This window comes from Ixodes scapularis, unplaced genomic scaffold (genome assembly GCF_016920785.2).
Source record: "Ixodes scapularis isolate PalLabHiFi unplaced genomic scaffold, ASM1692078v2 PGA_scaffold2__306_contigs__length_199485367, whole genome shotgun sequence".
NCBI classification, from domain to species: Eukaryota; Metazoa; Arthropoda; class Arachnida; order Ixodida; family Ixodidae; genus Ixodes; species Ixodes scapularis.
Genome location: NW_024609857.1, coordinates 96,326,080 through 96,398,168, shown reverse-complemented (window position 1 = coordinate 96,398,168; position 72,089 = coordinate 96,326,080). Strand labels below are relative to the sequence as shown.

General features: G+C 46.4%; 1 protein-coding gene across 1 annotated transcript; it reads right to left on the bottom strand.

The window, feature by feature from the left end:
- Positions 1-28,495: 28,495 nt before the first annotated feature.
- On the bottom strand, positions 28,496-41,092 carry LOC120837288. Its single transcript, XM_040206524.1, has 4 exons — positions 41,020-41,092; positions 40,159-40,376; positions 39,679-39,747; positions 28,496-28,651 (listed from the first exon to the last, which is right to left on the bottom strand). Exons 1-4 carry the CDS (start codon positions 41,090-41,092, stop codon positions 28,496-28,498), a joined length of 516 nt encoding a protein of 171 aa, XP_040062458.1.
- Between the last annotated feature and the right edge of the window lie 30,997 nt (positions 41,093-72,089).

Sequence of the window (72,089 nt, the reverse complement as noted above, 5' to 3'; positions counted from 1 at the left end):
TTTTTTACGCTGTAGGGACGTAGGGACGGTATTTGACTTTCGAGGAGTTTGGAGGGACTTTCAGAATGGAAAACTCGAAAGCCTGCTACGCTCGCAACATTCGCGCTAACAACGTCGCTCATTGCTGTTTCTTTTTTTTTTTGGGGGGGGGGGGGGGGGGGAGGGGGGGGGGTGTTGAGTGCAGGTTCACTTGTGCCCAAACGGGGGCCCTGGCCCCGGAGCATCGAGTTGCGCTTGCTACGCTCGCTCGAGTTACGGTAATCCAAATGTTTGCCTCAATGGAAACGGTCATTGGAAGCGCGGCGCTCGGCTCGCGAGGTCACCTATTGTCTTGATTATCGTCTTTCTTCGAGCCCATCGTCTTGATTATATCTGCCTCGTGTGATGTGCTATAGGCTCCTTGCATTGACGTCACATCGCACACATTTGCACACCAAGTAAAAGGAGGAGAGGGAAGCTGCTTTTGTAAGAATTTTGAGTGACGGGTTAATCTTCTATAATGTTCTGGGAGGAGAATAGCGACGCCTGTGCAAATCCGGAAGGCACAAAGGAGGGTCCTGATAAGAGGGGAGCTCCTTCTCCCCCTCTTCTCTGGAGGGTATCGGAAATGACGTCATGTGCAAGGAGATGGAGGGTATCGGAAATGACGTCATGTGCAAGGCAAGAAAGGCGCAATCTGATGGCAGGGAATACCCTGCCATCAGATTGCGCCAACCATCTAACTGTGGAGCGGACCGTCCCTGAAAAAAGTGGGTCCATAGACCTTTCCATCGCTTATCACCCGGGTGAAACATGCAGAGTCACTGAGCTGTGGACGCATGCGCAGCGTCTTATAGGCTCCTTGCACATGACGTCACTTCCGATGCCCACCAAAGAAAAGGGGAAGAAGGAGCTTCCCTCTTATCAGGACCCTCTTTTGTGGCTCCCGGATTTGCACAGGCGTGGCTATTCTCCTCCCAGAAGATTATAGAAGACTAACCTGTCACTCAAAATTCTTACAAAAGCAGCTTCCCTCTCCTCCTCTTTTATGGTGTTCAAAAGTACGCGATGTGACGTCAGTGCAAGGAGCCTTATAGGCTCCTTGCACATGACGTCATTTCCGATACCCTCCAGAGAAGAGGGGGAGAAGGAGCTCCCCTCTTATCAGGACCCTCCTTTGTGCCTTCCGGATTTGCACAGGCGTCGCTATTCTCCTCCCAGAAGATTATAGAAGATTAACCCGTCACTCAAAATTCTTACAAAAGCAGCTTCCCTCTCCTCCTTTTACTTGGTGTGCAAATGTGTGCGATGTGACGTCAATGCAAGGAGCCTATAGGCTCCTTGCACATGACATCATTTCCGATGCCCTCCAGAAAAAAGGGGAAGGAGCTCTCCTCTTATCAGGATCCTCCTTTGTGCTTTCCGGATAGGCACAGACCGTCGCTGTTCTCCTCCCAGAAGATTATAGAAGATTAACATGTAGGCTCCTTGCACTGACGTCACATCGCATACTTTTGAACACCAAGTAAAAGGAGGAGCTTCCCCTCCTTTTACTTGGTGTTCAAAAGTATGCGATGTGACGTCAGTGCAAGGAGCCTATATGCACAGCTGAGCAACCTCGCATGCTCAGAAGGCGTTCCACAGCACAGCAGACAAAGATGGCAGCGCGCAGGCGATTGGTGCAAATGTTTGTTAACGTAAAGTCTTAATAACCAGGGTGTTCTTCAAAATGCTGTTGAAGTTTTAGTGACTGTTGTATGTTATGCAATAAACACAAAGGTTCTTAGTTTGTTATACTGAATACCTGGATTAACTTGTATCTTTCCTTTTACATATTCAATCTCGTGTTTGTAAAACAAGAAATAGCTAATTCATCAGTTGTAACGCGCTCACGGAAAGTTACAAAAGGGAGGCTCACTCAAATAAGCAAAATAAATAAAATACAATTTTTTTTCCCCCTGTGGGCACAACCGTAGAGACATTTACACACCCGGGTAGGGTCGGTAGGGTCAAACAGGGACTTTTTGTCGCGGACGTGGGGACTTTCCGGTTTGGCCATCCGACAACACTGCCGTAGTGGGCACTGGCGGTCATTCGTCTACCGAAAACACTGGGCGCGTTAAGTCCGTGCTCCGGAGCGCAAGAGTTTGGCGCTGCTTTCACTAAGCGGACAGGAGTGCCACCGGAGACTGACTGACACTCGAGCGCGCTCTTCGTGCACCGAAAATTTCTCAGAGCGCGAGTGACTTCTTCGCGCTCCGTGACGTCACGTAAACAAACAAGATGGCTGCGCTGCTGTTGAGACCGTCGAGACGAAAGGCGTAGCCGGACCGCTGCCCCTTTGCAATTGATAAGTGCTTAATCCAGCGGGTAAAAACGATTTGATTTGAAAGCCAAGACAGCAATTAGCGTTCCGAAAAAGGTTTGTTCGTGCATCTCGCCCGAAAAAGAAATTCATATGTCAAACGGTAGCGTGCCGATAGCACAGCGACAGAAAAGTTGTCGAGATGAGGAGGCATTCGGACCGCTCTGTCCCTTTTATAATGCTTAGCCCAGCGAACAAAGATTCTTCGATTTGAAACTCGAAACATCAGTGATCGTTGAGGAAAAGGTTTGTTCGTGCGTCTTTCCTGAAAACGAATTGATCAATACAACGAGGTGCCGATAGCTCGGCGACAGAACAGTTGTGATGAAGACAGTCAGACCGCTGCCCTGCTTAGAATGCTTAGCCCAGCCGCAGCGAATAAAGATACTTAGATAGGAAAGCCAAGAATGTTGCCCCGAATTGGATTTCACGTATGAATTACCCGTTGAAAACTCCATCAGGTTCCTTGACCTGGTGCTTCAGTTTAAAGAAGGCCATGCGTGCTGGAGATATGAGCCGCGCTCGTGCCAAGGGTTTCTTCCACACAACTCGGGGCATTCGAAAATAATCAAAAGGAGTGTTGCCACAACTGCTCTTATTTACACCTTAAAGAAATCATGTCACCATCAACTTGAACCGAGTTTTGAAACACAGATGAAGCGTCTACGTGAGTCCGGTTATCCGGAATCTCTCCTGGTGACCGTCTCAGAAACCATTTGCCAGAAGTTGAAACGCGAGTATGCAGGGAATGAGGCTTCATCGCAAGCTACAAATCGAAGAAACGTAGCTGTCATACCCTACATCCATGGTCTCACACACAACCTAAAAAAGATTGCCGAGAGGCATAATATTCGGGTTGTGTGCTCGGCACCAAACAAGGCCTACTCCATGTGCCGGAGGACTAATCTAAAAACAAATCAAGAGAAGAAGCAATGCACAATTGCTCACAGGACACAATACACCCCGTGCCAAAGCGGCGTTGTGTACAACATACCGCTTTCCTATGGCAGGTGTTACAGAGGGCAAACGGGGCGGTGTGTGGACGATCGAGCTAGGGAGCACGCAGCTTCTGTTAAAGGAACATCGGCAGGACATCTTTCTGCACTTTGCCGGTCCTGCAAGTGCTCTCCTAATTTTAGCAACATCACCAATATAGGGCGGCACCGGAACGCATATGCACGTGAACTAATTGAAGCTTTGGCCATCGAAGACAGTGCTCAACTGTGCGTGAGCACTGTCTTCGATCACAATCCACCCGAAAGAAAAACAATACTTGGGACGTGGCACGAGCCGCATAACACCCTGATGGGGGCATCGCGCTGACATGGCGGATGGCTGCCATCACTAGCTGTAGTAAAGGAAAAAAAGGAAGACGAAGTATTAAAGGCAGCAAGTTGATAGTCAGCGGTGTGTATGTATTTCCTCTCACGGTTTTTTCTAATTTGTAATTGTTCAGCTGACCATATTCAACTCACTACCTCCTTTAGTTTTGTCTTAGATTTATGACCCAAATTCTTCACCAGCTTGATTGGGATACCATCTGTCCCTGTCGACGTGCCACTAGGAACTCTTCGTTCCGCCTTTTCCCATTGTCTTTGTCCAAAATCCACGATGTAACATGCTGGACTGGTACTTCCTTCGGTTCTCCTATCTTCCACATGTACCCGTTCCAGACATTTCTCCCCCATCACTGCTCCTATATGTCGTATCGCATCATCTCCCTCTAATTCATCTTCCTGATGCGAGAGTATGAACCTCTGTGTAGCTTGCGTCATTTTACCGAGTAAGTTCAAGTGCCCCCAAACTTCTTGGCTGCGTTTCTTTCTTTCTTGCTTACATTACTTTCCCATTCTTCACCCTTTCTCTGAATTTTCGCATTGATCAAACTGGATACCTCTCGGCGACATGTTATAAAACTATCCCATTTTCTTTTTACTTCCGTTCCTGATTCCCCACTACGCTTGGAATGCCTGTGTTCTCTAGAGGCTTCCTGACGTTTTTGTATCGCTTGCTTCACTTCTTTGTCCCACCAGCTTTTTGGTCTATGTCCTCGCTTCCCCTTTGGTTTACTCTGAACTTTGTCTAGTTCCAGAGCAAAAAGCCTAGTTAGGCTCTCATAGGTCCAATTTGTATACCGTTGCCCTGAAACTGCTTCCTCTATTCTTTCAGCAACTATTTCCAACTCTTTGTTGCTGCAGAAAGTTTGCTTTGAATTATGTTGTCTAGTTTCAGCATTTACTTCCCTGCCAAAATTCTGCTTAATACGTTTTTGATCACTACCAAGACATTTGGAACGTTCTTCATCTATTTTCATTACTTGTAACTTACCATATATTTTGTGAGACATGAGTACGTAATCCATAGTTGAATGTAGATTGCCAGTTTCCCACGTTATATAAAAATTCAAAAGCGCAAACACCAAGGAAAAGAAGAGGGGACAGGACGGAGCGATTACTCCAACTGGAAGTTTAATGCATTCCCCGAGGAAGACATAAAAGAAGAATTAGCCATGTGAAGGTAAAAAAGAAGAGAAATTATTATAGTTTATAGATGCATTAAAAAATTTTAAACTAAATCTGACCCCTTGATACTAGCGAAAAAAGAATGTAATAAAAATTCAGAAGTATAAACAAAATCAGCAGGTCAAAGATAAGGTTTGAAAACATTAAAGTGACCCGCGTTAAGAAAAAAGGTCGAGGTATCTCATCCCTTTCTCGGACAGCGCTATTGATGGTGCGCTTATGCAAGCTCCCCCGAGAGAAAATAGGTCTGTTCGATTCGCCTGAAGTGACTGAACTAGTTCAGCAGTGCAGGAACTGGTGCATTCGATTCAACCGGAAGTTGCCCGGCCGCTTCACTGGCGCGTTTGATTCATCCCAGTCCTGAACGAGTTCAGACCCAGTTCCTCAAAATCTTGCACCGGCTCTAGAGTCAGTTCAGCGTCCGTGCAGATGCAGACGACAAGAGCAGACGGCGATAGCAGACGACACTCCTTGTCCGTCTCTGCTCGCGGTGCCATTTTTCGCAGCTCTTGCTCGAATGTCAGCGACGTTTAACAATAACGCCGATACGGACGTTGCATTTTCTCCCAGTTATGATAATAACGTACCCGTGGTGGACACGGAATTGAGATCACAAGGAATTCGATTGATTATGATATTCTGAAAGCGTTTTAGGCGCCTGGGCTCCTGTAGGTTTGGCTCCCTGTGATAAGTGTTGAAATACTGGATCACGTAAATTGTTTGTTTTTGATGCTATGTGGGGATGCACAGTGTTGATATTCTTCCTTACCGACACGGTAATGGTATTGTACTCTTGATAGTCCCCGCCTTCAGTTGCTCTTGGATGCGTACAGACGACTCCGATACACTGCAGAGGTCTGGGATTTAGTACATTGGCCCTCGCATGCCCTGAATGCCCACTAACCTGCCTGGGAAAAACGACGCCGAGAATCGGCATTGGCTTGGTAGTTACCCTAGGTATTGGTAAGTAGTTATTAAAGTATAATTAACTTGGTAGTTAATTATACTTTAAAACTAAGGAAACACGAATTGTCTCATCAACCCACGAACACATAAATATAGCATACAACTTGGCGTTTAGAAACAAGAGCCAACAGATGCAGACGACACTCTGCGCTTCCGCTCGGAAATCCGATCACAGCGCCAGTCCTAGCGCGGCGGCTGCACTGGTTCTGCGCCGCCGCTGCACGACTCCTGCACTCCTCTGAACTCGGACAGAACTAGTTCAGAACTTTCTGGCCAAATCGAACAGACCTAATATTGCTTTCGCTTCATAGAGTTCTCGGGATCTTTTTTTTATGGTAATGCTTGAGGATCTTAGTCTGTTGGAATATGGGTGTGCAGTGGCAGTCGCGGACATGTATGGCGAGATGTCCCGATGGTGATGATTTCAGAGAAAGGTGATGCTCTCGAAGTCTCACGTTCACACAGCGCCCGGATTGTCCGACGTAGACTTTTCCACATGTGAATGGAATTTCGTACACTACGTTGATGTTGCAGTTGACGTACTTGTGCGTATGCTTGACGGTGCAGTTGTTGTTATTTACATTTTGCGAATTAATCTTAGGACACAATTTTTTTAGTTTGTTTGGAGTCCAAACTTTACTGTTGAAGCACTTGATTTAAGGTAGTCTATCAGAAATTCTAAGTTTGGAATTAGAAAAGTTTAAAAATTTTTAATGCATCTATAAACTTTTTTTTTTTTAACAAGAAAAAGGAATTCAGAGAAATTAGCCGGGAGTCATCTCCTGAATGGCTACTCTGAGTAGGGACGGGGAATGAGGGATACGAAAGTTAAAGAAAGAAATAAAGTATCACACACACACACACACACACAAAAAGGAGGAAGGTTAGAACTTGTGCAGTTTTAAAGTCTCTTGTCCGGGCCTGTCTCTGACAGGAACCTGATGAGGGCGTTCGTGGCTCTTCCGGCAAAAGCCTCATTTTCCCAGGGACCTAGTACCATTTTCATAGTGAGGGAAGTTCCAGGAGATAGGTTGAGATGTACGTGCAATTGAAGTCGTTCATCTTCGTAGTTAGGGCACTCTGTCATTATATGTTTTAAATCCTCAGTAATCCCACACGTGGTGCAATTTGGAGAGTCGGTTTGCCTAATGCAAAATAGGTAACGTTTCGTATATGCAACTTTCAGGCGTATCCTATGAAGCACAGCCTCACGTCGCCGTTTAAGACCTGGAGGTGCTCGAAATGTTAAGTGTGGGTCAATGATTCGTAGCGGTGTACTCTTGTCAGCGGCATCTTCCCAGAGAGGTGAGGCGGTTCTTTTTCCGAGTGTGTTCACCACGCTTCTGATGTCCGTCCTGGTAAATGGGGCTTGCATCAGCTCAGTGGATGTTTGGGCTCGGTTTGCGACAGCATCAGCCATTTCGTTGCCCGGAATTCCACAATGGCTGGGTATCCACTGAAAGCACATCGAGTGGCCTTGGCACACCCCGTCGTAATGGAGTTGAAGTATTTGTAATAGCAGTTGCTTATAAGGGCTGTTCTTGCTTGGGCAGTCTAGGGACTGCAGCGATGACTTAGAGTCTGTTATTATCGTCCATGAACGAGGAGGCATTGCAATAATAAATCTTAACGCTTCACGAATTGCTACAAGTTCAGCAGCTGTTGAAGACATTCGATGTGAAATCTTATAACCATTTGTACGGGTGAGGGCGGGAATTACAATGCCAATAGAGGAGCTAGTATGAGTCGTGGATGCATCCGTGTAGATGTGACAAGAGGAGGAATGTCGTGTGTACAACACAGACAGAGAAAACTGCCGCAAGGCGACTGCAGGAAGAGTTGCCTTTTTAGGTATTCCCGGGATGGTTGTATACACCTGTAGTAAGAAGAGGAACCATGGGGGCGTGGTAGGTAGCATATATTCTTGAAACGTAGTCGGTATACTGTCAGTATGGTCTAGAATCTGCTGTCCAATACGGCTGTAAAAACACCTTTCTGGTTAGTCAGCCAGGTGATGAGCGCGATGTTTTGTTAAGTGTCTAATATGATTCCGAACAGTTTCCTGGGTTCCAATGGCTATTATTGGAAGGCAGTGAGATTCAGCAATGGTGTCAATGGTGGATGTAGATTTAGGGACTCCGAGACATACTCTGAGTGCTTGTGCTTGAAGAGATTGGAGTTTTTTCAGGTTGGTAGGACTAAGTCCATGCATGGCAGGAAGGCTGTAGCGAAGAACTCCAACAAATAAGGCGTTGCATATACGAAGGAAGGCCGCTGTTGAAGCACCCCAAGTTGTGCCGCTTATAAAGCGTCCTAAGGTAATAAACGCAGAGAGTCTGTTTTTGAGATGTGACAAATGGGAGCTCCACGTTAACCCTTTGTCGATATAAACTCCAAGAAATTTATGAGATGGAACGTATGGAATAGTAGTACCGTCAATCGATAAGGTGTAACGATCTACTTTCATTCTAGTGAATGCAATAGCAGCAGATTTTGCAGGGCATAACTCAAGGCCTCGCATGGCCAAAAACCTCGATATGTTGTGGAGAGCAGCTTGCAGGCGTAAATGTATTCTCTTAGGAGACGCTGCTGACGTCCAAAGACACACGTCGTCGGCGTACAGCGAGATATGTATAGAATCCGGGATGAGTGCATGTAGACCAATGAGGGCGATATTAAATAGGACTGGACTCAAAACCCCTCCTTGCGGAACACCTTTGGTGAGATTATGGAGGCTGGTATCTCCATCACTCGTGCGGACGAAGATTGTCCTATTGTGGAGGTAGTCGGCAATCCAGTCATAAAGACGACCTCCGATACCTATTGATCTTAGGCCTTGCAGAACTGCTGAGTGCTGAACATTATCAAAGGCTCCCCGACTGTCAAGAAATACAGCCGTTGTGAGCTTGCCACGGAGCTTCTGATCATCGACATGAGCAACTAGGTCAATGACATTGTCGATAGAGCTGCGGCCTTGTCTAAACCCTGTCATTGATTCCGGATAGAGTGAGTTGGATTCGAGAAACCATTCCAGACGCGAAAGAATCATTCGTTCCAGGCATTTTCCGATACAGCTTGTAAGCGCAATAGGTCGGTAGGATTTGATATCTAAAGGAGACTTACCGACTTTCAGGATGGGTACTACGCAAGCGGTTTTTCATTCCTGAACGACACAGCTGGACAGCCAGGAAGCATTAAATACGTCTAAAAGATGTTGGCGGGCTTGAGGTCCAAGGTGTGCAAGTGTACCATACGTAATACCGTCTGGTCCAGGCGATGAAGAGTGATTCAAAGATGCCAGAACTTGATCGAGTTCAAATGCGCTAAACATATTATCCATCACTCTTGAAGTATGATCAGCAACCTCTTCAAAGCTCACACTTGTTGGGTTGATAGTATTCACTGTTGATGGGCCTACAAGTGAAGCACAGAAATCCTCAGCAATTGCAAGAGCCGGCCTTCGTAAGAAGATTAAGAGAGCATTAAATGGTGTTCTCTGCTGTGGTGCAGATCGTAACCCTCGCGCTATATGCCACATAAGTGACAAGGAGGCACGTGGATCAAAAGAAGCGCAAGTGCGTCTCCACTTTTTCTTGGAAAGTTTGTTCAGATGACGGCGCATGTGCTTTTGAGTTCTTCTATCATTGCGGATATCAGCAGGTAATTTTGTGCGCCTTGCACGCCTCTCTGCGCGTCGGCGAATTGCCCGCAGTCGCTCATATTCTGCGTCCACCGTGGTGCGGGAGGGCGAAAGGTGAACAGCTTTCGTTGCTTCCTTTGCTGACAGTTGGATGGCAGATATAAACTCATGATAGGTACCAGTGGTTTGGAGGCGCACTTCTACATCATCTTTAAACTTTTTCCAGTCGGCGTATAGTACAGAATGAGGCTTGGTGTTGACTTGGAAACCAGAAATTGTGGTGTAGGTTGGTATGTGGTCACTGCCATGGCATTCGACATCTACGAACCAGGAGCTCCGTGAGACAATTTCGCGTGACACAAAGGCGACGTCCAAGCAACTGCTGCTACGGGTGCCTCGAACAAAAGTCGGTGGCCCATCATTTAAAACACAAAGGTCGTGATCGTATGCCAGATCAAGCAGCTCTCTTCCACGACGCGTAGTTTTAGCACTCCCCCAGGCCACGTTATGAGCGTTAAAGTCCCCTGTCAATAAGGTTGGCCCTGGGCACTGTCTAATAATAGCATCCAATCTAGAAACGTCAAACACGCAGGACGGGGCTACATATGAAGCAATTATGGTGAATGAAACTTTCCCCCCACGAACAGTTACAGAGACGTATTCATTATTCGGGTGTGACGGGACATCATGGTGAACATAAGTGAGGTCTTTCCGAAGAGCTAGAAATAACCGACTAATGCCAGAATCCCGAGCCGACTGAAACACTTCGTATCCGGACAACCGGAAATCTGCGGCTACACGTGATTCACAGATGGCTAGGATCGGGATCCGGTACTTGAATACAAACTGCCTGAAGTCTGAAAGACGTGAGGGTAACCCTCTCGCATTCCACTGAAATACTGCGGCTTGTTTTACATCATCTTCAAAAGAAGAGGCATTAGCCATTAGACTGATGCATGCTGGTGATCATTGTTACAATTGCGGGTTTAAAGACCATAATTCCCTCGAGGATGCTCTTAAAGGTGCAGGATGGAAGCTTGGAAGTAAAACTTTCAAGGACAGAGAAGATAAGACTTATCATGTCGCCGACTGTCATCAATCCAAGCGCTGGGAACAGTGGCCCCCTTGTGGACCCAGCATGGGTATCTGTGTTCTTGTTAGACTGCTTGTTGCGTTTAGATGGAGGTGGCGGAACAGGTCTTGATGTTTCTGTAGCTCCTGGTGGTTCATTGGTGGACCCATTCTGAGTCCCCTGCTTGTTTTTTGAAGGAGTACGTTTCGGCTTAGCTTCTCTAGGGGTTCTCTGCTGTACTTGCTGCTGAGGGGCCGTCGAGGTTGATGATTCTTGAAGAACATCCAGTGGCGGGAAAGACGACAAAGGTGGAGAGTCGTCCTTAATGGGAGGGGTCAGTCGCGGACCGTGCACGAAGCTTTTTGTCTTGTTGAGCGCAGCCAAACGTACTTTGCAATTTGCATAGTCTGCTGGATGCTCTCCGCCGCAGTTAGCGCACTTCGGTGGTGTCCCGCCTACACAGTCTTTGGTAGAATGTGGTTCACTACATTTCTTGCATTTTAAGGTGTTCTTACAATATTTCGCCACATGGCCAAGGGCTTGACAATTGAAGCACCTCGGAGGAGCCTCAATGTACTCGACGACTTCGTGCCGAGTAAATCCTAGATTCACTTTCGTCGGACGCTCTGTGTTCGGACGAAACGTGAGAACGATGCGATCTGATGGACTTGCGGCGTCGCCAGGCTTCCCTCGGCGACGATAAAGGCGGCGAGCCGCGATGACACCTTCTGGTTTTAAGTAATCTCTTAATTCTGCATCCGTGTACCACGTGGGCACTGCCTTGATCAGTCCATAGTTCTGAAGATAGGCGCTGGGTATGGTTACTTGTATGGGAATGCTACCAAGACAGCGAACTTGCAAGAGCTTGTTCACTGAAGTGGCGTCCGCTACTTCCACCAGGAAACCCCCCCTGGCAGTGAAGCGATGACGTATGATGGGGCCGCCTGCTGCCGTATTGACTTGGGTGCTTAATATCAGCGGATTTTGTTGCTGGAGGCGATGCGCCTTGTCTGCTGGTGTCAGTAGTACCGGGACTCCTGATGTTCTTTGTCGGCGGTGCTCCACAAGGATGAATCCTTCTAAGTCACCCTCTGTGAATCCTTGATCCATTGCGTCGTTTGCTCCAGCCGGCACTTTGGCTGGTGTCAGCGACGACTCGGGGGAATCGCCATCAATGTCATTGGGTCGTTTTCTCAAAGCTGAGGTCCCCGTCAGATTTCCCTGGATGACATGATAGTTGTGGTCGCCTTCAGCAGGAATTTGCTGGGAGAGATCCGTCGCTGATGCCGGTGTAGGCTTACCGGGTTGGGAGTTCATTCCGTGTCGGTTACCCGACGCAATCCGTGCCGCAATAAGCTGTGGCCGGTTCCCGGTCACAACTGATCCCTTAGATGCCAGTCAGGGACGCGTAGGCGGGCTCAGATCTATCAAAATAATGAAGACGGTAGAGAGCAAGCAATGGAACGTCCAATGAGGTCGGTAGCTTCCTCTTCCTCCATCTATAAACTATAATAATTTTTCTTCTTTTTTACCTTCACATGGCTAATTCTTCTTTTATGTCTTCCTCGGGGAATGCATTAAACTTCCAGTTGGAGTAAGCGCTCTGTCCTGTCCCCTCTTCTTTTCCTTGGTGTTTGCGCTTTTGAATTTTTATACAATGTGTAGCCAACTAGCCCAACAGTTAATTTTGATTCAATATCTTTCTTCTTCATTGGGCCCTTTTCCGTGTGTCTTTTCTGCAGATTGTGTTTCTTTTTACGTCAATTCCATCGCCTTCTCTACCTGCCAAGCAAGATTGTACTCTTTTGCCATCAGACACAGTGTGATTCCACAAGACATTCGAGCGTTGTTTGGCAATGCAAGACCATCAATGCAACACGCCAAGAGGATGTGCAGGATCTTGCGGTCTGAGATGTGGCGACAGGTCCGGTTTTATCAGTCCGGTCTCAGCGCCCTTGCCGGCATCGGCATCCCCAATGATGGACACGTCACCAGATACAGGTTCTTCCTGACTACAGCCAGCCAAAAGACTGAATTCCTTTGGGGCTCTTACATCCCTCATCTAAAATACCTACGTTCATGTAGGACGCAGCGGAAAGCCGAGTCTGTTACGCTCTTAGGCTGCGAGCCCCTTCCGGATGATATACGCTGTGTTCTTGAAAAAGGACCGAAATTTTGTACTGAGCCCCAACAGCAAGGAATACATATGGTGTCAAACGTCCATGACATCGCTACTAAAGCTTAGGAAGAAAACCGACAGAGTTGCGTTTCTGACTGTATGGAAATACTACTAAAAGCTGGCCCTCAAAGCGACAGGAAGATACATTTCACTCGTATAGTCATTCACTTTCGCGAAAGAAATTTAAATCTTCTAATATCGGAAAAGGAAGGAGGTTTTGTTGTGACGACCAGAGAGATTTACCTTGATAAAGCCCAGTTCTCCATAGACAAGAATTTTAATTGCTTGGAGAGGTTCAATCCAAAAAAAAAAAGTGAAGGCAAAAGCACTCCAGCTGTGCGACAGGCTAGATCTAAGCCAATTGAGAAAACAGATAAACACTGCTAAAAGTGATCAATTGGAAATGCTTTTCACCGCCAAAACTCACAAAGAGGGTTGCCCTTTTCGTGTAATAGTAACTGAACGAGGATCTTGGCAGGGAGCTATGTCCCAATTTCTTTTACGCCACCTGAACAGCCTCAATTTCTATGACCCTTTTCTAATTCCAAACTCAGAATCTCTGATAGACTACCTTAAATCAAGTGCTTCAACAGTAAAGTTTGGACTCTCCCTTGATGTGGAGGACTTGTTCTACTCGGTTCCTCACGCAAGAATGTTTGAAGCAGTCAGCGATTGCATAGCGGCTAATGGAACTGTGTCATTTCAAAATCAATGTGGCATACCATCCGAATCTTTCATGGAACTCCTTAGGTTCTACCTCACATCTACCTTCGTAACTTTTAGCGGCAATACTTACATCCAAAAGAAAGGGATTTGCATTGGCTCCTCTGTAGCACCTGTCTTATGCGACATTTTTCTTTCCACCTGTGACAGGGCAATAGCCCAGAGCCTTGCCACAAACCTTGTAACACGTATCTTTAGATACATCGATGACTATCTCGTTTTGCTTTCCATCGGACCTGACCAATATGATTGTGCTACATTGAACATCATAAGCAACACTTTCATGACACAAGCTCAAGGACTCAAATTCACACATGAGTTACCTACTAATAGCAAGCTTGTTGTTGTTGTTGTTGAAAACTTTATTCGTACATTCAGAAGGGAATAATGATGGGATCAGGCGACCGGTAGCCCTTGAGCCCCGGCGGCCTCCGCAGCCCATTCACAGGCCGCCGCTTGAACGACCGGATCTGAGCTACACATCAGTGCGTCCCACTGCTCCATAGTTTCGACGTTTCCATATCTCTTCGGGAGGTTGGGGCACCCCCACATCATGTGGGTGAGGTTGGCTGGCTGAGGACAGAATTTGCATATGCCCATGTACCTATCGGGATAAATGTGCGAATATATTGTGGGATGAGGATATGTGTTTGTCTGCAATCGGCGCCAGGTATGTTCCTGGCCTTGCTTAAGGATTTGTGGCCGGCGGGGTATCGTTTGCGAGCGAGACGGTATGCTTGCGTAATTTCCTGATACGTGGTCAGTACATCCTTGTGGAGGGTCAAACCGCTTTCCCTATCTCCCGGTGCCCGGTAGGCAAGTTCTCGGGCGGTGTTGTGGGCAAAGTCGTTGCCTGGGAGAGAGGAGTGGGCGGGTGCCCAGAAAATGCTGACCGTGTCAGTAGGGACGATGTCTCGGAGGATCCTGGCCGCGAACCTCGATATGCGGCCCCGGGCGTAATTTCGAACTGCGCGCTTGGAGTCCGAAATGATGGTGGTAGCGTTAGGTAGCGTGAGGGCTAGGGCTATGGCTGTCTCTTCCGCATCTTCAGTACTGGTGGTGGCGATGGATCCACCGCTTAAGTACCCCTGGGAGTTCGTGACGACCATCGTCATTGCTGGATTCGTGGCATGGTCGGCCGCGTCCGTATAAACTGCACCGAGATCCTGATGGTATCGTTCGTGAAGATGCTTGCAGCGGTCTCGGCGACGTGCATCGTGGTATTCCGGGTGCATGTTTTTCGGCAGTGGGGGGACCAGAAGGTGCTTCCGGACTTCCCTTGGGAGGTTCATTTTGGGCTGCGTCGTTCCCTCGTGTTGAATGCCTAGCGCGGCAAGAATATGTCGGCCCGTCGCCATGGTGGTGAGGCGAGTATATTGAGAGTGAAGGTGTCCTTCAATGAGTTCTTCCACGGTGTTATGAACTCCGAGCGCTCGTAGTTTGTCAGTGGATGTGCCAATAGGGAGCCCAAAGGCCGTCTTGTATGCGCCTCGGATGATCGTGTTTAATTTGTCGCGTTCCACTGCGTAGGGTTTCATGTATGGGGCGACGTAGTTGATGCGACTAAGCACAAAAGCTTGTACAAGCCGAATTAAATCATTTTCCTTCATTCCGTGATGCTTGTTTGATATTCGCTTGATGAGGCGGGATGTTTGATGTGTGACACTATCCAGTTTGCGGATCATTTCGCTGTTATGACCGTTGTCCTGGAACAACATACCCAAAATGCGAATGGTGTCGACCTCATTTATTTCTGTGCCTTGTAGAGTCAGCTTCAGTCTGCAAGGCTGTTCACGCGTCGCTTTGCCTCTCCGTACTGGTCTGAGCACCATGTACTCCGACTTCTCTGTGGAGCAGGTCATGTCTCGGATGCCTGCGTACTTTTGTACAGCGTCAATGCCTTCTTGCAATATACCTTCGAGACTTCCAGCCGTGCCTGCCTCCGCCCAAAGTGTGACGTCATCGGCGTAGAGACTGTGTTTGAGCCCGGGTATTTGATTTAACTGTTCTGGCAATCGACAGAGAGCAACGTTAAACAGGAAGGGGGAGAGGACTGCCCCCTGTGGGGTGCCTCGGCCACCCATGAATATCGTCTGAGAGGTGGTGTCTCCGACCCTTAGTGTGGCTGTACGACCTGTCAGAAACGCCTTCACGTAATTATAGGTCCTCGGTCCGACTAGGAGATACTCAAGATTTTCCATGATAGCCATATGGGACACGTTGTCGAAGGCTTTTTTAATGTCTAGGCCCACTACTACTCGGTAGTTCTGTTGGTTGAGCGTGCAAATTGCTTGATGATGTATTTGGAGGAGGACGTCTTGAGTGGATAACCCCGGCCTGAATCCTATCATGGTGTGTGGGAGGAGGTCTTGATCATCGACATAGGCGTGCAGGCGAGCGAGTATGATATGTTCAAATAACTTTCCGATGCACGATGTGAGGGATATGGGCCTTAGATTTTCAAGTTGCAGAGGTTTCCCCGGCTTGGGTATGAACACCACTGTGCCATGCTTCCATTGCTCAGGAAGAGTGCCTTCCTCCCAGCACTGGTTAAAGTATTGGGTTAACGCCTCTATCGAGTTGTCGTCGAGGTTCCGTAGAGTCTTGTTTCGCACTCCATCGGCTCCCGGTGCCGAGGTGGTTTTGAGCTTTTGAAGGGCGGCTCTTACCTCGTATTCTAGTATCGGGGAGTCGAGTTCTTCATTAGGTGATCCACAGTAATCGGGGACGGTGGCGGGTATCTGGTTCCCTATGTACCGGGTTTGCAGTTCTTGTAGGAATGCGTCCATGTCACCGCGATGGTGATGTATGAGACGGCTCATGTTGCGGCGATGTTCTGCCTTCGTATTTTCTTAGTCAAGCAGGTGTTTGAGAAGGTGCCAGGTCTTGGCCATTCCCAAGCTACCCTGCATGTTGTCGCATATTTGATGCCATTGTTGATGGGTGAGGTTTGTCGCGTACTCCGCGATATCTTGATCTAGTCTCGCTATTCTAAGTTTGAGCGTTCGGTTATGCTTTTGTCGTAGCCATCGGTTGTGGAGGCTCTTTCTTGCCTGCCACATAGGTAGTAGTCGATTGTCAATTTCCACAATACCCGCTTCCTCTGGGATATCCTGTGTATACGTTTCAACGTCGTCCTGCAGTTGCTGCGTCCATTCCTCGATATTATCGATGGTGGTGGGCGCTATTTCCTGTCGGATTTTACGCAAGCGATCCCATTCCGTGATCCGCACGCCTCTTTTCTTATGTTTGTATCCCGAGGTTGGGATTGTCGTGCTTAATATATAATGGTCGCTGCCGAGACACGCCTGAGTGTTAAACCACTCGCAATTTGCCATGTTTTTAACAAGAGTGAGGTCTGGACATGTGTCAGCACTAATACTGTTACCTATTCTCGTGGGGTGTGGGGGATCCGTTAGGAGGGTAAGCCCTTCTTGTTGTATCGCCATCCATAGATGCCTTCCTTTGGGTGTTTCGGTGCGATACCCCCAGGCAGCATGGGAGGCGTTAAAATCTCCCACAATTAGCAAGGGGTTCTGCTTAGCCCGGAGTAGCGTATCATGGAAGAGTGAGTGAAACCGATGCTGTTTGAACTTGGGGCTACTGTATATATTAAGCACAAATAGGCTCGGCTCCGCTGGTCTGCGTGGGACAATTTCTAGTAAGACGTGATCGATTTCTGATTGTGCGATGTCATGTCGAAGAGCAATCGAGTTCCGGTGTACGAGGGTGGCCGTACAACTATCTGGCATTGCGCCCTGGTACGTTTTGTAACTGGCGAGTTTAGGTGTCCCCCCAGTTTCCTGTAGACAGATGATGGCGGGTGGAGTTTGTTGGGAGATTAAGTGTTGTTGCAGGTTTCCTCTTTTCCGTTGGTAGCTTCGGCAATTCCACCGCCAGACCGTATATTTATCGTTGGTCATCTTGGTGGGATATATTTCTAGTGGAGTACATAGGTTCCGATAGCCTCATGGGGTCCATGCCTTGTGGTGTTGTACTTCCGGAGGGCGACTCGAAACGAGACGGAGGGCATTGCTGCTGCATCTGCTGCACAGTCCCTTCTAGTGGCGTGAGACGCGTTTCAAGTTTGTTTATGTTCTTTTCTAGGTCGAGAGTGTTACCGGTAAGCGTTTGCAACTGCGCTGTCGTTTCTTGATGCCGGACAGTATTTTCTCGATGCTGAGTCTGGATGGCTGTCATTATGTTTTGTATCATAGTTTCCGGTCTCGCTATGTCCTGTGGTTTCACAGCGGGTGCAAGTTCTGTGTGTGGAGCAGTAGTGTTCGGGTTTTCATGTGGCCCTTCGGCTGTCTCTACTGCTTTGCGTTTAGGGGCTGACCTCGGAACGTCCATCTGTTCTGTATCTGCCGGTGCGTTAACTTGTACAGGATTTGGGGATGCCAATGGTTGACGTTCGCGTTGAAGTTGCTCGATTAGAGCATTTTGTCGCTGTAACATTTGTCGGAGCTGCATGATTTCTGCGCGTAGCATTTAATTTTCATTATCTCTATTAGCTCGTTGGTCAGTAGAGGGATCAGTTACCGATGCCCAGGTCACCTTAGTGGTTGTTGAGCCTCTGGAGGATCTCTGGTTTTCCTCGCCGCCGGCGGAGTTACTGTCACCTCGATCAGTTTTCTGCCCGATCACTCCTCACCCACCGCCGGCACTGCGACTGCAGCCACGCGCACTCTGACTACGTCTTCGCGCACTGCGACTGCGAGAGGTCCCTTGACTTGCGTAGGCTGATTCAGCGGCAGAGCGCCGGTCCTTGGAGCGGCTTTGCCTTCCGATGCTAAGTCTTGAAGTGGGTGCTGTAGCTTCTTCGTCTGCATTTTGTTGCCTGCGTGCGGCCTTCTGTGGGGCGTGGAAGCGGTGTTGGCACGCTTTCGAACCAGACATATGCTCCCCACCGCATATTGCGCAGCGCAGCGTACATTCGTGGCTTCCCTCTGGGGCGAGGGTTCCGAATTTTGAGCAGCGTTTGTCGTCTGGTGTGGGGCAGATATCCTTCCTGTGTCCAACCTTGTAGCAGTTTTCACAGACTTCAATCTTTCTTTTATACAGCAAGCACCTGTATGTTGTGTTACGGTAGTTTACGTAGTAGGGCACCGATATTCCTTCGAAGACGATGAGCACCGATGCCGTCTCTCCGAGACGTCGCGCTTGTAGTACCCTGGGCGTATTTCGTTCTATAGGCTTCGTTCAATGTCCGCCGGGCTATCGTACGAGGGGATGTTGTGGATGACCCCTTCTGCCGAGTTGTCCGGCGCCGTAACGTAAGTAGTCGAGGAGTACGTTCTGGCTCCGATCTTAACTTCCTTAAAGGGGCACTGACACCCCAAAGGTCGTATTTATTTTTATTGTCTAAAACGATGCAAGTTGCAGCCATAGACACGCAAAAAAAACCGCATCGCGAAAAAAAATTTTCCCGCGCGTACGCGCGCCTTTTTATTTTTGGCGTTTGATTTTCCCGCCTCTCGCCTCCTCGCTTCTTTTGATCGGTGACGTCAAAAATCAGGAAATTTAGAAGCTTTGTAGGCGACATCTTTATAACATTTAATGACGGCAATCCTAAAACATGTTTTTTAACGCAATTGCGAACGCACTACGGCCCTTCTTTTTGAAATACCAAAAATCGGGAGTTCGTTGTGGTGCCGTCTCCTGGATTTGTATCCTCCAACGGAAAACAGGCGACACCGCTCAAAACCGGTCCGCCGCAACGCCGGCGCTAGCCGGCGCTCGCTCCTATCCTCCTCGCTTTGGGTCGCCATGCAACAGCAGGGAGTGGTGACAGGAAAGGGGACTCTCAGGTCTCCGCAATTTTTGACGTCAAGGCACCGGCGCCGATCGCGCGGGAACTTCGAATTCGGCATCCGGAAATTGTTTTTTTACTTCACAAACACTGAATTCCCAAATTTCAAATTTTGAGGGTAATGTCCCGGCATCGTTTTCAACCGTTTCGGATAATAAAAAAAAAAATATGATTTTGATGTGTCAGTGCCCCTTTAAGGCTGCAGTAGGCGACCGCGTTATCTTCCTCAGGCGTACGGCAATAACGATATTTTGTTCAGGCATGGTGCGGATGATATCTTTGTCCGCCACTCCGAAGCTGGGCGCAATGTTGGATGCTGTCGGAAATCTGTGAAGCGCTCCAAGATTTGGCGTTGAATCCTCCTTGGAGACGAATGACAACTTTGTAGTCTTCCGCAGGTAGTTGAGGTAGCGGTGGTAACTTTCGGGGTCTGAACTTGCTGCTTGGCGTTGAGTGTTGCCGCGTGGCGGGTGTAGTTTCGGCGTCCGGGCTCTTGTGCCTGTGCTTCCGGTGCGCCGGAAGCCAACCAGGTTCTCGGAGCGTCTCCGGAGTAATTTCAGTGCCCTCGACAGTCACTTCCATGTCGTGGAGCTTGGGTCTTCGCCTTTCGAGCGGCCTCGCCCAGTGTTAGGCCCAGGGTGTCGAACCGGAACCGAACCGAACCGAAAACCGGAACAGAACCGTTATTTTTAGCCGAACCGGAACTGAACCGAACCGAAATCTTCGCCGCCATCTTGGAACTGAGCCGGAACTGAACCGGAAAAAGATATAACGGTAACCGGTTCAAAACGGTTTGCGGTATTTTTTTTTTGTTAGTATTACAAATTTATTATTTGGGAATAAAAAAACTGGCAGCTGTATTTCTATATTGATCAAATTGTCATATACAGAATTGCAATGTATAATAAATCCTGGTTTTCTGCGGCGCTTTCTTATTGCCACTGTGATTAGCCATGTGTCACATCGTCACGTGACGTCATGATGTCAAGACATGCTGTCAAGTAATGTAACATCACGTGACCCCGTGGCGTCACGTGACTCACCGCGTAGATTCAAATTAAGGAAGTCGCTAGATCTATTAACGTTGTTGATACCGTGACGTCACATGACATCGCAACTTCGCACTGAGAGTCACGTGACACCATGATGTACCCGATTATCATGATCCCGAGTTGAATGCTCTGGTTCATGACAACCAGCATCGCCAAACATTCGGGTGACGGCTCGTGTTCAACTCAAAGATTATGATGGGCCCGAGTCCCAGTAGAACTAGAAACAGAAACAAACGACAGCGACAAGCCTCAGACACATGCAGCATGTTCGCGATGGTACCTTTATACGGCTTTGAGTTGTTCCGTGCTCGCGAAGTTAGCACGAGCGTTTACAAGCCTGCAAATGGTACCATCGTGTGCATGATACTCGTGTTTGAGCATAGCCTTCTTTATTCTACGAAGCCTGTCAAATCGCGAAATACTCTGGTTTAAGGCAAGCCGCTGTCGTTTGTTTCTGTTTGTCGCTTTAGTGGGGCTCGGGCATTGTAGCCCAACTAAAACTATATCTGAAGATCAGCCCATGCTCTCTGCTTTGCCAACCCTGCGTATGACTATGATAGACACTGACGGTGTGTATATCAGGATCAGATCACGTGGCTGATAGTTCTCATTGCGAGTTGAGGAGGAGAAAGCAATTTCATTTCTTTCTTTCGACTGTCTGCCATTTCGCGGAGGGGCAAACTAATGGATGCTTTTGTAAGTTATCAACGTCAGGGATCATCTTAGCGGTATTTATTGAACTTAAGGTAAAAAAAAAAAATGCTGCACGACCCATTTTACATGTATGCACACCCTTGAGGCTCCCAAACATGTTTTCGTTATTGCTGAACTGCCTCAAAAAGTTGTCCCGAGAATAGAAGTGTTAAAGGGTCTAAATGTGACGTATTAGTCCGACGTTACATGTAACTATTAGTGTGTACGGGAGGGATACCTGAAAAGAAAGATCCTAGTGGCCTCAGGGGGATAGCCGAACTAAGTCTCACAGGAGTGTCGTTCTCAAGTTCTCCAAGTTTCGACCGCCCTGTATTTTGTTTAAACTTCACAGTGTGGTGCAAAGTAAAAGCAAGGAAGAATTACTGTTAACAAGTGACACAAATATAATTGTCGAGTGAACACCATCAATACGGAGCAGGCAATCCCTGAGGAACACAAAGTATCTTGAGGAGCAACTAAAAAAAAAAAAAAAGGGAGTGGGGAGGGGGGTAGTTTTAAAGCATACTGTGTCGTAAAGATTCTTCTACCCCGCATTTTCGGCGCAGACTACAAAGCGTGGCCGGGAAACGGTAGTGACAGATGGGTAGTTGGTAAAACTTTTATTTGTAAAAACACTCTTGCCAGAAAGCGCGTTTTCGTCGTGCGAGTTACTCGCGCCGTGCCTAACGACGATGCACCAACAAGAAAAATGTGTGCCTCTCAAATACACAGCTTGCACTGAGCGCGAAACTTTCGCAGCGTGAATTTTGCCCCACCGGATTTGATATTCTCAGCAAGAACAACTCGCAATGACAACCATTATCTAGTGCGATTACGTCACGTGCAAACCATGTTAAATACTTCAGCTTTCTGGTGAAGTGCGACGTTCGCAACACCAGCAGTAGACGTCCAAGGTGTAAAGTTGTGTAGTATTTATAGCAGTCTCGCGATGATATACGGCAGCCTAATGAGATGTTGGAGCACATGACTGATAAAGAACAGAGTCGTGAAGTAAGGTCCCAAAACAAGTGCACGTAAAACCTAAGATAACATTAGCCTCCCGAGGTAGTATCTCGTGACGTTTCGAGCTGAGGTAAGCTGATGCCCAAAAGTGATTTATATTAGGATTTTTAAAATCTTCGTTTGCCCTGCGCGCAATTTATGTTTAATTAGGAATATCATTTATGCATTTCTATGCATCTCTTTTTGCAGTAAAGAGTTGTGTAAGGGATTATTTAAAAAAAATTGCGTGTCATCTCCCTATTTCTGCCCATTTCGTGTATTTGCCTTCCGATATATCATGTGACCACAGTGTTATTTGGCATACCCTGCAACCCACTATTTTGCACTGCAAAACAGCGAACAAAAGCACGTTGCCGAAGACTCAACAGCCGGCGTATTTTCGAGTATCGTCCTTCCGTGTCGGTCTCAGGCGGTTAAGTGAACTTTATAAAGTCAAATTTATCGATGATAATAAAAAATATACTTAATTCCTGTCTGAATATTTGGCAGCATAAATAGAAGATCCTCACCTCAAAGATATATAAGTAAATGCACCTTTAAATTATCCGAAAGATGTTCTGCAAATCTTTTTCGGCGCTTTTATCCTCTATGGACACGTTATAGGTGATTTGGAAAAGCTTTAAATATATTTTTTTTTTATTTTGAAGCTAATTTAAATACCTATATGTTCCTCACGCATATATAACTTCTCAAATATATAGAAGTTTATTATCGCCTTTTATATGTGTTTTTATTATCGCGTTTTTTTACTGGAACGAATGGTGGAACTATGACGATTGCACACTTAAACTCTCAGAAAGTGTCCGATTAAGTAGCTTCCGAATTGAGTAGAGCACGAAATACCACTTTGTTCTATTTAACAAAAATCATCAATTAGCGAGGGTGATGCTTATTTGCAAATTAAATTGACCGGCATTTTGTCAAGAGCAAACCTCAAGAACCAGGCTATGCCAGTTTATCCAATATAAGAAAATGTTCACATGGGTAAGCACTGTTTTAGGTCAGATTCGATCTCAGTACGAAGGTGCTCATAGATTAGAGTGAACAATTTCAGCCACTCCTTTTCGCATGATTCATCGCCCGCATCATGGTGCTGAGAGCGAACAATGCTAGTTAGAAAAACAAGCATTGCGATTGTCGCTTAGTGTTTCTATAAAATATAGACTGGAAGGACTTGTCCCGTTACTTTCGTGACATTTTGAAAATTATATTGCCTTAAGCTCAGTCGTCTCGTCATCATATATATATATTGTGAAACGTATTCCGTAAAACACATTTTATGGTATCTATGGCGACGAGGTGCCCATTTCATGATTTTATTCACTGTAATTAATTCCTTAGTTCAAGGGCAAAACCACGATTCAACATCTGATACTGCGATACAAAGTTGTACCAATCACGGGTATTTTAGGCAACCTACTTCACTTCGCGGAAACATTTCGATTCAGGTACAATGTATGTGACTCTGGTAAACGAAGGGATGTTGAGTCGTATAAACTCGACGTTTTGTATGTTAATGTAGATTTTTTTTCTTGTTGTGTAGGAATAAATAACAGAATTTTATAATTTTGGTACCTGAAAATAAAACTGGATTGAACAAACGATAAAAAAAAAGAAAACTATATACTGTAAACGACTTACTTTTCGTGGGCTCAATATTTCGCGATTTAGGTCAAAGCTGAAGTTTTGGAATAATTCGCGGGTTGTAATTTTCTCGACCGCGGTGGAATGTCAATATAAATTTCAATGTGTTTACATTTTACCGAAATTGTTCGCGGGACCCATTTTTCGCGAATTGTAGGCGATTCGCGAAATTCTCAAGAATAGGTCCTCGCAAAAATCAGATCGTTTACAGCAGTTAGTTTCACTGCCTAAATAGTGCCTATTGACAGAACAACGCGGAAAATATATTCTCAATTTAGCGGTTCAAACCGGTTCGAACCGGTTTGAACCGTTATTTTTTGCGCCCCGGAACTGAACCGGAACTGAACCGAAAGCCGTGAACCCGAACCCGAACCGAACCGATAAAAATATCGGTTCGACACTCTGGTTAGGCCTAGCTCCACCGGCGTGGTCTAACACACGTCTCGTAAAGCGAAAATATCCCCACACAGATGAAATAGAAAATTCACACTGCGCTGAAACACTTGCCCAACTTTTGGTAACGTTGGAAGGGGTGGATAGCGAGGATTATTAGTCAGCCGGGATGAATTAAGACGGAGCTCATACGGAGCCCTGGATCGCTAGGTTGGACATTTGAGAAAAGGTACATGGAAGTGACGTAATGGATAGGAGGAACGTATCCTAGCAACACTCACGTGGCGGCTCTGCCCACTTTGACGCCGCTACGTCATCGCCAACTTGACACCCGTCACCCGTTTGAGCGACGTTCGGAGCCAACCCCCGACGAGCGAAAGGAGCTACGCATTCCCTGAGGCGTCCCTACGCGCGGGATACGGGGTAGGATTTACTACGACGCGGGGAGCAGTTCCTGCGTTTAGCGAAGGAACGGCAACCAATCCTGTGCGTCGCTGGTCGTCGCATCTGTTCTATTACAGGTAAAAGTATTGAAAAACAATCAAAACCTGTTGTGCGTTATTAAAACAAACCGCTTTTGTGTGTCCTTTTGCAATACATTTAAGAATTAATTGGAGAGAAAGTTGTTCCAATATTATGCGGGATGTGCGCTACGCGCCTTCTTCAAACCAAAATGTCAAACCACGAGGAGCCGGGGGTGCCGGGGGCAGCAGACGACGCACGATAGCGACGGACACGGCGCGGACCGCAACGCTGACTGTCTTTTGGTCCCGCGCTACGTGTTCGTCGCTTGCCACCATGCCTTGGAAGCTCCCCGTGCCGTAGAAGCGCAGTGCACACAACACTTGAAGCTCCACAGTCATGACCGTCCACGAGGTACGTACGCACTCTCCTCACCTCCGGTTCCTCGCGAAGTTCGTCGCACAACCACCGCACCACGATCTTGGGCAGGCGGTATTGCTTCCGAAAGATCTCCTCCGGGAGCTCGAATGCATCGCGGTGTTCCCGATACAGCCTTTCCGGCGAAAAAAAAAAGCTCTATTAAAGGAAAAGTCGAATTGACGAGACGGCGACGCTTCTCCGCCGAAGACATGCTGCCAATGACACCTAGTTCCGAGCAAGTACCTTTTGAAACGTACTCGGTACAAAACGAAACGTCATTTTGTTGTCACGTCCGGTAGCCGACTCCGCCCAGTTTTGCCGACTCCGCCCACATTTTTCTAGAGAAATTACGTCACTTTTGCTTCCAACCAATCAGACGTGATGACGTCACTTCCGTGTACTAAAAAAAGGAAAATGCACAATGTCGAACCTAGCTATCCTGCTCTAACTTTGTCGCTTCTTCTTCCTCTAGCAAGCTTCAATTTTAAGATTTACAGCTGTCCTTTGAAGAATCACACACTTGTTGGACTTATGCACCCCGGTCCAAAAAAAGACTCCTACCTTTTGATTCTGCCCACTCTAAGATCATCAAAAGAGGAATAGTGCAGGGTTGCTTCAAAGCAGCCCTGCACAAGTCCTGTGAACACACGGCTAAGCGTAGTTTCGAAGCACAAGTGCAGAGGCTGAAGGATTCTGGATACACCAATTCATTATTGTTTGATGTAGCAGAATGTCTGACAACTCCCAAGGAAAGAGGACAACGAAATTGCGAGAAGAAAACGCGGCCGGCAGTGATACCCTGTTTCCACAACATGTCCCACAACTTCAAACGGATAGGCTCAAAGTATGAAGTACCAGTGATACTATCAGCTCCAAACAAACTAAAAAAATTGTGTCCCAAGATTAATTCGCAAAATGAAAATAACAACAACTGCACCGTCAAGCATACGCACAAGTACGTCAACTGCAACATCAACGTAGTGTACGAAATTCCATTCACATGTGGAAAAGTCTACGTCGGACAATCCGGGCGCTGTGTTAACGTGAGACTTCGAGAGCATCACCTTTCTCTGAAATCATCACCATCAAGACATCTCGCCAAAAAGAAAAAAAAAAAAATTGGGTTGTGTGGTATGTTTATAGAGCCTAGAACTTAGTCTGTCTCACAGGGGCGACGAGTCTCCCAGCTGTAGATGAGCAATTTAGCCAGTGCAGTACAACCGCTAGCCTGGGGTTTTTAACGTGCACCACGCAGTAGTGATTCACGACCGCACGCCGGTACGATGCTCATCCAGATCGAAAAAGACATCTCGCCATACATGTCCGCGACTGCCACTGCACACCCATATTCCAACAGACTAAAATCCTCAAGCATTACCATAAAAAAAGATCCCGAGAACTCTATGAAGCGAAAGCAATATTGTCTCTCGGGGGAGCTTGCATAAGCGCACCATCAATAGCGCTGTTCGAGAAAGAGATGAGATACCTCGACCTTTTTTCTGAACGTGGGTCACTTAAATGTTTTCTAACCTTATCTTTGACCTGCTGATTTTGTTTATACTTCTGAATTTTTATTACATTCTTTTTTCGCTGGTGTCAAGGGGTCAGATTTAGTTCAAATTTTTTTAATGCATCTATAAACTATAATAATTTTTCTTCTTCTTTTTTACCTTCACATGGCTAATTCTTCTTTATGTCTTCCTCGGGAAATGCATTAAACTTCCAGTTGGAGAAGGCGCTCTGTCCGGCCCCTCTTCTTTTCCTTGGTGTTTGCGCTTTTGAATTTTTATACAATGTGTAGCCAACTAGCCCAACAGTTAATTTTGTTCCCACGTTATGTGCCCGTCACACTTCTGACTGGTATTACATTAAACTAAGTCATGCTTTTCCACCAGTTCTAGTAATATGCTTCCAGTTGTGTCCGTACACCCATCCAGACCCTCGATATGGGCATTCATGTGTCCCATAATAATTATTTCAGAGCCTTCCCCTAGCTCACTAATGATTCTTGATATGAAATCAATCACTTTTCTGCTTTCCTTTTTAGCACCTGTCCCTGTCCATAAGTAAACAACTCCAAGGACTGTTGATTCCCCAGCGACTTTTTCTTTCAGCCACAAATGTTCGGCGCACTCCTTTCTGATCCTTTGAAAGTTCATGTTCTTCTTAATAAATGCTCCAATTCCACCTCCCTTTCTCGTTCCCTCCATCCTGTTGCATTCTTCCCACCATGTGCGAAATGCACAGCGACATCTAGTGGGGTTCCGAAGAACATGCTCTGTCTCACCAGTTGGCTTCGGCACTGGCAAAATTAAGGCCACGGCGCGAAAGCGAATAATTCTTCGCTCGCACCAACACTCGCGCAGAAAAAGCACGCTCGAGAACCAGGTGCCCACGCCAGTGCCTTTGCCGGCACTCAAAGCCAAATTTCTAGCTAAAGTGTACGTCCGCCATGGTGGTTGCGGCGAGAAACCAGCGACCGGCGGGGCGTCGAGCACGCACCTACGCAAGGAAGAGCGCGAAAACAATACCTTGGCTCGCAGGTGTGGGTTAGGGTCGATGACGGTGAGAAGTAGGCCTCGATTGTTACCGACAATGCTACGAAATCGACAAATAACAGAGGAGTCTCGAAGCAACAAAGATAGCAGCGCACAGAGTGTTACGAGACCTTTGAACTATTTTGCATATGGTCTATTCTGTGCGGACGCCGTCCTTCATGCACACGCTAAATGAAATGATCGGCTTGCACCAGGGAGAAAAGGGGTTTCGGGAACGTTTACCCCGCGGAAAAGTGCCGAGAGGCTGCTTTTACTATGCTTTGTTATGTAGTATAACCACTGCGCGAAATGCTCACGCATTTCTTCGAGAATCAGCGTATCAACAGCAAATTCAGTTTTTTTTTTCTTTTTTAACGATTTTTTTTGTGTAAGCAATGGAAAGTTATTTTTTTCTTATCTCCCTCATTTTCTTTTCGCGCGCATGTACTCCGGCTTCGGGGTCACGGAAATTGGGGAGGATATGCGTAAACAAAATGAAGAATCTTTCCTTCCTTCGTTTTGCTTTATCACGAACGTCCTCCAGCTGTAAAATCCGCGGCCGCGTCGTTCGGGTGAGATGAATGTTCGCGGATCGCGAAGGTCGGATTGGGGTATTTGGAAAGGTGGGTGATCACTCGGTTCTTTTTTAGAAATCGATATTTTCCCCAAAAACTGGGGTGGGCGATGACTCGGGGATCGGCGATGACTCGGGATATTACGGTAATTTTGCCTTTTTTTTAAACTTTCATGTTTATGTTACAGTGCCGGCTCCTCTCTGTAAGGCCCTCGGAACCTAAGAAAAAAGTTAATGAAACGAAATAAAACGAAAATGTGTTCTAAACCAAAAAAGAAAGACCACCGACTATTTTTAACGTCGCCGCTTTGTATTAGGATCACGCAGAGGCACTTGAAGAAAGTCATTCCCACGATATATCAGAGTGAGCCCCTTTTACATAACGAAATAAGACCGGAATATACATTTATTTTAATAATCCCATTCTCACACTACGCCGCTACAGTGATTTTCCCGTAAAATTGAAAAGGGGCAGGTCACGAACAAAGTCCTCTGCAGAATAGAACGACGATTCACCGCCGCTGATTCGGTTGACAAACACCTTGAAGGCCAGCGTGCCCATGTTTTTGATTACCTGGATGAGGCCTATAGCAACCTGAAAAAGAGAGCGGATTAGAGGTTAAACGTTACTCGCCCGTCGCATGCACCATAAAAGATTTTTAAAGCATACAATTATTTTTAACAACCCCCCCCCCCCCCCCTTTCCCCCAAACCTAAATATCAATATTTTTGTCCGTCCATCCGTGCACTTCCCGCTAAATTTAGCCGGGGGAAAATTGACGTCACGTGACCTAAACACCAATTCAGTTTCACAGCTATAATGAGCGGGAGAATTGATAGTCACGTGACCTGTAACGAGCCCTATACACCACCACGCGGCCCTGACGTCAGACCGCTGAGTTGGAGCTGCTGTTGGCCGGGCGCATGCGCAGAAGCTCCACTTGACGCAGCTCTGGTTCCTGCGCACGCGCAGTGCCTACACCTCGTGCGAAAATTACGCGTTTTCCCACACCTCGTCGGGGCTTGTTTGTAAACAGCGCGTTGGCTTATATACACGATAATTCAGTTTCCCCGCTAAATTTGGCGGGGAAATTGACGTCACAACCTCACATCACGTGACCTATACACTCATTTAGTTTCCCATCTAAATTTGGCGTGGAGATTGATGCGACGTGACCTATACACTAATTTACCCCCCCCCCCCCCCCCCCCCATTTAGCGGGAAAATGGACGTATCGCTGCCAATCTTGAATTACTCGACGAATGGTGAAACTACAGCGTAAGGGCACCTACAAATCGGCGTGCGAACGGAACATTTCAGGACTGCCCTGCCGTTTTTTGGGTGCAAATGCAGTAAACTGTGTTCTGAGACTCGAATACGTGAACGCGTCCCTGTTCACTTTAAAAGTTGTACGGAAACGAAATGACGTAACCGCGAGCTCTCTACTTCTCGCTTCTAAGTCGGCCAGCAAGAAGCGCAATGCGTATCGCTCTCGTGACTTCCAAGAGTTCCTGCACGGCCAAGGTACTGTAGTTGCGAGCGTTGCCGCTTGGTGGCGCCAACGCGTGACACTCTCCCCTAGTAGAAATATCCGAGGACTGTACGCCCTCTGGCCTAGCTTGCCCGTAACGTCGTTCGCAGCCATGCCTGTTGCGGTGCCGCCTGGCAATGACGAAGCCCGGCCGGCCGAGCAAGTAACGACATGTGCGAGGGTAGAAGCTGAAAACTCTTTACTCCGATGATGATGTGCTTATATACAGATGTTGGCATGATGCACAGCGGTCCTGTATAGAATATATTTCTCCCCTTAAAAGAAAAATTCAATAGTTAGGTACACAGATAAAAGATGAAACAACCAGACTGTTAGTGTTAACAAAGCAGCATGGAACGTCTTCATTAAATATTTGCAATCAACTCAGGACGTAGTCTTCATATCTTAGCGCCATTCTCTTTGTCCGCTGGGGTCGGCTGTGTAGGATGGGGTGGCGTCCTGCTCGACTTGCTCGGGGGCCGGGGCTGACTCCGTGGTGGAGATGGAGCCTCATGCTCCTTACTTGCGACGTCCGATGCTCCCTCACCGCTCTCTGCGTCAGGCCCTCATGAGAAGGCGATATAGTGTCCCCAGCTGATGACGTCGGTGGCAGCGTCCTTTCTTCAGTGTCCATTTCAGTGGAAAAACGGAGATTGGATAAAGCTCTGACAACTGCCTCAGGTCGCACCTTAATGTTCTCAACCAGTTCCCGACTTCCCTGTGCTCCTATTTAACAACCAGTGTCAGCTTTGCCGCGTTCCATTTCATTCCATTTTCGAGGAGAAACGAAATTTTGCCAAAACGTCTTTTCACCTTCATATTCTTATCTTCACAAAATCTTCGCGTTCAATGGTGGACTTCCTGGCAGCTCGTCTTGTATCAGTATAAGTCTTGGTGCGTTGTTGCTGCTCCAAGACCCGGCAGTGCAGCTTTGCGGTGTGCGCCTGTGGCTTGTCGAAGAATCCACTCTCGGAGAGCCCGACCACGTCCAGCCTGGTACGCCGCATCATTTCATGTAGCAGATATGTCGGAGACCTGCCTGTTGCTGCATGGCGGGTGGCTCTGTAGATGCTGAGGTGCTACAAGATGGCTTCCTTGTGGGGTCTTCGCTCCAGTGCTGCAACCTGTATACACTCCTTGAGAACAGAATTAAACAGATCTGATCCTTGGATTGCGGGAAGTATAAAGTAGCCAAGCAGTGCTCAGTCACTCTGTCCTGTAGGAATTCTTCAAAATACCATGACACAAACTGACGCCCATTGTCAATCACGATGCTCTTTAGATAGCCTTCCCGTACAAAACGTTCTAACAGCACTACCACCACAGGCTGTGTCGTTACTGACGACACAAAAAAGAGAATACCCTCCGGCCGTTTGCTTTAACAGCCGATCATGTACGGTTAACGCGAACCTGCATTCAGGAGTTGCCCATTTTACTGGACACACAATGTTCATACCCAGCTTTTCCCGGGCTCTTTTCGGGCCACCACTCCACGTGCTGTAGAGGAGCTGCAAGAGTATTTGCAGATTTTTCCGATGCCTTGCATACTGCACATTTCCTGATGGCGTTCTCCACGTCGTTATCCATCCCAAAAAGTCAATACTGTTCCCGCAGTTGCTGTTTCGTTCTTACGATGCCTGGATGGGATTCGTGAGACACCATGATGAATATGGATTGAAGCGTTGATGGAGGCACCACCCGCTTTGCACGAAAGAGGACTCCCTCGACAAAAACAGTTCTTACTGAACGCGAAAAAATAACATCGGCTTCCCCGACAGCGTTTTCTTCTCTGGCCAGCTTGATGTAACGTACTGCATCACTTCAATCAACACTGGATCAGTCTCGGTTACTGCTTGCAGTTGGCTCTTCGTTACGACTTTTGATACAGCAGCGATGACCTCTTCCACTGGCTCACCTTCTGTTGAGAGTAGGGGTAACCGTAATAGTGCGTCCGCCACTGTGTTATTCTCCACCTCCATCTACTGCCTAGTAAAGTTGTACCGCAGCAACTGGGCGCACCACCGCTCGGTCCGAGGTGGACGCCTCCCAGTACCATTAGTGGAAATATATGTCACTAATGCCTGATGGTCGGCTCGTAACACGAAGGTTCTACCCCACAGATAAATATGCCAGTGTTCGCAGGCCCATAAGCACACGGGTGCCTCTCGTTCTCCCGTAGAAAACTTGCGTTCCTGCAATTCAAAGTTCATGATGCGAATGTCACTGTGCATATCTCTCCGTCGACTAGTTGCTGAAGCACGGTCCCTAGCCCGTAGTCAAATGCACCAGTTGTCACCCGCACCGGCAGGGATTTGTTGAGCATTGACGCCGCCCAGCATGAGGCGAGCAGCGTTTTGGTCTTTTGAAGAAACTCTCATCGGCCTCGTGATCCCAGACAGACTCCTGGTTTTTTCGAAAAGTCACCGCAGTGGCTTTACCACCTCTGCATAATGTCGAAGGAAATAGGAGAAGGAAACGCAATCCGACCAAGTCAGGTGGTGCTTGTGAATTGAGAATCGCCTCCACTTTTGACATGAGTGGTGCAAGCCCCCTTGCACTGACGCAATGCCCCAAAAATGAAAGCTTTTCAACACCAAAAAGGGCACGTCTTGTTTAGCTGAAGAACCGTTTTGGCAATCCGCCGCAAGATCTCGCGGAAGTGACAAATGTGTACTTCCTTAGTATTTCCAACGTAGAAAGGACTCCGCTTCAACCCTTAAGAATACTCTGCATCATCCGCTGGAATGCGGCTGGCGCCGATGCAAGTCCGAAACAGACGCGGCGAAACCGAAACAACCTTTCATGCGTGACAGCCGTTGTTATCGGTCCGTTATCCTCTGCCAACTCCACCTTGTGTTAGGCGGATGCGAGGTTCAGTTTGGAAAACCAAGCCGCATGCCCCACTAAGCGCATGCAAGAGTTCTTCGTGTGAGGCAAAGGAAATCCGTCGACGACGGCTGCCTTGTTCGGCTCCCGTAAATCTTCACAGAGACATCTTTCTTCTTTACGACTACTATCGGAGACATCCACTCCGATGCGTTTACGCGTTCGATTATGCCTTTTTGTTCCAATCTTTCCAACTCGGCTGATATTTGATCTCGTAGCATGAAAGGTAACCGTCGGATTTTGGCTGACACTGGTTCATTGGAGCGCTGCTTCACTTCATGCAGTACGTTTTTCGCCAGCCCCAATTTGTTGCCAAAAAGAAAATAGAACTCACTCAGTTCCGGAGGAAGAAACTCTGGGCTTGCAGTTGTCTGTAAGCACGCCAGAGACGACCCGTCATTGTGTAACCGCAGTTGCTGCACGGCATCCAGTCCTAACAACGCCATGCCTCGTGGAACCACGTCGAAGCGGATGCATGCCGAAACGATCCCGCGCAAGGTTTGAACCGTGGAACACCCTACGACCGGAATCTTTTTCTTCTCTTGAGAAGTCCCGCAGAGATAGCTGGTGTCAAGACGAAGTGACTGGCGAACTTTGTTTGATATATGTGCTCAGGTAATACAAACACCGATAGACACAGTGTCCGCCACCAGCTGAACAACTCGCCCTGGACGCGAATGTCGACGACCAAGGTCGTGCATCTTGATGGTCGCATAACTGTCAGCACGTTCAGCACTTTCTCGTCGCAGTCTTTATCTTGAATGGCTCGCACTGCAGGCATCCCAGGACGCCCAGGACCTCTGCAGACCGCTTGAAAGTGTCCAATCTTGTGGCACTTCGCGCAAAGCTTTCCTGGTGCTCTGCATTATTCTGCGTTGGCTAGATTCCCAGAGGAACCGCGCCGGTTACACTTGCGTGTCGGGACTGGCGGTCAATCACCACTCGCTGGACGACACCTGATTTTCTCGACCTGCTGGACGTTGACGGCTTCAAGCCCCTCCTCGCAGATTGAAGCACCTTCCGCTGCTTGTTCGAATGTTTGCAGAATTTCAACAACCTTGGCCAGCGCTGCGTCCCCTTCAAAATAAGTTTTTTACACATTTCTAGACGTCGGATTCCGTGGACGACCTTGTCCCACAATGCCGTTTCCAAGAAGGCACCGTAGTCGCACGTCTTGAACAGCTGTCGGAGGGGGTGGTTCCCGTTTCGACCCATTCCCAATACAACCTTCCCGTTTGTACCTTCCGGTTTCGACCCGGCTCAAAACGACCTTCTCGTTTCATCCTTTCCCATTTAGCCCTATCCCGAAACAACCTTTCGCTTCGGCTATCGTTTGTTATCAGTTAGGTCGGTTCGTTTGTATTGCCCGTTAACAGTTGATCAGGCTGAAGTGTCCAATGTCTGTCCTCCTTTCTGACCTCACTTCTCCCCCTCCCGAAAGCAGAGCTGGCCAAATTACTCATATTTTGTAATTAAATTACATTACTAATTACTTTGCTGAAAATTGCTGAAATGTAATTAAATTACATTACAAATTACCACAGCCAGAAAGTAATTAATTACCATTACAAATTACTTTGAAAAGTAATGACATTACTTTCGCATTACTTTTGTATACTTTTACAGGCTGCACCTAAACAGGCACAGCCTGTGTTGGCGCAGTTTAAACACTGCTGGCGGCTAAATTCTCGTGTTTTCCCACTGCATTTTGTGTTTCATGGTGCATGTATTTTCCCGAGGACATTGGAAAGCATTGTACTACATTTGAAAAAAAAAGCAGTAAACTATTTTTGTTGGGTACGCGCGTGACAGAACGAATGCGACTGGAATGTTAGTTGTTTTTTTTTTTGTTTGTTTTCTACGGTAAGTTTTTACGGCGCCGTTCGATTAGCCGCGTGTCAAACGACAAAGCGTTTAGCTGTCGAAATTAATTAACAACAGAAGATAGCCGAAAGGCATGCATTTTTTACGCTCACAAATAACACGTTTACCGATAGACAGAGGAACGCACGCGACTGTTCCGTTTCCCACCCCAACCCGGACAACTATTTTTGGAGATGTTTGAGGAGCCTACGCGGATTATCTCTGGGAGGGGGGAGAACTATTGTCATTGTTCGCAAAATCTCGTCGAGGGCCGTTCCACCAGGGGCCTTAGTTCGACCTACTTCCCCTCCTTCGTTTCCCGAGAATGTCGAGCAGAAAAGCTCGAATGGCAGAAACTTACCAGCCCTATTTCTCACAGTGGAAGATAACACAGAGAGGGTACGCAGCATGCATCAGGAAAAGTAAGCGGACACTTTTAAGAGGGGCCAGAAAACGTCGAATGCAAAACCGCAAAACATAGGTAGAGAATCGCGCTGAGCGGGTTTTTACAGTTCAAGAGAGTGGCAGAAAATGTCTAGCTGATAGCGGGCGCGAGAGTCGCACCAGCCGCATTAGCATCAGCAACATAGCGGCGGCCAAAGAGCGTTTTTTGGAAAGGTGTAGAGGAAAAAGAAAAAGTAAAATAAAAAGAAAAGCGCTCTTGTGTATTGTGGACAAAAAATATGCCTGGTGCGAAAAAGTAATTAGGTAATTTAATTACAATTACCGTCGCTGGAGTAATTCATTACATTACTAAATTACCTGCTACCAAAAGTAATGAATTACATTACTAATTACTGGAACAAGTAATTAAATTACTGTAATTTCATTACAGTAATTACATTACTGCCAGCTCTGCCCGAAAGAACCTTGGAGACATAGCACCGTAAGATAAACACGGTGTCAGGGAGGGCTCACCCGAACATTTACAGCGTCATCGATTTGATCAAACGGTATGAGGCTTTGGCAAGGGTATCTTTGCAGCAGCTTGTAAAGAGTGGTGCCGTGCGGGCCAGGAATCACAAGTGGGTCAGCAAGGACCGCAAACAATCAAAACTGGAGTGTCGCCTTTCTGATGGCACGATTTTCCTGTTCGAATTTCTCAACAAGGCGAAGGCATTATCTGGTCTATGATATTTTCCTGTGTGCAAGCATGTTCAGTATTTGAAATCGTAAAATAAAATGAAGTCGCAATCATATGCCTGTCACCCTGTCTGATTTATCGCTCTCCAAAATATCTAGATCACTAATATGAGGTTTTAGAATAACGTACGCAAGCACTTTGGGTACCTTAAAAATAGCGTCGCGATAGCGACGCTATTTTTAGCTTACCCACTGTGCTTGCGTATGCAAGACTTTATTATTGTACGTAGCGCGAAGAAGCGATCGACAATGTTGCTGTTTATCTCATAGAATTAAGAGGCTGGCATGAAAACTATTACTGGCTTTGGAAGTGCTCATCTGAGCCAGTACCCTAAGCCCTAAAATTTGGGGCCTGCTAATACCATTTTGAAGTAAAATTTTAAATAAAAAGCGACAAGGTCGTCTTTGCAGTAACGGTGTCGCAGAGTGTACATAGACCGTTTAGCTGTTGCGCGTTATAAGGATCATCTTGAAATAAAAAAATAAGAACAAAAAACACTTGAAGTGGTTGAAGTAAGAATAAAATACTACTTCGAAGCTTGCTTGAAAGAGGTGCATATTTTTAGAATACTTTGCCATGTAATAGTATTTCAGAACATATATGCTTAAGCAGAAAATGCGCAGACCAGGGCTAGAATGATTAGACTTCTCGCGAAAAGGTTGTGATGCGCAGGATCTTGTACAAATGGGTTGAAAATGGACGGGTTCAAACGCAAAGGGTCTTTCGAGTATCGGTTGAAACGGGACGGGTTCAAATGAGAAGTGCGTTTCGGGAATGGGACGAAACGGGACGGGATCGAACGGGAAGGTCGTTTTGAGAATGGGTCAAAACGGGACGGGTTCAAACGTGAAGGTCGATTCGGGAATGGGTCAAAATGGGACGGGCTCAAACGGGAATGGGTTGTTTCGGGCTACACCCGTCGGAGAGCACTCACGTACACCCGTACTGGCTCGTCGGGAGGTTGTCGTCGTAATGTGAACCGACGTCGTTCGAGGAGCACGTTCACGATACTTGTAAAGTGAAGCTTCATAGGTCAAAAGCCTCCGTGTAAACGGCTGATTTTCTTATTTGTTTATTAATGCGTCAGCATTAGCGCACTGTTTGTACATGCGCTGACCTCGGATTGGTTAACAACACACGTATATAAAGTTCGTCACGTCACCACAAGATGGCGCCACAGCCCCACTGGCTGTTGCAACTGGCTAGGAAACACCTTCTGCAAACGCCGACAGATGCGGCGGTGTGCATATTAGAGAGGCTTGGCGATAGGACAAATAGCAACGGAGGCCGATGATCGCTGGCCACGTCCCCATTCGCCGATTTCGGCACCGCGCAGTTGGGGACAACAGGAGTATCACTGGGGCGCCCATTTTACAAACGAAGGAACAATACCAGCGTTTTCTAATTTAGTAATTAGTTTGCTGTGGGACACCAAGTCAAAATTATTACTAAATTCTAGAAAAATGGCATCAACCTGGCTTCTTTCAATTATAGATGCAAAATCTTGAATAATGGGAACAAACCGAGTAATTAAAGAGAATACTTCTCAAAGTCCTTGCTGATATGGCGTAAGTACATCATTACTAATTAGTGTTAAGGATATCGGTAATTTTGTTAGCAATTATGCGTTTCAATAGTTTACAATATGTACATGCTAAAGAAATATGCCGCTAGTTACTTATTGATGTCTGGTTACATTTCTTAAACACAAGTACAACCCGTGCCAAATGCCAATCACTTGGTAGAGTACTCGATGTCAAGGAAATACTTAAAATGTATGTTAAACAATGTGCCAACACCTCAGCATTTCGATGTAGAAATGCGTTAGGAATCCTATCAGGAACGCAAGAAGTTCTCACTTTTAAATTTAATAGCAGAGAAAATACTCCCTCACAAGATATAAAACCTGCAGGGAAACAGGATGACAAATTTTTCCAGCAGAGTTAGGCATGTCGCGGCGAGAGAAAACTGACTGAAAGTAAGTATTAAAGTGGTGAGCAATTTTGCTCGGATATAATCTAAAGCACCATCTACCTTGACGTGATAAATGGGCCTCTTCCGATCATGGAGATAATCACAAAAAGTTTGGGAGTCGTTTTTCAATAAATTTATAAGCGTATGAGAAACGTATAACTCATTTGCATGATGTACTTTTCCAGCGAAAAGGTTCTGAAAGTTCTGAATTTGATCAACATTAGTACACCTTTTATTTTCTTTTTAGCCGCTTAATTCGTCGTTGAAGATTAATGATTTCTCGGGTTGGGTTCGCGAATTGGCTTAAACTTGCTGGGGATGAAGTTTTCCACTCAATGAGCCCAAATTGCCTTAAATTTGTTCCACAGAACATTAAAATCATGGTCTTCGAAGCCGTCAAGACAAAGTTCTAAATAATCAAGAATACTTTCGTCATTAGCCATGGTAAACCATGTAAAAAATAAACGCGTACTTTCTGGCGAATTTGAAGACATGGTAAAACTGAAATGCACAAGCTCATGGTTAGAGAGCCTCCGTTGCTGCAGCAGTGACTGTTGTGGTTGCACCCTCCGGAACCAACGTACGAAAAACCCGGAGCCCTTCAGCCCCCAGGCACTGCAGTAGTATCGCCTTTTGTCGGGCTGGCGGCGTTGCTGCTTCCAGGGAATCGCCGGGTCTCCCGGCGCCTCCAAAAACAGGCCAACGGTGGTAGCCCTACCTAAAGTCACTGGATTTAGCCTTACCCAGCGTATCCATCCCGTAAACTGTGACGCCCCTCCGGAGCAAATCGCGATAGTGGGCTGCGGCGGCTGCAGCCGAGAAGCACGCTATGTTGTAGACTTCGCCAATCTGTGGTGGCGCCGGGCGATGACAAAGCCCGGTCGACCGAGCAAGTGACGACATGCGCGGGGGTGGACGCTGAACATACTTTACTCCGATGATGATATGCTTATATAAATATGTTGGCATGATGCACAACGCCGCCCATATACAACACTGGTATTTGCTCAGTTCACCATGTAAGTTTCACACCGCAGAAGTAGTAGCTCGAGGGAACCAGCAAGTTGAAATAACCGTCAGTACGCGGCAATGGCGAAACCTGCAAGCTATGTTTATAGGCTTATTCACTGGGTGCCTTATTTGAGCGCGTTATTCACAGCGCATCCTTGGGGAAAGGGTGTTGGGGGGGGGGGGGGGGGTTGTATGGTTGGCCTGGCAGAGGTGTCCGCATTCTCAGATCGAGCTCCTACCTATCGTCTGCGAGAAACGACGATCTTAATGGCGTACAATGGAAGTTGTGGAAGCACTGTGGAAGCTTTAATAACGTAGTAGACTTCTTTGCGTTCTCCGCCAAGTCACATTCAGGAATAAGTAATTCCACGAGCGAGCCATACTGTCGCCAACTGGCGCTGCTTCTTAGGAACTAATGACGTGGCGGCATCCCAACGGCGCTTCACAGACCACCACGAGGCGCAATTTTGAAATCTGTTAATTCGTTTTTAAATTCGTTTTCGGCCTTTTTTACCGGCAGCCCAGAAACACTAGTCTACTGTTTCTAAGCTGCCGGCGCAATGCAAACCACATCCATAAAAAAAAAGTGCAAACATTTTATTTTTTATATTTTTAAGGCTGGTTCACGAGTGCATTGTGATTTTTGGTGACCAGAACACACCTCATATCACTGGCACATGGTGGCGCCATCTGTAAGGTAGACCTAGCAGCAACTGTGAATAACTGAGATTGACAGTTTTGCAGTATTTGCGTGATAAACTGTATGAGAAATGGTCGCTTATAACATTGTCATAAAGTATTTCAAGCCCATGGTAAAAGAAGGATGAGTAAAAAATAAAGAAAAGCAGATCAGAAGTGTTCTAGGACTGTACCCTATAGATGGCGCTAGTTTGCTCTGCCGTCGTAAGTGGTCGCAAAAGATCATAAGGCACTCGATCACAAACGCAAAAGTGTGAACCAGCTCTTGAGTAATGCATAGGCTTATAAGAAACTCTCCGTTTCAAGAACACATAGTTGCCGATAAAGACAGCTATAATTTGCAAATCATGAAGCATTGTTAATTTGTACATTACGTGAGATACATGAGATACTGACATAATGTGAGCCATAGAAAGACTTGAGCACGTGTCTGATCCTGATTATGTGTTAATTTGACTCGAGCTTCCTAAGCAAGAGCGACATTTATTATGAACATTATTATTTTTAACTTACCGTCGACGTCTCACCAACCAGTTCTTTGATTTTCGCAATGACGTGTCCTGGCGTGATTTCACCGGTTACCTAAAAAGAGGGAGAAAATCTGTTGGCCTTACGAAGGGGTGAAAGTGCCTGCCAATTAGGCTAAGTCGAATACGTAACATTCAAATAAATCCACGAAGTTGTCATTTACACTTGATAGACTCTCATATTGATCTACGCTTCAAATAATATCTTACTTACATGGGCAAGATTTTCTTTATTTATTCGAAGTACCTTACAATCTCACGCAGATAATTAGGTAAGGGGCGGAGGAGGGAGGAGGATCTCGAAAAACATAAATTCAAGATATTAGCAAGTGCTAAAGAAGAATGCACAAAATCAATTGCCAATTTAACTTTGAACAGCGTAAAGTGCTTTAGGAGCCAGAAGTGTTGATTGAGGAAATAAATTTGCTCAAAATAAGACAGATGGTATCTGGAAAAAGGGGCTTACAGTTTGCCGCAATGTTGTGATGATCGTCTTGAGGTTTAGGGCATACACGAATTTTTCCAAGAGTCTTCTGAGCACGTACGCTTCCCTGTCCTCAAGATCGTTGTTATCTGATGTAACGCCGTGCACTGGGAAGTTGTTTGCATGTTTGTTTATCATCACTTCGACAGCTTCAATAGATTCCGTAGAGTAGTCTGCCACATGTCCTTTTTCGACACGAACTGTTTTTCGGAAATGAAAAAAAATGCCACATGTTTTCTCGAAAAAGGCGTTATCCGAGAAATGTCTTGGTTTCTGATTGAGCTTACTAAGTTTCCGTTTCCAGGTCTATAACGAGTAATCTTGTAGTACTTTCATATGTTACTGTCGTATCATAAGGCTTAATGAATTACCCAGGCGCTCGACATTAGTATTTTCTTGTCCGACAGTATTTTGCTTTTGCCGTAAAACTAATGGAAACCATCTTATTTCCCAGCTGGAGTCAGTCAGCTTTTTGGCCACTGTCCCTTTACAGAATGGACCTCATTTTGTTCATACAAAAACAAAACAGTTAAGTAGCCACATATGATTTCGTCGCCCACTGCCTTACATCATGTCACCAACAAAAACGTTCACAGCGATATCGCAACTTTTAATATGATCAATGTCAGTTTTCAACAAAACATGATTGCCTATAGAGATACCCGGAAGCGTTTCACAGCATTCCATAAAAGCGAAACAATAACGGCAAATCGCAAGTGGTCTGTACTCGGGTTGTAAAACAACTAGTCATAAATTGAATCAAGCGAGATTATGGAAAAAGACTGAATCAGTAGATATCGAGTCTTCACTTGACTGCATTAAAAAAGTGCAATGTGTACGTACCGAGATGCACACAGTGTACCGGAACAAAAACGGCAGCTGCCCAAAGAGCCCCTGTAAGTGCCAGCGCCATCATGATTCTAATAGGAACAAGGAAAAACACCAGTTTTTTTATTACAGTCTAATGACTAAAAGTAGAAAAATGTTTGAACAGCAGTAGAGGCTTTAATACACGACGTCTCGGGAAGAGATTTCCCGAAACGTCGTGTATTAAAGCTTCTACTGCTGTTCAAACATTTTTCTACGTTTACGACTTTCTTGGTGAAGACTTGTTCATTAATACAGTTAATAAGTCTAATGACTATAAGAAAGCTATAAGAAAGGGAAGTCTCTTCCCGAAACGTCGTGTATTAAAGCCTCTACTGCTGTTCAAACATTTTTCTACGTTTACGACTTTCTTGGTGAAGACTTGTTCATTAATACAGTTATTAAGTCTAATGACTATAAGAAAGCTATCGAACTTATAACTCACGACTCCCATTCAGTGGAGCAGCCTAAAATTTGTTTCAAAGGGGGGTGGGGGGGGGGGGCGTTATGTTAGTGTCTATTATAGAGGGTCCACTGCATTTTGGGAAGGCTTCATGAATACGTGATAGCTATCCACCAGGTATGAGGCCTTTGTCATAACGCAGGGAAACTGTTGTTGATTTCTAGACCAGTTCATGGTACTTCGCTCGACGAAGCTTGCATTTTAACATGCATTTTAACATGCAATGACAATGACACTCCGTCATTGTTCACATAGCGTTTCGCCTCGAGCATCTCATGTCCTTCAAAAGATTCACAGCCTGAAGCCTGCTGAAGGGAGTAATTTTGCTCTTCCGGTATTCTCAGATACGTATTGAGATTTCCGGGTTTTCATAGTATTCTCTGTATTCCATTTTTTTTCTTCCTTCACGTATACGTATTCACTATCCAGTGGTTTAAAATTGTGTGCCTCTAAAACGTACAGGCCAGAACAGGGCAAGGGGGGGGGGGGGGGGGGGTCATATTTATGGGCGCATTTCTAGATGATGCGTACTCTGGTTGGACCAAGAAAGAACCTGCTCGCAGTCGGAATTTGGCTTACGGACCGTAATAGTGCCAACACCAGCTAGAATCGTCAAGGCTTGCCAACAACCTCCTTCAGAGTCATTACAACCATCTGACCGTAACAGTCATTACATTTAGCGCCAACTCAACGATTGAACCCGAGCACGATGCCGACCGTCCTTCGAAACGTGGATTAGACAAAAGACCCAGAGTTGACCGCTGGTGCACCACTCGTGTTTTCGCTCGTTCTCGTTGTGATGACGTCAAAAATGCTAGTGCACGGGATTTTTTTTTTATCCTATGTGTTGTTGATACTGCCCTCCTCGGTTCTCTCTACAAGAAAGGTCGCGTAAAAGCGCGTTTATGAGTTGAACAGCTTACCTTTGTATCTGCTTCGCTCGAGATGGAGCCCGCTTCGGCGTTTATAAAGACCCGCTATCTCCTGTCGATCCCAATGAGCACCTATAGCATTTCCCACGCGAGTAAACATTACCCTCGGAGATAAGTTTAAACTGTCAACAGGTCGGGTGATGGCCTGACCCGGATCTAGAGACAAGCTGCAGCTGACTGGAAGACGTGTAATTCGACAAAGAATTGATTGGTTAACCCACTGGTCTCTGTCTCTGAACTCACGCAGCTGAATAGGAACGTGACCCCTTAATTAACTCCAAAGGTCTTTGCGCCTTAATCCGCGGTCACACTGCTAATATACATCATACAAAAGCCAATCTGCAGCCGCCGTCCGAGGCGTGCTTCATCCTTGTATATAGGATGGTTCAAGTCGCCAGGCTCTATCTAAAATGGACCGTAAAAATCGACGCCTGCACGTAGCCATCTAAACTTTTCGTCAAAGGTGTATTTCACACGTCACTTTTTTCTTGTAAAATTTCAAAGCGTAGTTCTCTTTTAGTAAAAAAATAGGGTCAAGAAACTTGCCAGGGTCTACGGCGGGCGGCGACCCGGACGACCAAGTCCAGTAGCGGGGTGTGTTTGGCGTTCGTATTGATAAATGGCGTCGGGAGCAGCGCCTGAAGGTGCAGCCGACCAGCGAAAGATAGCAGACGACACGCAGACGAAATCCATTGGCAACAAAAGCGCCACCGTTATGCAGACGCGTTTTTTACTTTAAGTTTTGCTTTTATTGTTCGCATTTATTTTTTAACCGAAGGTTCATTTCAAACGGATTATGTTCATTTTAATAACAAAAGGTGGTCGCGAGCCGTCAAGATAAGGAGGTAGCGCCATCTATCAATACGAACGCCAAACACACCCCCCTACTGGACCCCTGTCATCTGCGTTGCTGCCCGCCGTAGACCCTGGCAAGTTCCTTGGCCTTACTTTTTACAGAAAGAGAGCTACACTTTGTAATTTTACGAGAAAAAACCAACCTGTGAATTACACCATTGACGAAAAGTTTACATGGCTACGTGCAGGTGTCGATTTTTGCTGTCCATTTTAGATCGAGCCTGGTGACTTGAACCACCCTATATATGACACAGCTCTGTCATGTTAATCGCACGAAAACTGTCCGCAGACATGTTCCAAGCAAGCATGAAGCCAACATGCTTGGAACACGCTTGAGGAGTGTCCGCAGATATTTCTGTCCTCCTGTCTGCAGAGAAACTCCGCGTCTTTTGCACGATGTACGATCAGTGTGACGGCGGCTTTAGGCTTACAATAAACTTCGTGATTCCTTTTTGTTTCAGCCGGAAGGTCACTGCCACAACTGAAATGCGAAATAAGAGTGTATATTAGTTGTACTTATACAGCATGTGCTACACTAACGCTTTGATCCCACTTTGGGCGGTCCGATAAAATCGGGTTCTCAACGTGTCGCGCTGAGATTTACTACAGAGGTGCGGCTATAGACCTTTGCATCGCTTATCACCCGGGCCAAAAATACTGTGTCAATGAGATGTGGACGCATGCGCAGCGTCTGATATATCGCACAGAAGACGAACAGCGCATGCCTTGAAGGCGTTGCACAGCCCTACAGACAAAGATGGCAGCGCGCAGAAGGCGAGTTTTGCAAAAGCCTGTTTCGGGCTGTTTGTCGCGGCATTCGCAGACGACGTCATGACCGGACTCGCCTAGTTAACTAGTTGACTTGCTTATTAAGAAGCCAGAATTGTATGGCTTTCGTGGTCAATCAGCAGCGCTTATTAATTCATATTTGTCTTATCGTAAACAATATGTACTCAGTAGTAAAACCAATTAGATCAGGCGTTCCTCAAGGAAGCATCTTTGGACCTTTTTTATTCAACCTTTATGTAAACGACGTCATAAATATATGCCAAACAGCGAAGTTCATAATTTATGCTGACGACACCACTTTATTGTTTACTGGTGATACTGCCACCGAACTCATAGATAACGCGAATGATGCACTCAGGCAACTAGAGAGATGGAGCAAAAGTAACGCTTTAAAAGTGAACGTAAATAAAACTAAGGCAATTTTATTCCGCCCAAGGAATAAACAAGGAGATATAACCAATGCAATTTTTTTAACTCCATTAAAATAGAATTAGTTTCACCATTTAAAACCCTATGTATATTTTTCTCGGAGACTATGTCATGGGATGATCATATTAATTTAATTATATCCAAATTATCCAGCGTTGCTGGCTTAATATACCGCAATAAGCATATCTTGCCACGTAGAATAAAACTGTTACTATGTAATTCTTTATTTTATTCCCACATAAACTATGGTAATTTAATATGGGGTACAACCGCACTTACCAATTTTCAAAAGGTATTCGTACTGCAAAAAAAGATATTAATAACTATTTGCAATGTTTCACTGGCATACCCGGCAGATTTGATATTCAATGAACTTGGTGTGATGAAAATTTTTGATTTGTATAGATATCGCCTATGCTTAAAATATAAAATTGAACAAAGTATGCACATACGACATCTTGAAGAGTTATCAAATCTAAAACGAAGAGAATACAGTTATCAAACACGTATAATGTTACCCTGGCAAGTGCCTTTCTCTAGAACAGATTACGGTCGTCAAACCATAGCTCACACACTTCCAACAATTCTGAATCAGCTTTCTACAAATCACATAGAACTTGATAACCTATCAGTGGGCAGTCTGTGGGAAATGATGCTCTCTAGCCAGAACGACCATGACCGAAAGATGCTTTTGAATGTTTTGTTGTATTTCTTATACGATAGTGGTTTTGTGCAATGTATGTTTTTCTTGTAGGTGTATTTCATGTGTTTGCGTTCGAAAACACTGCGGCAGTGTCCTCTTATAGAACTCGACTTTGTTTCTAATATAAGTGCAAATGATTCTCCAGTGTAAAAATAATATTTATTTTTGTTTCTCTCATCTTTTTTTTTTTTTTTTCGCTGTTCTGCCGCTGCTGATGTCGTGATGTTGTGGGGGCTTGGGACCAGTCAGGCTGTGCTAACAGATTTTTTTCCAAGCCGCCCTCCAACCTGTACTTTGTGGGAAAATAAACTCCTATTATTATTATTATTATAAATCTGCCACCGACAGATGTCGGAAGCGCCGAGCGCGCCGGCAGTCTGCTAAGCTCAGCGCCAGCATGCGCTCGACGCTTCCGACACCTGTCGGCGGACGATTAAAGTAGGGGGGCCCGGTCATGACGTCACCTGCAAATGCCGCGGAAAAAACACGAAGCAGATTTTTCTTCTTTGTTTTGTTTGTTTTTTGAACAGGGTAAGCTCATCAGCTGATATTTTAACTTGATGCTTCTTCTTCTTCTTCTTTATTAAATGGAGGGTTTTGTGGAGATGTTGGCACTGTCTATTCAGTGCCGGCTACTCCACTACGGTTGATTGGTCTTGGTAATATATACACTTGAGAGCCACTTAGGATGTATAGTTCAAGTTAAAAATACCCTGAAAGCTGTGTACTCATATATACATACGGAGGGGCATATAAACCACACTCACGCGCACAGAAGTAACGATGCTACATCGTATGGTACGTAGTTGCGCACCCCAGGCAACGTTCCGAGTTAGTATACGTACAAGTCATGTCGCTTTCGACGATAAAGTCGCGCACAGCATTTAACGCCTTTCTTTGAAGGGCCGGACTGGGCCATGGTCCAAGCACTTTCGAGAGAGTAAACGGTCGATTGTCCATGTAGCGTAATCGCTGTTCAAGTCGCTTGCGTTGTCTTGAAAATCGGACACAATGAATAATCAGATGTTCGACATCTTCTTCTGCTTGTCCACAGGGACATTCAGGGGATGACGCTCGTGATATTTTGTGCAAGAATTTTTTCGTGAAGGCAACATTTAGACGAAATCTATGAAGCAATGTGTCCAGATGCCGTGGTAAAATGGTGTCTGCTGGAAAATTCAGGTGAGGATCAACGGAGAAGAGAAGAGACTTCTTTGAGTGCTCATCAAACCAGGAATCTTTACATAAGTTTTCACTGGACTTGCGGAGTAGAGACCTCAGGTCAGTTCGTGATATCGGGATCAGTTGGGCTTCTGCGCAGTCATGTCCCAGGGCGGCGAGTCTGTCGGCTTCCACGTTGCCTGGTACGCCACTGTGTCCGGGCACCCACTGTAATTTTATGTCATGTCCGGCACTTTTAAGCAACGATGTTTCCTGTAAAATTCTGTAAACGAACTTTGCATTTATACTTCGTGTGTTTACGTTTCGTAGGGATTCTAGAGCTGCTTTCGAATCTGTACAAATGACCCATCTCCTTGTTTCGTAGGTTTCTTTTATAAAATAAAGTGCTGACAAGATGCCATGAAGTTCTGAAGACGTGGAGGAGGTTTGGTGGGAGAGACGATTGCACACTTTTACATTTAAATCTGGAATCGTAAAACCAGAGGCAGAGCCCGTCTCTGTGGTTGATCCATCTGTGTAAATCAAGCTAGAATCCCGAAATGACGAGAGGTGGGATAACGTCAGTTGTGCGGCTACGACATCGGACACAGCCGATTTTTTCTCAATGTTTGGTATGTTGGTTTGAATGTGAGGAACTGTAATGGTCCAAGGTGCAATTTTCATATTTCCAGTATTCAAACGGTGGGCATATGGCTTCGCATAGTGCTAAGGACCTATGTAAACGCGCTCCATATCTTTCTTGAACGAGGTTCGCAAGTGGGTGGTGGCGATGCTGTGAAGTGATACGTAGAAGGTGCCTGCATGTCTCTTGGTTCCGGAGAACTGAAATAGGTAATTCTCTAGCTTCAGCTATGACAGGGACGCCGGATGTAGCGCGGGGGACACCTAAGCACACTCTTAGGCTACGTGCCAACAAGTAGTGTAGTCGGTTGTCCAGAGTCTTCGAAAGCCCATGAAGGATTGGAAGTGAGTAAGTGATTGCTTGACGCACGAGCGCGCCGTGCAATTGGAGCATTGCCGATGTTGAAGCTCCCCACTTCGTGCCTGCTATGCAGCGCAGGGCATGAATAACTCTATTAATTCTGGTCTCTAGCGCATTTACATGTTTCGTCCATGTGAGTGATTGGTCGAGTGTTATTCCTAGAAATCGATGTTCACGAACCATTTCAAGGTTTCGACCATGCGAAACAAGTTTAAATTCTTTTATACGTTTCCGCGTAAACGGCAGAACGACAGATTTTTCTACCGATAAATCCATTCCGCGTTCTTTTAGAAACTTTTCAATGATATCTAGGCCGTTCTGCAACTGTGCTTGAAGTATTTGTATAGAAGAGCTCGAAGCCCAAATACAGATGTCATCCGCGTATATGGAAAAGTTGAGACACGATGGCAGCAATTTGTAGAGCTGGGACATGACGGCATTAAATAATGTCGGACTTAAGACACTGCCTTGTGGGACTCCATGAGGCATGTCATGGTCTTTGCTTTTTCCATCTAATGTAAGGACAAAGATTTTCCTATTTTTTAGAAAGTTAGCGATCCACCGAATCATTCTACCTCTTACCCCAAGATTTAGCAGTCCTTCAAGCACATGAATGTGACTTACTGTGTCAAATGCACGGCGGATATCTAAGAATATGGCGATGGTGACGTTTCCCAGAGTTTTTTCATGTTCCACAGAAGTCACTAGGTCTATGACACTGTCCATGGTACAGCGGTGGCGTCGGAATCCGGTCATTTGGTATGGAAGAACGTCGTTGACCTCAAGCCACCATTGAAGTCTTTCGTTCACAAGCTTTTCCATCAGCTTGCCTATACAACTGGTGAGGCTGACTGGACGAAAAGACTCCACGGACAACGGTGATTTTCCTGGCTTCAATATCGGATTAACTTTATGCGTGCACTACCTATAGGCGCACCTCTGTAGTAAATCTCAGCGCGATAGGTTAAGAAACTTATTTTTGCGAACTGTCCAAAGTGGGATCGAAACGTTCGTTAGTGTACATGCTGTATGCCGTTAGTCAAATATATACAACAGAAACACTTCACAGCTTTTGTTGTTCTCTTGAATGCCGCTGACTGCAACTCTCTGACCACAAAAACGTGAAGAAGAAAAAAACCAACAATGGTTATTTAAAGTTAGAAGAAAGAAAACTTTACGAGCCTTACGGGTCGTGAAAAAACACCTCGCTTTAACTGCCTAGTTTCGAGAAAAATTTTAATGAGAATAAGCTAGGATCACATGCCGAGCCACATAAGCCCTAAAAGTAATGAGTGCGACTCCGTGGAAGCTTTTCCTCGCTGCGGGGGCTCTTCTGACCGGTAAAAGCCTGTAGTTAATTGCATGCTGTAACTCGACAGTTCCTAAGATTCAAAATAGTATGATAGTCCTATAAAACTTTCGAAATGTATATTACCAGCGCTTGAAACCGTGCGCCTCTACAAGGGCACTTGATGTATATTGTGGCTCACATGATGACTCATGGTTAAATTTGCTTCCCAAATAAGGCCCTTATCGATTTCAGACATTTGCCCGTCGGGTGCAATGTTTATGGGTATTCGATCCTCTGTAATAAATAGCATATGCGCTGAGCTCAGTGATAGTCAAAGAGTAAATATCCAGCGGCGATCTACCTCGATGGCGGGTAATCTTTTTAATATTCAATACTGCGTCGCAGGCGCGTATCCAGGGAGGGAAGGGGGGAACCATGGGGCTCGCCCCCCCCCCCCCCCCCCCCGAAATCTTCCATTCTGCTGGGGCCTCCTCTCCCTTCTCCTTCTCTTACAGCATATCGTCATGGGCGACAACCCCCCACCCCCCCCTCCCGCCCCCTAATAAACATCCTGGCTACGTGCCTACCGCGTCGATACTCTGGCTTCGAAATTTAGGCACTCTACTGTATACATAATACTAGTACGACGTACTAACGCATCGCAGCGCTGGCCCTGTCGGGCCAGTTATATCAGGACGCTCCAGAGCAGGGTGGAAAGAAATCGTGATTTTATTGGAAAATTAACGTAAATAAGGTTTATTTGGTTTAAATTACATTAAATTGATATAAATCAGATTACTTTCATTTAAATTAAATTAAAATGATTTTAATCACGGCAGGTATAAAATAGTGCTTATTAGTAACTGGATATATTTTTATGTACGACAGACAGGTAGATCAATTTATTCGATTACTGAAAACCCTACGGAAGAAAGTACAATTTAATTAGCAACTTTTTATCGAGTGAACCCTGCCATAATAGAGCAAAAACATCTGCTCAATAATTTTAGTAAAAAAGCTTTATCTGCTTTTTTTTGCGATGTTCTTGCAATAGGACATCAGTTTTCTAGTGTTAGTTTATTTTGCGTTCTTGTTTAGTTGCAATAGACACCGCGTAACTGAAGAACAAAGTGGATGGTAAAAATAAAGTTTACCGTTCCAATTTGCTTGACCATCGCTTTGAGCTTGTGTTCAGCCTGATATAAATCTTTATTGCTTGATGACTCCTTGATTTAATTACCAAACAAATGCGCATTTATTTATTTATTTGTTAATTTATTACACATAGCCTCAAGCGTCTAAGCATGCATAAGAACAAATCTAATAATAAACAAACAATTAAAAAAAATATATATTATTACTATTATTATTACGGGAAAGGTTCGATTTAAATCATCGTAGTAGAACCGGTTTGATCTAAATCATTATTGAAATCATCTTGATTTTATTATCCACTTTGTTTCAGAGGCATCCAGTAGCGAAATCTGCGTATCGTTTATTTCGTTTTAAAATCTCGTTTCTCGCGCATTTTAACGAACAACTTGTGCTTCTGAGGCTCTTTTCACTCAATAATCTATATTTAAGCAACAACAACAGCAACAACAACAAAACGCTAAAATGTGCTTTTTGTACATCTTTAATTTGCGCGGTGATTACGCGGAGAGGTAGCTTGAGTATATATTGACACTGTGTACAGTAAAATATTTTCATCGCCCCCATTTGTAGGCAGTCTGAAGCTAAATAGTAAATAGTTAAATAGTTAAAAATAACCCTTGTTCGTTAGGGTACCGTGATGTTCACCTGCTTGTGAAGGGGAAGACATATTTCGCTGCCACATGTTCTGAGGTTCTTTTTCTTCTGAAGTGACTTTGTTTCTTGTGCGCTGTTTATCACCATGTTAAGTCAATGGGTAAACTTTGGGAGGCAAAACAGCACCAAAAGAGCTGGCCAAAACAACTATATATTCACGGACATGATAAGAGCGGCGTCACTTTTGGACGTCCGACCTCCAGCATGCTCGAATTGCCTTCCGTCGTGCACTGGCTTAAAGCTCGAAGCTCACGAAACGTCGAAATATTGCCGAAAGAAAGCTCGCGCAGGGAGGCCGGACAGCAGAAAGACCCGCGTGTCCTCTAGAGATGTTAGAGAGCTTGAATGTTGCAGAATATTAAAAAAACTGCATGCAGGCTGTCCAATGGTTGAGATATCATAATCACAAAAGGGCACATGAATATGAAGGCGACCAATGTCAATTCATAGATTATATAACGGACACGTGGGAAAATATTAAGTTGTTTGGATTAAAACAGGGGTCATTATTGTCCCGGGATACGCTTTGCTGTCTGCGACAATCATACGATTTTTCTTGCAAAATCTATATAACATCAGTTTAAGATACTAAACTCGCTTCACGTGTTTACGCCCTAAAAAACGAATGACATTCCAAATACTCACATAACGTTATGTGCTTCATCTTTTTCATAATATTCTAACTGCTGTTAGTACATTTCAGGAAGTATAAACTACGGATCGCCTTGCGCGATCGACAGTTTTGGAATTACGACGTAGTTTGAGCTGGTCATCAGTTTTACTGCGAAGACTAATAATCTCTTGGGAGATCTAAGGGCTAAGAAGTTTTGCAAAACTGTCGCATTTGAAGGGCTTCGCTATCTCGCACGCGAGACGTGTGCCGCAGATTGTGTGATTGGCCGCAGTGCAGGGGTGTAACGTGCAAGTAGTACGCCTCATTTTAAGGTCTAAGATTTGGCATCTGTGGGTAAGCTTTGCGTACCAAAGGGAGAGCGATGTTGTACGTGCTGATTCTTCTGTGCATCCTGACAGTGATTCAGGAAAGCCCTTGTCAAACGAGTAAGTCTTGAGCACTCTATTTCTCGTTCTCTCGATTTATCTTGAACTTTATTGTACACTTTATCTTCACCAATTTATTGCAGGATTAGCTGTGCCTTCATGGTAACACAATGCTCAATTAAGACAAAAAAAAAGCACATTTGTAAATGTAATGCGGAAGTGTAGGTTTAATGCATCCTTCATTGTGCGTTCATTTAGTTACCGTAGAATAGATTACATATTTTTTGCCTCCCATGTACTCCTTCGCCTGTCCGAGCCCGTCCCAGATACACTCCTGAATTCAGATCATTTACCTCGTCAAATAAACAATAAATTAAATTTAGTTGGTTTCTTTCGACACTGCTACTAATTGTAGGTTCCTTAGGAAGTCATTTGTTGACGGACGAATAACATGATTTTATTTTTTTAATTATGCACTCCAGTACTTGTTAATTGCAGGCTATAACGCAGAAAATTGAAAGCTCATGAATTAACTTTCGGTTACACATTTTTACTATTCTTATTTCCATTTCAACTACAAAGCTCTATGTTTTTTCTTATGTCAATAATTGTGATGCTTTCTAGAAATACATCTGTTACTGTTCCTTTAAAAGTGTACTTCGATAAAAACGCTTTTTTTAAATATATTATGTAGATAGTATAAATGTTCTATGTGCGTGCAGTGCCCACATGAATATACGTGTACCAAGCGAACGGTTGTCTTTAGCATTCAAAACAAGCAGTGCTGGAATATAAGCATTTCATCATCGATATTGTGCACCCCTGTGAATATCAGCTGACAGGACACACTTGATTCTAGAATAAATTAAAACAAAAATTTTGTCAAAACAAAATAAAAAGGGAACGGTTGGAAAATATGTGAGGAAGAAGGGAAATACCACTTCTAAATTCACTCGACAAAATGTTATAAACGTTGCTCCACGCTTTTTTTTTTTTCAGCGCCAGAAACATCGAGGTTTGTAGTGTTTTCGGGTAAGTTTTAAAGTGTCTTCTTGTTGGAATTATCTTAATTTTTGGGGACCGACGTATTACTGAGCACGTTTCTTAACTTTCGGCACCCAAACAACAGGGAAACATCGTAAAATACCGCAGCTCATCTCAGACGCACGTTAAACGAAATCTGATACAGCACTCTTCAACATATCACGAGTTGAAATCACACATCTGCCGGCTGCAATGTGAATGTGTTGTAACTTATGCTGGAGTTCAGTCGTTGAGCTACCTAATCCAAAGGCATCATCCGAATGCGGATAGCTTCCTGTTTCTGACATGCTATCTTGTTCCCCCAGACTCACCCTAGTTAATTTTTTTTAAAGTGATATTTTGTTCGCTGCCGGAATTGAAACATCGTTCTCCCTAGTTTTTCCCCAGTTTTCCATGCCACCCAAACGTGACGTCGCCGGCGGGCAGCGAGGCGCGCGGCCGGTAATCTTGTACAGTCATGTCTCGTTAAAGAGATTTTGAACCGAAATTTGGATTTCAAAAAATAATGCAGGAGCTGTAGGCGGGACGCTAAAATCCCTACAACACTACTCATAAGGCGATATCTCGAATGGACGACCGTATTATTGGAAAAGGAGGTGGAAAGCGCTTTCGCTAAGCGCTTTTTTTTTCTTTCCCACCAAACCAAGGGTAAAAAATAAACTTTTCCCAGCACTGTTCCAACAACCTATCGCGGAGTACAGATTGCTACCCATTGCAAAAAATATTTCAACCTTGAAGCTGTGAAAAACAAGCTCGATCGCTGGCGCCCGGAAAGCCGCTTCGCTGCTGCCCGTGTCGCTCGTCTGCTTGCCCGCAGTTGGCGTACACGGGTAGGGTAAAGTAGGAATTTTTCATTGTTGACCGTAGAGTGTCGCCTCCTGGAACCCTTGCGGCCAATGTAACTTGAAAATTAAATAACTTCAAGGAAACATTTTACTTTTATAAAATATTTTGGCTATTAGTTGAGAAAGGATTATTGATGCGGTCTGCAAATTTCCAGCCAAATCGAAGACTACATAAAAAATATCAAAAGACAATCCACCCCGTGAAGGTGGATGAGAATGCGACGAAGCTATTTAGCGTACGACACAGACGCGACACAGAATTTTGAACAAAGGCACGCACTATCGCCGCCCCGAGGAGCCGGAGGAAACTCGACACGCGCGACGGGACCGCCACCTCGGGACAGCGGAAGGAAACTAGGCAAGCAAGCGCTTGGAACGACGACAAGCAGAGGGCGCGTGAGTTTTTGTTGACGCACATAAAAAAATCCACGGAACCCTAGCCTTAAAGAGCCTCGCTCTAAAATTGGCGGAGTTTCCCCTTAAAGGAGAACGAAAACCAAATTCTGGAGCTCATCTCTTTGCTGAGATATGAAGCGGGTTAAAGGGATGCTGAACGGAAATTTGGATTTCACAAAAGAAGGCCACAGAACCGTTGAACGAACTCCAAAACATCACACATACATCGATATCTCAGACAGATGGCTGTATTTAGGAAAAGAAGGGTGCGATCAAGTGAGACTACGACGTCACGATCCTCCTGGAACAGTTAAAAATAAGGGGAAGCGGCCTGGTTTCTCTCCTCCTCGAGTCGCTTTACCAGCTCGAGGGGACGAAGCGAAGAGGAGAGGGAATGAGAATCGCAACGTCACTTGTCTCGGCGGCCTCGTCGACCGTGTTCAATCGCGCACCTTTCCAAAAATACGGCCATCCCTTAGAGATATCGCTGTATGAGGGATGTTTTTGGGTTTTGCAGCGTCCCGCCTATCGCTGCAGCCTTGTTTTGTGAGCTCGAAATTTTGGTTAAGTGGAGGCCACATTTGCGTTGCTCTTTAGCACGCGATTCTTCAAGTATAGTACAGCACCAACTACGGGAGCACCAGACGAGTTTCAGAGCGAGCGTTGCATTTGCTTGCCTCCTAGATGCAGTGTTTACACCTCCTGTAGTGGACGAGAGTTCCTACGTTGGGGAGAAGCGGGGACAAGCCCTTTCTTCAAGTGCGTCAAATCTTCTTAAACTTCAAGACAAAACAAAACAAAACAAATAAAAACACGTTTTCGGCGTTAATTCTGCTGTTAATGGGCCTTACTTGCAACATGCCTCTCAGCTCCACGCGCCTGGTAGCAGGGTTGTTGCAGTGGGGGGCTCGTGATAATTTTAGGGGGTTTCAGACCCTCCGATTCCCCCCCCCCCCCCCACCATACGTTCCTACGCCGCATGCTTCTCCCTCTTTGCAAAAACCAGCTGATCTTCCAAGATTTTTTCTCTTTTTGTGCAGGAATATTTGCTGATAAGAGAGCCTACTACTAAAATTCGAAAGTAATTTGGAAAGTAGAAGTTACTCGGAAAAAGTAAATAAAGTAAGCTACTAATTACCGAAATAGAATAAAATGTGATTGAAAGTTACCAAACTACTCACAAAAGTAGTTAAACCACAGTAACTTGAGTAGGGTAGTTTAACTAAGCAAAAGTTTGGTGCCAGTCCAGGGCCGGTTTTCTCGAAGCGATGGTAAACCCATTTTGGTAAACCACGGTGCCTAGGAAGGAAAAAGTACCTAGGTACTGTAATAAACGGCTGGATATAGAACAATAATTATTTTTGATTGGGCAGTAAGATGCGTCATCTATCGGTGAAACAAGCCAATCATTTTGTTTATCCTCTTCTTCCGATGGTTGTTATCGATCTAGTATGGTATTTTAAGTCAAAATATAGTAATGTTGTACTTGAACACCAATTTATTTGCTTCAGATGGTACGAAGAAATTTTAGCCACTATGCTAGGGTTTGCCGACGAATATTCGAAAATGTAAGAAACATTTCCTTCAATATGTTTCGCCATAAACAACGCATAACTTTCCCGTGTGCATTCCAGTCTGGCAACGCCGGTGCTGTAGTCTCGTTTTTGTTCCTTGCGACGCACGCTTCTTTGATTCCTGGTGATCTCAACTGTTTGCCCCCTTTTCCTTCTGCCCAACCAATCCACCGGTTACGAGGAGCTAAGCTTCTCGTCACCGTCGAATTGCTGGCCACCGCGGATATGTAGAAACCTCGATGCTGTCGGCATACTGTCGGCGCACTGCGAACAAAAAAAGCAGTACAATGTCCCAGCTGTTCACCCGGAACGAAGACTTTATCGAGTATAAGCCTATTTCTTCCCAAAGTAATCGCTGCTCACGAGTTGGCGTGCATAATGTAACAAATTAAACGTGTTAGTATAAATATATACCAACACTCGTTCGCAAAACATTTTTTTACTCGCCATAAAAACACTTGCTAGGCTTATGTACCGTCATGTCTTGGATCCCGGACTGCTGAAGAGTGATGCGTTCGCGGAATGCTGCCGTCGGTTAGTTTAGCAGTCCCTCTGAACTACCACTTTGCTTGACGTGCTAATGGGTTGATGGTGCGTCATTAATATAACAGCCGGATCGAAATGAATGTTCAGCAGAACCAAGCAGAATTATTAGCCCTCATTAAGCGACGTCGCGGCCATTTTGCTTGTAGGTACTGCTCCTCCCTCGGCGCCCCTGCTCTCTCAGTCACGTGACCTAGAATTCCCTCTTCTAGGGACAATAGTTAACTTTAAACCACGGTTCGCGTTCGAGAAAACGGGCCCAGGTGGGCTGCCAAGTCAAGAAGGTAGGAGAAGCTCCTCCCACAATTGTGATGCACCCGTTTCAAATCCCATCCGAAGTCGAAAGAATAGTTCACTGGAGACGCCCCTTGTTCAAAGAGTGATGCCAACTTGTCTCCGACCCCCCCTTTTTAAGAAAGCGACCTTTGTATTCATCGGAGAGGTCACCGATCCCCGGAAACAGGCCTTTGTATCCATCGGAGGGTGAACCTAATCCCCCAAAGTCGTATTTGTTTCCATCGGAGGGGGAAAACTCTAATCTCCTTCTCGTGGCTTCCACAATGCTAAGTCAAAGTCGAAAGATAAAGCAAATATTTACAGGAAGGCGAGGCCCTCCTCCCGCGTTGGCCTCGACGTCACGGAAACGATGGGACGCTATTGGATGCGGAGGTGGCGGAGGGATATATGAATCCCTTTGAGGGGCATTTGCCGCTACCTTCTTGACCTGTAACTTACTATAGCAGAACCCGACTTGGGACCCACGTTGGCCCTCCTTTCAGAGCCCGCTTTGTGCTACTTGGGAGGTTTATGTTTTATTTTCCGTCACTGTCCTTTATTGTGAGGAGTTGACCCATACCAGACCCTTTTTTAAACCGCATCGGGCAACATTGGCGGTCGCCATTTGTTGGGCACGAGGCGTTTGATTGGATCTGAGTCCTCACCTAGCTCTGACGCAGCACTCGTTATTCAATACGAGCCGAGCCGAATTCACGCCGAACGCTGACGCAACCCTCGTGACCAATCCATGTTGAGAGTTATACGTGCCGAAAGAGTGGCCGTATCGGATAATCGGTGCAGCCGCTACTAGATGGCACCAGCTTGAGAGCTCTGGTAGGAAGCGGTAAAACCAATGGAGAAATATTTATGGATGCATATCGAAACATATATTATTCACAGATTTAATATTTAAATATGGACATAGAAATATTAAATTTGTAAATATTTTTTTAAAGTGTAAAACCATTTTTTTTTTTCACCTAAGCAATCCGAAAAATGTAATCGTAGGAAACATCATTCGCGTACTGTTCGATGGTTCATGTAATTCCACATTTCTATACTTCGTCTCACCCTAGCATGGACTAACCGCGAAGGCTGTGCTAGCGCGAGCGGCCAACCTTGACTGCTTGGACTAGAGCACTTGCTGCACGAGCGCTCGTGCAGCCGCCGCGGCTTCATTCAAAGCGACTAGCTCGCGCTTTTAGCGCGCGCGGTTAACAATAGTTCATACTGAGGTGAGACGAAGTATAGATTCATTTTATCCTTTGAGAACAATGCGTCAATGAAGCTCTAATATTTCAAGAATAAAATAAGAGAGTCACAAGCTAGACGAAGGCCTGTGTATAGGCAAGGGTCAAAATACACTATACTTCAGTGATTATTTCTTTCGCGACGAAAGTACACACTGCAAGCAAACAGTATCTTACTTCAACAACCAGTTTGCTTCCTTTGAATTCTGTCACCTACCCATACATCTCAATTTATTTGTTTTTTCTGGAGGCGGCCTGTTTCTTTAAAAAAGTGGCTTGCTCTTTATGTTTATACTGCCTTGATGGAGATGCGCCTCAACGGGTAATCGGTCTCTTAGCTGTAGATGAGAAATTTAGCCAGTGCGGTACAGCCACTAACCTGGGATGTTTAACGTGCACCACGCAGTAGTGATCACACGAACGCGTGCCGGTACGAAACTCATCCAGATCGAAACGGGCGGGGGCGGCGGGGATCGAACCCAGGAGGTTCCCAGCGCAAGCTTTCGCTCCACGCTCCGAGCTGAGACGCGTTAGCCCACTCGGCCACTTCCTCCCCGCCTGTTTCTTTGTTCGTTGACAACGAGTCTTGCTGAGCTGAACAGACCTTTTACACGGCACAGGAAAATCTATAACGTATGATATTCGTGACAACCTCATAAAACGGTCCACTTTTGGTCGCGATTAGTCGGTTAACTCATATGTCGGCAATTCAAGGGGCCCTGCAATTAAGGGGGCCCTGCAATCATATTTAAGCGTCTACCTTTTTTCGTTTTCCACGTCTCTTGGGGTTCGGGCAAGCCAGCGGGCACGGAGAGAGTAACTAAATACCAGTGCGTCATATTTTAACCGGACGACGCGGAACCCTCCTCCACCTACGGGGGCGACCCTCGGTGCCGAAAGCGCGCGATATGTGACGTCTTTGGTCCTGGGCTTACTACTGGTCAGAGCCGCTAAAAGCTTCTTTTTAGTCAAAATATAAAATATAAGTGGAGCAAACCGTTTCAATTATTTATAAAAGTAGTTTTTATTCGCTATTTTATATCAGAAAAGAAACAAATGCAGTTTAGAAAGCACGTAAACAAGAAATGACCCGTCGACATACCCACCACCAAGCGGTGGAAAAGGCGGCGCATACTAGAAAGGTGTAGTGGGATCAGGCACCGACGTGCGGCGAGCGTAGAAAGGTCACGGATGTACGCGGCGGCGCTGCGGTCGTACGGACTGGAGGATCCGATTGGTTCCGAGCGTTCCGGCCTTCGGCGAGCAGCTTTGGCTTGCAGTTTGGCCGTTTTGCGGTATGGCAGCGCGAAGTGGCTCCCGTTCTGAACTGATCTTTACCCCGTGTTTGCTGTCGTTTGTGGCCAATAAAGTGTCATGCGGAATTAGTTTTTAATCGCGCAGCAAATGCAATGCGAGCCGCCCTGGCTTCCCGCTTCATACAGCCTATCCAGAACATGCTTTAGTGCCGCCCTCTCGAGCCGTCGATACGGAGTGCGGCAGCCGTGAGCGCTCGGTGACCTCACTACCCCTCCTCTAGTTCACAGCCACTGAAGCGACCAAGGACGTCATGAAGGAGGTTATTTTTTGCTTGTTTTTGTAATTTTAATTTGCCTATAACTTTTAAAATAATGCGAATTTCGAGAGAAAAAAAGTTTTATTAAGTTACTACGTGCAGTGCGCTCAGGTTCGGTGCAAATTAAAAACCAGGAAAGAAGTCCTTACAGGGCCCCTTAAATGCATTCGTAAAATAATAAGCAGTTAGTCCAACAATTTCACTACCCTACTTTCGAAATGATCGCCATGCCCCCCTCCGAGGCTCCGAGGAAAACGCGGCCCACGGACCCTCACATGGCAGGTTCGTCACCCGGCCCCAGTGTTGTACACGTTCCTCAAAAAAAGGAACGAAAGCTCGTTCCTCGTTCCTTCTGATTTTTGGAACGCGTTCCCGTTACAAATTACATTTTTGAAAAAGGAACTCGTTCCCGTTACATGCCCTGCAACCGAGATTTCGGTTGCACGTCAAAAGATCCCTAGGTGGCAGAAACGAATCCCGATTCATTTTCTAGGGCGTGCCAGATGCCCCCGTTGGTTTGGTACGCAAAACTCCTCAACTTTTTTTTAGGCAATCCAAAGGTGTAGGAAGCTGCGCGTGATTCGCTTTGCCTCTAGGTGTTTACACGGTTTACTCTTTCTTCTCTGGGGGCGATCGGTGGCCGAGTGTGCCGCGCCGCTGCTCGCAGCACGCGGAGCAAAAGCTCCCTCTGCAGAACCCATGAGGATCTTCGGTTGAATCCCCATCCCTGCAAGTTTCGATCTGGATGAGTACCGTAAAGGCGTGCGGTCGTGAATTACTATTACGTGATGCATGGTAAAGACCCCAAGCTAGCGGTGGCACTACACTGGCAAAATGTTTCATTTACATTGGAGACACGAGACGCAATGGTGGCTTACTAATTTCGCCCCCTGTCTAAGGAGCACAACACACAATTACTTTTTTACGTTTCTTCACGCAGATGGATCGCACGGCTGTCCCCAGGACCCATGGCAGTGCCACTTATATTGCTCGAGTCTCAACTGGATCGGCGTCCACGTCAAGAGATGCATCGTCGCCCAGTGTTTCTGCATGGGGACCCTGCCGAAGGCGGACTTGGACAATTCTCCTCAAAACCGGGACTTCATAATCCAGTAATTTTTTGTGTGTTTGCGTTTTTGTTCCTAGGAGAATAAAGCACCCCGAGGTTCGAAGGTTAGGGTCACGAAATGATCCTCACCGCTGCGGAGCGCGGGGACTGAGAATTCTTGCTGCATCACAAGAAAAATTAGCAGGAAACACGGAACTAGGGTTTCGTGTTTTCGGTATACAGACCTTGAAAATTAACCACAGAGTCTGTTTTTATAAAATCGGAGAAATCCGAAACATCCCGATGTCGAACTGTCATTGAATAAGAGTACTGTCGAGACCGGTTATAAGAGAGAGAAAGAGAGAGACAGAATAAACTTTTATTCTGAGCATTTCAGCAAGGTGGTCCGTGCCGGATGGAAGTGATTCCCTCTTCACGAGATCCTATATGCTGCCTTAGCGGCCTGGCCCCTGGCGACCAACTGAAACTGATCTTCCAGAGTGGGGCTGGACAGCAAGTTCTCCGATCGCTCTACAGGGGAAAGGGTGAGGGTGGTGGGGGATAGGGGTGGTGGGTGTTCTTGAATGAATCTACACTCGCCCACCATGTGACGATGGGTTCCTACCTCTTGGCACACTGGGCAGTTCCTGCCGTGTTGAGTGGGGAACATGCGACTGAGTAAAAGGGGGTGGGGAAGGACCCCGACTGTATTTGCCTATACGCTACCTGCTCCTCCAGCGTTAACTTAAAATGCGGGGCCGACAGTCTTTGCCTTGCCTTGCGGTAGAATGTTATTACTTCCTTGTAGGTCATCATGGGTTGATCCTGCACCTCTTCCACGGCTGTGACCCGGTAAGTCAGCGCGCGGACCTGCCGGTGAGGAAGTTCATTGCCCTCCACCGCGGAGTGGGAGGTACCCATACAACTTCTATAGGCTCCTTTGGGGGTCTCTTGTTTTTGAGCACCCGCAGAATTTTTCGGGACACCCAGCCCGACTGAAAGCTCCGGTACGCTTGCTGTGAGGTGGTAATAACGAAGTCAACGGGAATCGGAAATCGCTTCGCCATATAAGCTTCTTCGTTATAATGAACTCATTCAAATAACATGAAGAAAAAAATAACACGGTTTTTCACGGGCACATGTTTATCAAGCCTGCAGAAAGCGGTCGAGACTTCTCTGTGCGCGTCCTCTGCTAGATCGGAGCCGCTTCTTGGCAACTGCGAGAAGCTCCGACCGAAAAAAAGACCCTACTACGTATGGACCGTGTCGACTGGTGCAACGGCCCCGCGGAGGACGCCGGCGGTGGACGACATTCTTCACGTTTATGCGCACTCCGTCGAGGATGGCACACTTTCGATTCAGGAAGATTGCCTTCGTCTTCCCCGTCGAGTGCCACCGGTGCCGGGATTGTCCATCGTTGAGTGGCAATGATTCGCCGAATCGGTGCTTGAGCGAAGTAGATTTCTGCGCAAGAGCGACCTTACCGACAGATGCCGACAGGGATCACGATGCAAACAAAGCGCGCGATTCACAGAGTTCGCGCTCAAGCCCTCAAGCTTGTCTGTCGTCGGTATAGAGAGCCTCAATTTAAGGGATGAGGCAGCTGCTCGATCGGGGTCATGTGGTTCGTTGGCCGTGTTTTCAAAACGAGCTGCAGCATGCAAGGAGTAAAAACTCAAGTGTTCCCCTTTTGCAAACGTGTCCGCCTCTCCGCCCAGTTTTCTCCCCACACTGGTCACGCGACAATCAAATGCAGGCGTACTTACTGCCAACTTTCTTAAATCAAGGCTCTCTTCGTCATCTCCGCCGGTAAGCTGTCGCTGGTGCTCCGAACGGCCCTATCGGCATGTGACGACGGTTTCTCCGCGTGCGATGTGGTAAAGCCGCTACCCAGATGAGGAGCGGGGAGCAGACGAGTCATGAGCGCGTGAAGCGCGTGAGGGCGGTGAGTGGCGTGAGGACCATGAGTGCGTGAGGGGTATGAGGGCCGTGAGGGTGGTGAGTGCGTGAAGGGTGTGAGGGCCATGAGTGCGTGAGGGGCGTAAGGGCGGTGAGTGTGTGAGTGGCATGAGTGCGTGAGGGGTGTGAGGGCCATGAGTGCGTGAGGGGCGAGGCCGGTGAATGCGTGAGGCCCCCTTCAGACGGAGCAACTTTCTCAGCAATTTTGGTGTTGCTGGCGGCTTGTTCCCTAGCTTCCCCTAGATCAAAACGAATTTCTGAGATTGGGTCCGGGTAGAAATAAAAGAGCAACTCGGAGCAATTCGAAGACGTTTGAAGCGGCTGCATCCATTCAGGGACGCAATATTTTCAAACGTGAAAACAGCGCAAAAAATTTAACAAAGGACTAGTGAAAGAAATGCACGGACAAAGCGCTGACTGTCAACTAAAGTTTAATTTTCAGGCGAGCCAGGAAAATAAACAAAGAGCAGAGGAAAGAACCAATAAAGACACAAAAAATTATACAACCCAACCGACAGGCTTTCTACCACGTCATCACCCTCACACGTACCTGCCATTCCCCCTGATGAAAAGAACCTAATCATCCCCCAAGTGCACCGACGGTGCGCTCACCTTTAGATAAAATGAAAAATGCCTTTTCAATCTCTCTGGCGGTCTTACTTTTATTGCGCGCCAAGATCGTCAAGTCATGGAATACAGGTACGCAGCCGCACCTACTGCAATGTACCGCTAAGTGGCCAGCGGGGGAGGAACGGAGAAAAAGGGAATGCTCCCTCGCCCTCACGTTCACGCACCTCCCCGTTTGTCCAATGTAGACCCTACCACATGTGAAGGGGATCTGATGCACAACACCTACTGCGCATGGTACAAAAGGAGTGCGGTGGTTGACATCACATTGCAAATCACTGTTCCTCCCTCGGTTGACAGCAGTGCACAGACGTCACAGCTTCTGGGGTGCTGAAAACACCACTGGCACGCTAAACGTATGCGCCACTCGCTTGACCTGATGAGAGAGGGCGTGGACATACGGCACCACCACCGGTCTTGTTGTCGGTTTTTGTCTAATCTTAGGACTGGGTCGGCCCCTGAACACCTTTATGAGGGACTCTGCCACGCCCACTGTCAATGTAACAGGGTATCCTGCCGATGTCAGCCTAGATACCTGAAACAAAAGACTGTTCTCACATTTATGATGGCATGACTTCAGCAGAAAAGCCCTCATACACCCCGTAGTAACCGCCCTCTTCACAACCTTAGAGTGCGCTGAATCGAATGGAAGAACACCCTTCTTTGAACGTGGCTCATAGGACCAATATATATGCGACGGCTGCTTAGTTAGCCTCAGGTCCAAAAACTGTAGTGCTCCTGCTGATGGTGTCTCGAACTTAAAGGATAAACCGGGAGAGAACTTCGTAAAGCAGGCCAAGAAATCCAAATACACGCCTTGAGGGCTCATGCTCTGGTTGTCATTGTACAGCGCTAGGTAGTCGTCCACATACCGAAACACTCCCAAACCCGACACCCCAAAGACATTGCAATAGACCTGTCACACCTCGCCAGATATATATCACTGAGGACCGGTGCCAAACTCGATCCGATACAGATCCCACTCTTTTGCAAGTAAATTCTACTTTCAAATGTGACAAATGTGGAGCTCAAGTAAAAACTCAATAATTCCAGAAAGAAATCCACCGCAACACCCGTCGAGTTCATGAAGGCCACCGAACCACTTGCCTCTATGCACTCTCCCACAGCTAGCATCAATTCATCATGAGGGATCGAATAAAACATGTCCTCAACATCGAAGGACACGAACTCACCGCCTCGATCCCGGATTGTCTATTTTTAGGAAATCCACAAGGGCATCAAAATTGCGAACAAGGGCATCAAAATCGTCCAACTTAAGCTGAGACAGGTGACGCTGAAGAAACGACGATACATGGAGCCGCCAAGAGTCTTTCTGGGTAACAATCGCCCTGAACGGACTGAGCTCCTTGTGGGTCTTTACTGTGAAGAAGACCTCGAGGTTGAGGCCTTTAGCGCCCGACACAGACTTCTTAAGGTTGTCCAACCCAAGCTGGCCGCAAAGCCTCACGGCCCGCACCTTAACCTTCTTCAGCTCCACCCCCGGCACACCTCTGAAATTCTTCAGCACTGCCTGTCTCGCTCTTTCTTGAAACAAGCCATCAGGCACTACAACAAAACCTCCCTCTTTGTCCGACTGCAACAGTTTCAACTTCGACTCATTGAACAGTTGGACCACGGGTCCAAGCTTCATCCTAGGTAAAGGCCTTCGGTCTTTCCCCTTTATCAACCCTTCCACACATTCATGAACGCACCGGTCCCTGTTGTCCTCCGATGTCTTCGCAGACACCTGCCGCACCAGGGCTAGCAGTTCCGAAGGCCTGACCGACGGTTCCGTGGCGAATTTAGGACCCTTATCCAGAATGTTCCACACCGGTGTCGGAACGGTGGCACCTCCGAGTAACACCACGTTGTCCTTGACTCACGGTTGGCCTTGAAGCTTCTTAGGCAATATGGCGCGTTGCCGCTCCCACAGGAACTCGGTGACCCGCACAACCTGTCGCTTGCATGCTCGAAACTTTCTTTCCGTCACACCCGCATCCACCGACGTTCGAAAGCACCAGACTTTCAAACCTTCTTGTAGCAGTCTGACTTGCCTCCACAACTCCGAACGAAGAATCTTGCATACGCGCTTGGCATGCCCGGCGGATGGTTGCACCTTACCGAAAAGGCCAGCAACCTCCGGAGGGAACATACCTTTTCTGGCAGCGTAACCGTAGTGACGGGCCTTGCATGTTGCAGAAGAGATGGCGGTAATGTAGAAAACGTCTTGATAGGTTATAATTGAAGCACGCAAAAAAGGGCCCGATGTACAAGAAATGAAGTTCAACAAGGCGGTAAGTTGGGCTAGTTGGTTGAACATCGTCAAACGTGAAAACATCGCAAAAAATTGAACAAAGGACAAGTGAAAGAAGTGCACGGACAAAGCACTGACTGTCAACTAAAGTTTAATTTTCAGGCGAACCAGAAAAATAAACACAGAGCATAGGAAAGAACCAATGAAGACAGAAAAAAATGGCAGGCAGGTGTGAGGGTGATGACGTGGTAGAAAGCCTGTCAGTTGGGTTGTATAATTTTTGGTGTCTTTATTGGTTCTTTCCTATGCTCTGTGTTTATTTTTCTGGTTCGCCTGAAAATTAAACTTTAGTTGACAGTCAGCGCTTTGTCCGTGCACTTCTTTCACTTGTCCTTTGTTCAATTTTTTGCGCTGTTTTCACGTTTGACGATGTTCAACCAACTAGCCCAACTTACCGCCTTGTTGAACGCAATATTCTCCTGTGATACCTCGTGCCGGTGATGATGACAACAAGAACTTGGTTCTGGTTTGAAATTGATCGTTTGTGGAAATAAACTGTTTCAGAAAGATGCATTATTCTCAACGAGATTTAAGTGCATAAAAGCACGTTTACAGCGCGTAATTGTGTGTCTAGATAGTGCAAGAGAAATAAAATTTCATGATGATGATGGCAAATTGCAGCAATTAGTTGCTGCGTGTGAACGTGGGCGGCCCGTGTTGCTGCAGCAACACGGGCCGTCCACGAATTTGACGTCGCATGCATGGTGTTGCGACGTCAAATTTTTGGGCGAAATTGCCCCATATGAAGCGGGCCTGAGTGGCATGCGGGCCATGAGTGCGTGAGGGGTGTGAGGGGTATGAGTGCGTGGGGGGCGTGAGGGCGGTGAGGGGCGTGAGGGCGGTGAGTGGCGTGAGGGCGGTGAGTGCGTGACGGGCGTGAAGGCCATGAGTGAGTGAGGGGCGTGAGCGCGGTGAGTGGCGTGAGGGCCATGAGTGCGTGAGGGACGTGAGGGGTATGAGTGCATGAGGGACGTGAGGGCGGTGAGGGGCGTGAGAACCACGAGTGCGTGAGGGCGGTGAGTGCATGAGGGGCGTGAGGGCCATGAGTGCGTGAGAGCCGTGAGGTTCAGTGAGGGTGAGTGAAGGGCTGAAGGTGAGTGTGACTGTGAGGATAAGGGCGAGTGAGGGGCTGAAGATGAGCGTAGCTGTGAGGGTGCGGGTGAGTGAGGGGCTTAGGTGAATGTGTCTGTGAGGGTGAGTGAGGGCGACCTAAAATGCCAACTTCTGCCGCCAGCAGCCGCCGCAGCCATCCGCCACCCCGCCAGAACGTGGTACGTCGCTAGCGGCGTACCGTATCTGTGGCAGCGTAAACGCATCGCGACAAGTGAAGCCACTCCCTTATTTGAATACGAGTCAAGTTTGAGTAGTACGTCAACGCAATCGTCGTGTCCAACGTGTGACCAGAGTTGGTTGGCCTTCGCTGATGACGCCATCTCTATCAGCACTGCGGCTTTGTACCGTAACAACAAAGTTAATAAAAATTTAAAAAAAATGGCAAATGCCCCACAAAGGGACAGGAATTTCTACGCGAGGCAATTGGGTTCAAGCGTTTTTGTGACGTCACAATTTTACGAACCAATCTCGTTTTTCTTTGATCGAATATTTTCAGCATGGCAGTGTCGGCCTAGCAACCAGACGCCAACTTCTCGGAGCGACTATCCTTCTCTTTGCTGTGGTATTTTACGTACCCAATTTTACGCCACAAAGTGTTAACGGTACTAAATTTCGTAAGCAGTAGTTTCTGTGTCAACGTGCGCACCCAGTGACGATAACGCCATTGAAAAGTTCGAGGCGAGTGTGCGGCTTAGCACCGCTGGGACGCTGCGCCAAGCGTCACCTGCTTTTTTTTATTTTTGTAGCTCCTGCTGCCTCATGTTGCTTCAAAACATACTGCACGCCTCGCCGATTTTCTTCGCTGTGGATTCCGTGAGCCGAGGTGAAAATTCTGCAGTCATCAATCACTGATGAGAGCAATATATGTAGTACGCTGCGAGAGATGGCAACGAGGGAACTGCCAGCGCAGCCAGCATCACTACTAGGACATTGCTTCACCAGACGTCGTCCGCACCTTTGGTGGTGCTACAGTGGATTAATAAATGAGGGCTGCCTACTGAAACGACGTCTTCACAACAGTATTATTCATTCATGTGTGAATTGCGGCACCCTTGCCAAGTTTTCGTCGCGATAAGTCGCATGGTAAGCAATACCCTAGAATGCATATTCGGTCGGGATAACGATCTGTTACTTGCATGGAGTAATGATAAAACCAGTGATATGTACGGTACAAACCTTTCCCCAATGTCGTTTTGGACATGAGGGAGTTGATGCGTTCCATTCCTCCTCCGAAAAGGTTATAAAATATCAACAGAGCCAATAAAACGGAAGACAGAAAAACGAGGTATACATATACAGAGTGCAAAATTTCACTTTCCAAAGTTCGCGAATCTTGGGAAGTGAGATTGGGCCCTCCACTGTTCTTTCAAACATGCTTGTACTCATTGTGCTTCTCAGTCGTGTGAATGACTATACTATAGGGGTCTTGTTCATGCTACGAAACAGCACTGTTTTGAGTTTAAGTCCATTATTAGGCAACTCCGTTCCTCTAACCCCGCTCAGTAATAAAGGTCTGCGCAAATAAAACCATGAAGTGGTCGCTCTCAAAGTCCGGTGGCAGGGCACTCTGTGACGCTTGTCTGGGTGTACTGGAGTCCGGACCAACACAGTGGCCAGAACGTGAACACTGAACTGGATCAGCTGCCGAACTGACGCCACGTGCAAGGAAACTCTTGTTATTAGTTGTAAGATCAATGCATGGCCTTCGCTGTGGGGTTGTACCAGGGACAGTCCGAGGGGCTCCAGCATTCTCGAAGCCATGCGTGCGGCAAATATGAAGCTCTTCAATGACCCGGATATCCCTAACCGTGTTATGGGGCAAGTTCGCAAATAAACACGAAGCCTGACTTCACATGGGCCTCCCCAAGCTTCCGAGATAAATGCTGAGCGAATCGCGAAACAACAGTAACCCCCTACCCTTCTGGATCTGGATAATTGAAGAGGCAGCGTTGAAAGTTTCTGCCAAACGTTTGCCGTTATCTATGAAAATATAATACGTTCTCCCTTACCTGCTAGATTCCCAAAATGAAAACAGCAATAGAAAATTTCGGTTGTGCAAGCTATTTTGAGTAAACCGTTTGATGAAACGGCGTTCTATAAAAAGGTCGTTAAATGAAATGTCCAATTTCCTCTCCCCATCCCTCTCCTTCCCTCCTCCTCCCGTTCTCTTCCCATGCCTCCCCCTACTAGGGGATCCTTTCCATCCCATCCTTCCCCTCGCTTCCTTCCCTCCCCACCTACCTAAAATTGCATACCTATCCTCTCCATATCCCTCCCCTTCCCCTCTCTTTCCCTCCCCATTTCTCTCTTATTCCCCTATGGTGCTTTCTCTCCCCGTCACTAACTTCCCTTCCCTCCTCGTCCCTCTCCTTAGCCACGTGACACACCAATTCAGTTTCCCTATTGCTTTCCTTCCTTCCCTACCCCGTCCATTCCCACCTACCTCAAATTCCTTGCCTTTCCTTCCCTTAACTTCCCCTCCTTCCCTTCCCTCCCCCTCCCCGGTAAATTTGGAAGACAAAGCCTGAACCTTTCCCTCTTCCCTCCAAACGTCGCCTCTTGTGGTTCCCCGCAGCGCGCCGCCGCCTAGCTCGCGTCAGCAGCGTCTCAGAATGAGCGCGACACTATCACTCGGCGACGCCAAGACGGACGCGACTGCCGCTTCACAGCGTCTCTCAGCGAGCTTCGGGGTGTTTGCCGCTTGGGGCGGGTCGGGCAGCCACTAACGATGACTTATGAGCAGACTTTTGTCTTTTCGGCGGATTGCTCCAGCGCGCGCTCGTTGCCTTCCGTCTTGCACTAGTTGCGCGCCGCCACAAAGTGGTATCGAAGCCAGAAAGCTCGCGCTCAGGACGGAGCGTCAACCGGGTTCTGAACCAGCGAGCAACTATACACTGAAAAAATGAAGGCCGTTTACAACTCCCTGTAACGCCGAATAAGAGCGCAGCTCTTGAGGAGGAGGAGGGAAGGGTACTGAGAGGAGGCTATGCCCGTCCTCCTCCCCTTCTCGCCCCCTATTTAGGGGAAAATGTTCCGCTAAAATTCGCAGGGAAATTTTTCCGCTAAACTTAGCAGAGTCATTTTCCGTTAAATTTTGCTGGGAAATTTTCCCGCTAGATTTAGCGGTGAAATTTATCTGCTAAATTTAGCGGGGAAGTTTTTTCCACTAGATTTAGCTGAGAAATTTAGCGAGGAAAATTTTTCGCTAAATTTAGCGGGGAAATTTACCCATAATTCACTGCGCGGTTACGCCGAGGGCGACGCCGACGCCGCTCAAGCCGGAAACGGGCGCCTAAGAGCTGCGCTCTAAAAAAGGGTGTATTCTGACACCCTTTGTCCCATATAAGACACCCCTAAACTTCAGTTCGACCAGTGTTGCAAGGAACGGCGTTCCTGGAACGCGTTCCTTTTAGGAGGAACGAAGGAACGCCGTCGTTCCATTTTGCATCAGTGGAACTGGAACGGGACCTCGTTACATTTTTACTGGAATGGAAAAAAGAATGGCGTTCCTTTTTTTCGCCCACTGGGGTAATTTTTATTTCATCCCTGAAAGGGAATTTTAAAAGTATAAAAACAATGTCTTTGCTAAGAGCAGAATCTCGGTAACGTTTTGGTTACTTCTATTTGGGTTTATTTTTTGTGGTCCTCGCTTGGTAACAGTAGGGGACCTACAGTTACAACAAAGAAACAGGTTACCAGACATCGAACGCACTCTTCCATCCTAAACATTAATCACTTAAAAAAAAAACCGAAAAATGTATTGTTATTTCTTCTCCCCTTATCCCCCACTTTCAAACTGGACAACGAATCCAACCTTCACGAAGAAGGACTTGTAGTTTTCAAGACTGACCTCTCAAAAGTCCTACCCTCTTCTTCACTTGCTCGTCTTGCAGACAGCAACATCGAGAAGTAACTGTTGTTAAGTTCGAACACGGGACTTTGTTGGAATAAAACGTGCGAGGTTGCCGTAAAACGCTCGTGCACTGCAACAGTACATTTGGCTCGCCTGCATAGCTTACCACAAACATGAATATAGTTAAAAGCTGAGATGTTTAATGGTGAATATATCATGAAATAAATCTCTGCTTCCCCTTGTTTTCTTCTCCAGGTGCCCTTCCATCACGGCATTCAAATTTTTATGTTGGCATTTGATGGCATAGCTACAAAAAATATAAAACCTTGCTCGATCCAACTCAATATGGTAATCGTCAAAATACAAATGTAACGTATATGTAACGATGCGTTTCATTTTTTAACTGTAACGGGAACGAGTTCCTTTTTTAGATATGGAACTTGTAACGGTAACGCGTTATAAATATCACAAGGAACGAGGAACGACCTTTCGTTCCTTTTCTTGAGGAACGTGTACAACACTGAGTTCGACGTACAGCGCCCTATAGTCGAACAGACGGCCCCAAATTTTACGAGGGGCTTGATAGCCGCGTGGTACAACTTATTAAAATAGCTAATGTACCTGTTACTGACTACAGCAAAAAATAATCGGGGTTTTCTTGGCCCTACTGCAAAAACTCAGTGTTTTCTTTATGTGGTCTTTGATACGAAGTCTCGCTATTTAATAAGTTATGTCACGCCGTTATCAAGCTCCAGGGAGTATTCACTGGACGCCATATTTGTGGGTGCTGTTTAGAGCGCATGCTCAGAACGAGCTCACATCAATAGGCTGCTAAGACCGGCACTCTTGATGGTGCGGAATGCACGTTGCAAAAGAACTGTGGAAGCTCGCCATCAGCACGCGCTCAGCATTAGCGCACACAGCTATGGCCGCCAATGAATACTCCCTAGTACGTCATACTGAAGTTTTGGGGTGCATTATATGGGACAAAAGGGTGTAAAGTGATATCCTTTTTTTTTAGAGTGTGGGGTAATAACAATTCAAGAAGTAAAGAAACCAGCGGTATTTTCTTTGGTTTGATAAACCAAAAGTCTAAAACGTTCCGGCTGTTTAAAAAAAAAAAGGCTAATAGAACTAAAAAAAAAAAAGAATAGAGACGCGTTTTTAATGGCGAACATAAAAAAGTATAATGCCTCGAAAGGCATCGCCTATCAAGAATTCCTTTCTGTTTGCTTTCCCCGAAGTATTAAGTTTTACGGGAAACAAATTCAGCTGTTTGGATTCTCGGGTTGCCGCTGGATGAAACGTTGCTCGCCGCGAGTACCGAAAGCCATGAAGACCGCATCGAGGAAGTTGCTTCTTGTGGTAATAATGGCCGGTAAGTACTGCATAATCAACTCCTCAGAGAGTACTGTCCTTTTTTTTTTTTGTTGATTTGTTTTTAAAGTTATAACATCAATAGTATTTATTTAAAAATAGAGCGAAAACTAACATACCCATATGGGGAGAACTGTGGTATACCTGGAGCTTGTCTCCGACTAATGTTTCCCACGCGTCCTCAAATGTGGTTCCTTGGTTTCCCGCCAGATGACGTCATAAAAGTGTCGTGCTATTGTGAGTCTTTATTACGGAGAGTTTCTAACTACTCGATGTGGATCACGTGGCTTATGCTTATGGGCCGCGTTTGCAATGCAAACTGCGTTGAAGTGCTGCAAGCGTCTCAGCCTTTCTGCCCGCTTTACTGCTCTTTACGCGACAACCCAGCGCATGCGCACTCCCGACCAATCTCCGCAGGAGGCGTCCGCCATTAAAATTGCAAACGTCGCCCACGGTTCGAGATGGGCCCTCTCTACAATCTAGGCTCTTTATGTCGTGCTGCTGCCTGTTGCGATCCTGGCGGTACCACAACAGCGGTGGCAGACACGTCAGTCGCCTGTTCTCTACTCTGAAGGGCGATTCACACACTCGCGGGAGTCCGACCCACTGCGGCTGCAACGACTCGCGACGTTAATCCTTTTACGGGTTGCTATGGCGACGGGGTTTTAAGCCGTTTACAACCGTCCCGTTCCTATAGCAGTCCGTAAAAAAGATTAACGACGCAGGCCGTCGCAGTCGCACTCAATCGGACTTGCGCAAGTGTGTGAACCAGAAGTTTAACTCGCTCTCAGCCCGACAGTCCACAGAAGCCTCTGGAGCA

What these genes read in the sequence shown, in the direction of transcription:
- LOC120837288 (XM_040206524.1), bottom strand. Translation starts at nt 41,092, where the DNA reads ATGATGGCGCTGGCACTTACAGGGGCTCTTTGGGCAGCTGCCGTTTTT. An exon ending in TCACAACATTGCGGCAAACT is followed by an intron (nt 39,748 to 40,158) that starts GTAAGCCCCTTT and finishes CCCTCTTTTTAG; the next exon opens with GTAACCGGTGAAATCACGCC. An exon ending in TGGTTGGTGAGACGTCGACG is followed by an intron (nt 28,652 to 39,678) that starts GTAAGTTAAAAA and finishes TCTCTTTTTCAG; the next exon opens with GTTGCTATAGGCCTCATCCA.